Genomic DNA, 68679 nt, shown 5'->3' with positions numbered 1-68679 from the left:
TAGGTCGGTGGTTCTTCTCGAGGTTTTCCAGGGTTCTTCTTCCTCCAGTTATACTGACGTCCATATATAGCCGATCCTGTGCTGAAAAATGGCGTTAAACCCTACAACAACAGCAACAACAACAACAATTTTTCAGTCATAACGCAACGACGGCTTCATTGTGTCAGTCAATAGCGGGGCATCATGTCCCACCCAGTCACATTATCCTGACACCACGCAGCAGGGAGGAAAGACCTTACGACCTCGTTTTTGGTATCTATTTTGTAAAATCAATTCTTCTTCGTTCATTTGTCCGCTATTGTGCTGCGCTACTGGGTCGACACAGTCTTACCGTCAGCCCGCCCTCCCTGCTGCTATGGGAACCCAAATCCTGCAACTGAAAGTGAAATCAAATCCAATACAATGCTTGTACTGTGTGCGAAAAACTCAGCGGTCCCCTACATGCGGCCCTGGTATTGTGTACATGGTATAGATAAAGTATTTCCCACCGAGTGAGTTCATTGACCGATCGACCGTGATAGCCAGTTAGTTTGTTGTTGTTGTTATCTGTGTCAAGCGTGGAGAGGGGCGACAGCGCCTCCAGCCCTGAATTACTTTTTTGGTTGGGCTTGTTGTAGTAGCGACGACGAGTGAATGGATGAATGGAGGATACAATAAATATGGATTGCTGTCTCAACCAAACATTATATCGAGACAAATGCGGTACATCGATCTAGGGTCATGTACATTTATCGGGACAAATCCATGTGGGGTCTCTTGAGCGTGTGAGAGAAAGTTTTTAAATTTGATCATATCCATGTCACCGGGGCACCAAGTCCGACCAATATTTCGTTGTCTGACAGCTGAACTCTCTCAATGGACGGACACACTGGTCCTCATCTAACTCCCAAACCTCTCACGTCTGCCTCCAAGAAGGAATTATTCCTGGAATACCTCGGTACACTACTTCAGCTGGCAGGACAAACGACGTTGAGGGGTGATGTTAACACTGCATCACCAGACGTATGAACTTCTGCAGGGAAGTCACAAGCTAGGGCGGAAGGTCTCTACATATCAACGGTCAAGTGTTCGGGACCAAGGCACACCATATATATTAGTGGACTGCGGCTGTGGCCAACCAGCAATGGTTCGAAATATCAGGGAAGGCAGATCTCTTCAGTCAAGGTTGGCCATCTACGACATTCTGTCTGATTTGGATAGCGGAAAGATTACAGTCCTCACCCTCTTTGATTTGTCTGCAGCATTTGACACAATATACCATGATATATTACTTCACCGTCTCCAGCATGTATTTGGCATTCATGTTACAGCCTTATTGTGTTTCAAGTCCTACTTGGTGAACATGACACAAATGTTATCTGCAAATGGAATACACTCCAGCCCAGTTGACCTATGCTGTGGTGTTTCACAGGGGTCTCTTCGTGGACCTGTTCTCTTCATTCTGTACACTCAGTCGCTCTCAAGTGTCATAGATCATCATCCAGTGTCTCACCAATTGTACGCTGATGACACCCAAATATACAAATCTAGCCACCCAACTGAAGTTGTGTAGAGAGGTGCATTTCTGATGTGAAATCATGGATGACATGTACCAAGCTGCAGATGAATGATGATAAAACTGAGTCCATTCTGATCACAACACAAAGACTTTCTCATTCACATCCTTTACCTCAAACAATAAATATCAGCAACACCAACATTAAATTCACACAATCAGTACGAAACCTAGGTGTTGCTCTGGACAGTATTCTCACATTCCACCAGCATGTCATGAACATATGCAAGGCTGCATATCTTGAGCTGAGACACATCAGCAAAATTCGCAAATATCTTTCAGTTGTTGCCACTAAAACACGTGTGTGTTCATTAGTACTTTCAAGATTGGGCTATTGTAACTCAATTTGTTTCTAGTTCATCTTAATATCTGCTCCAGAAACTTCAAAAAGATCAAAAGACAGCTGCTCGGATCATACTTAGAGTACCACGATCAGAGCACACCTCCCCGCGGCTCTGTACCTTACACTGGCTATCCATTCGATCCAGAATCAAACACAAAATTTGTTCTCTGTGCTACGTTTCACTGTCGGACTCTAGTCCAACATACCTATCCGACCTCACCCATGTTTACACACCAGCAAGATACTTACGCTCCTCTACTGAGAATCGTATACTGATTATTCCCACTATGGAAACAAAGTCATATGAACAACGTTCTTTTGCATACCAGGGCCCAGCAACTTGGAATGAATTGCGCACTGAACGTAGACACAAAGACACAGTGATCCCATTCAAGAGTGCTCTCAAAACTCACTTATTTCGACTGCAAGAACAAACTTAAAGACCTAATAATGTTTCCTACTTTAAATATTCTCAGCATGACTTTTTATATGTTTTCTAATTTCATGGTGTTTGTTTTTGTAATCATATCATTAGATGTTCTTTTATCTTATAGGTGATGTCTAATGTTGCAAAGCGCTTAGAGCTTCTAAAGACTAGGCGTTATACAAAGTCCTGATTATAATTATTATTATTATTATTATTATTATTATTATTATTATTATTATCTGCCAAGGAGAGCGAAACTCCGATATAAAACCTACAGCCTGCGGCCCTCCCTGTCACCGTCCTGGCTTACTGGGCCATGGCAGATGAATCCCAGGTTTGAAGGGTGGGGCCAGTTTGCACAGACTGCACTCCACCTAAAAGCTCCATTGCGCGGTCATGAATTAACTGTCTAACATCTACTGTTTACTTTCGACTATATCAAGCCCTTCAGCGATGGGGAAAGGGCGAAAACGGCAGGTGAAAGATGTCACTGGAAGCCACAGTCTCAATCCTGCATGCAGGCGACTCAAGCCTTTGGCTGTCTGGTGTTGATCTGGAGACGACACCATCACTCGGCAGCAGCCTGAGTGACCAAGCAGCCTTTTCTAGGAACAGCAATGCTTGACCCGCATGGAAAGGCGCCTAGAAAAGGTGGCCTAACCAAAGCTCGTGTCCTTATCCAACCCCTCTCCGCAGCCAACGGGCATCTTCCAACGCGGTCGAAACGTGACATCAAAAACAAGGCATGCCCCACCTGATTCACATCATGGCAAAAGACTAAAACTGCCTTCTTGGAACATCAGAATAATGCTAGACTCAACCGATAGCAGCAGCTAGGACGACGCTCTGCCTTAATTGCACACGAACTCTCTCGCCTTTCTGTTAACATTGCTGCACTTAGTGAAACCCTCCTTTCAGAGGAGGTAAGTTTGAGCGAACTCGGTGCTTAATAGACCCTGTGCTGGTCAGGAAAACCAAAAACTGAAAAACGACTTTCAGGAGTCGGTTTCATGGTCAAGGACACAATCGCGACCAAGTTAAAATACCTTCCCACTGGTCACAAGGACCGCATCATGTCCACGCATTTCCCGTTAAGGAACCAACAACACGCCTCATTCTTCAGTGTATATGCTCCAACACTCCAAGCAGATCCTTCTGAAAAGGATAAATCCTACGCTGACCTGCGTAGATTTATCAAGAGCGTCCTAGAGAGAGACAACATAATCATCCTTGGAGATTTCAACGCCAGAATGGGCCGAGACTCAGAAACCTAGAAATCCGTCCTTGGGAAACATGTCGTGGGTGGCTGCAATGACAATGGTCGCCTGCTTCTTGAATTTTGAGCAGAATTACAGCTCACATCACAAACACAGCCTGAAGAACTTAACTGTCCGCCAGATCAACCTCGTGAAGAGATGTGGAACCACATTAAGGCTGCCATTCTGTAAACCTCAGAAGAAATCCTTGGATACACCACAAAGAAAAACAAAGACTGGCTTGACGAAAACTACCAAGAAATCCAAGAACTGCTTGCCATAAAGAGATCAGCGTACTAGGCAACATTTCGCACAACCATCCTGTCCACATAAGAAAACAGCCTTCCGCTTTATCTGCAGGTCCCTCTAGTGCAGTCTCCGAGACATTCAAAATAAATGGTGGACAAAGCTTGCAGAAAGAACCCAGCTGTACGCTGATACTGGCGACTACATGGGGTTCTATGAAGCACTGCAATCAGCGTATGGTCCATCCTTCCAGACACAGAGCCCCCTACGGAGTGCAGATGACCAAGAGCTACTGACTGACAGGGAATATATCATAAACCGCTAGTCAGAGCACTTACACACCCTCTTCAGCACTAGCCGTACCGTCCATGAGGAAGCTATTGATCTCATCCCACAACAGCCACCTAAGAAGGAACTTGATGAGGCAACCACACTGCAAGACTCTGTAAAAACCATACAAGGCTGCAGGAAAACATGGTATCCCACCAGTGATATGGAAGAGAGGAGGCCTAGCATTGCACACCAAACTCCACGAGTTCTTCGTTTGCTGCCGCGAGCGAGGGAAGCTTCCACAAGACCTTCGAGATGCAGTCATCATCACCTTGTACAAATACAAGGGGAAACGTCTGACTGCTTACACTACCGCTGGATAACTCTGCTCTCCATTGCAGGCAAAATACTAGCTAGAGTGTTGCTAAACAGACCGGTGCCCACCATTGCAGAAGAACATTCTCGAGAGAGGCAATGTGGCTTCAGAGCAAATAGGACACAACTAACACGGTGTTCGTCCTAAGACAGATCCAGGAAAAATGCCGAGAGCAAAACAAAGGACAGTACATCACATTTGTGGACCTGACGAATGCATTTTATACGGTGAGCAGAACTGGACTGTGAACAATACATGAAAAGCTCGGCTGTCCTTCTAAATTCCCTACAATGGTCATCCAACTACACGAAGACCAGCTTGGTCAGGTCAGAAACAATAATGACTTGTCAAAAAACCTTCCCAATAGCCAATGGCGTGAAACAGGGCTGCGTTTTAGCCCCCACACTGTTCTCAATCTTCTTCAGTATGATGCTCCAAAAAGCAACAGAAGACCTTGATGACAAAAATGCATCTATATCCGATTTCTGACTGATGGCACCCTTTTCAACTTAAGGCGATTTCATGCCCACACCAAGACCTTGGAAAAACTAGAGAACTTCCCTTCGCAGACGACGCCGCCCTTGCGGCCCACACGGAAGCTGCCTTACAGCTCGTAACATCCTGCTTTGCAGAAGCTTGCCAGCTCTTTAGTCCTGAGGTCAACCTAAAGAAAACTGAGGTACTTTACCAGCCTGCTCCCAAGGATGAGTATCGACCACCAGGTATCTTCATTGACAGAGCTGACCGGAGTCCACCTGTTCACCTACCTGGTCTGTGTGATATCCTCTGATGCCAAGATTGACAAATAAATAGACAACATACGTCCAAGGCAAACAGCGCCTTCGGCAGACTCTATAAACGAGTCTGGCACAACGCCAGTCTCAAGAGAGATACATAGAGCGTCTACAGAGCTGCCGTACTGAGCACCCTCCTATATGGCGCCGAATCCTGGGTCACATACAGCCTCCTTGAACGCTTCCATCAGCGCTGCCTCCGCACCATCCTCAAGATCCAATGGAGTGACCATCACTGCAGTCCTCAAACAAGCAGGGATCGCGACGCTCATGAAGATGCAGCTTCGCTTGGCATGGCACGTGTCCAGGATGGAGGATCATCGCCTGCCAAAGTTCTAACTGTAAGGTCAGCTGTCAGCTGTCTACCATGATAGAGGGGCGAGGGGAAAGAGATATAAAGACACCATGAAAAAGACACCCACCTGTGTCATCGGTCACCGCCAATGGGCATCATAAGCTGCTGACTGTGAAAGCTGGCGACGTACAGTTCACCAGGCTTGTCACACTTTTGAACAAAACAGACCGGCCATTTTGGAGGAAAGCCGATGGCGAACAAAAAACCTGGAAATATCGGTAGCATCCACCACAACCCTGACATTCGCCTGCATCCTCTGTGGACGGACGTGCCTGTCATGTATAGGGCTCATCAACTACCAGCGCGCGTGCAATAGACATGGACATACCCCTTGTCAATCTTCGCAAGCGAAGTCAAGTCAACAAACGTGTGCAAATATTGTCACTTTCGTTCAGGGCACTGGCAATTGCTGACGGATCACATTTACCTGGACAACATTCGAAAATGCGAAGAGTTGATAAAGTGCAATGTCTTGCCTCCCACCGACTTGTACCATCCCGTTTTACCACACCATTGCCAAGGAAAACTGATGTTTCCCTTGTGCCGTACTTGTGCCGAAACGTGCAATCAATATCGACCTTGTCAGCACACCCAGAAAGAACGTGGGTCAGCGTGGAATTGTTCAAAGCTCTTGACATGGGATATCAGCTGGTAGAAGTGTACACAATTTACCACTTTTTCAAGACCGAACAGTACCAGAAGGGCGACGAGACACAGAAAGACGTTTTCGCCGACTACGTGGATGCCTTTTTGAAACTGAAACAAAAGTCAGCAGCTTTCCTTCCTGGTGCCACACTTCCGAAGACCAAAATAAATTCAAAGGTAAATACTGGGTGTAGGGAAGCCTCACTTTAGACCACATCGAGAAAAATGAAGGAAGGCGATCGTTTGCCAAAGTGATGTTAAATTGTTTGTGGGGAAAAAAGTCCCAAGACAGTGTATTTGAGAGAACCTTCCCGTTACTTTCAGATGTTTCACGACAAAACCAAATACATGAAACACATGGACGTCGTTCGTGAGGATTTGATATTGGTCAGTTAAGAAGAAGGACTGGACTTTGTACAAGCCCACGAATTTGGAAAAGTCATCATTGCAGCTTACGTGACAGTCCATGCTCGTTTAAAATTGGAGGAAACTTTATAACTGTTAGAAGATAGTGTCCTGTACTTGACACGGGCAGTTGTATCTACACCGATCGCCTGGGTCAACGTCACCCTGACATTGAAGGATACCGTTTAGGAGCGTGGACAGACGAACACCCCGACGACAAGATTCTAAGTTTTGCTAGTGGCGTCCCTAACAATTACGGCTATGAATACCGGGACAAAAATGTAGAAGTGCACACCGAGTGTAAAGTAACAGAACTGACTCTCAATTATCGCAACAGTCGAGTGGTGAACTTTGGAGTATTAAAAGAAGACTTGCAGTATGGAAAGGACGAAAACTTTAAAGTGACCACCTACGAACCGCACAAGATTGTACGTTTGCAACAGTCCTGGAACACTTATAAAACAAATATTTTATATAGTTCGGGCGCACTTGTAATGTTACATGTGTGTCTCTTCATCTTGTAGAGAGGGATCAGAAGATTTAAGACACACTCATAAATATATAAAGTACCATCTTGTGTTGATACGAACTAAAATCCCTGGTCCACATGTAAACTTAAAATGGCACGATCAGCAAGCAATGCATGACAAATGAGCACAATACGAAACTTTATATATCCTAGCGCAACTGATGAGATAGTACCACCCCGGTAGCCTAGCGGTTAGAGCATCCGCGGGTTCTATCCCCGGCCGAGTCATACCAATGGTTTATGAAAATGATACTAACAACTGCCTCGCTAGGCGTTCAGCACGAAGAGATTAGTGTTAGGAGTGGTTGACCTGGAGTCAGGATATTATGACTGGGTGGGACATCATACCACATGTCTGCGTCATGATGTCCCAGTGTTAGATATCACTATTAACTGCCAAATTACATACATCGTAGCTATATAACTGAACGTTTTTCGAGCTACGTTAAAAATCTAAATTAAGCACGCACAAATCACAATCTTCAACTCTTGTAGAGAGGGATCAGAATTTAAAATAGCACGATCTGCAATCAGTGCAAGACAAACGAGTGCAATGCAAAACTTTCTAGATACCCTAGTACAGCTGGTGGGATAGAACAATGAAGCAGCAGTATGGAGGCCGCTATGGAGAAAAGATCAACGCAGACGTAGATCGCCATTGCATATGCCACTGTACAATAACTCGAGGACAACGAGGTACTCCAGACAGAAAACACCGGTATGTTCATGATCACTAAGTGTCCAGTATAACCCTCAAAACCGTTCTCAGCAAAACAACAATTAGTAGATAATCAAATCAACAGTTCATATTATCTCTGAAGTGAATCAAATTCTGAGTACTCGATCAAGGAGACCCGATGAATAGCTAATTTGCCTGCATTTAAATGACGTACCGCTTGCATAGTAAATGACTGTCAGGGCTTTATATATTTCGTCAATCTATATCCTATATTCGTAACACATGCTAAGACCAAGTTCCAGTAGTATCAGGTGGTTACGTAACGGCACCCTACCTTATCGGTACTATAAAAAAGCTGAATTCTTACACCAGTATAAAGCTTCACACATCAGAGACATAAAGTGTTGGTATTATTATGGATAAGGTTTTAAAATTAGTCAGTACAAAAACGTTGGCCTAGCAATAGTTTTGTATGTTATGCTCACATTCAAGGAAACTATTCATGAGTTCACCGTTTTTGGGAGTTAAATATGTCTTGCAAAATGACAAATTTTGTCACATTGACAAACCGTGCGCAATTAAATAGTTCATCACGCTGAATGAAGCTGTGTAAATGATCTCTCGCGATATGCTGTGAATGACGTTAATGCTTTGCAAGAAGGCATATAAACGAGAGAAAAAATTACATGTAGAACCCCTTTCTGTCAGAGATTGAAAACCCTTAGATATATGTAAACCAGTCGTGCAAATTCTGCAAGATTTCATATAATATTTGAGAAAATCCTCATACGTGTGTAAACCAGGCACGCAAAACCTGCACCATTTCATATGGTATTTCATTTTAAGGCGTTGTGTTACATTTAGGAGTAACCTGATATGAACATAAAGGCAGAACGTCCTACCATACACATGCTGAAATAGAGCAACAAAAATATACGGAAGCATATTCATTTCAATTTAGTGCGGAAGATGACAAGCTATGCCTTCATAAGCCATACAAATATTTGCCTTGCTATATAATTCTTGGGTCTTCAAATTGTCTTTGAAAATTATGGCACTATTGTAACTTACAATCTTTGAAGCATTTACAGAATCCATTAAAGCTGTTTCCCAATTTGTAAAACAAGCTCGTTTCACTACTATAGTCTGACTATATATCCCTGTTTGTACCCCCCGTACCGATTTCAATAAAGAAAAGGTTTATTGTGATAAAATGTGCACAGGACTAAGTCAACTGAATCATTGATTTATAATTTCTAACCTGACTGTGACCAGAATGGAACTAATGCTGGCATCCCCTGCACCCTTTCCTGCTCAACGGACTTTCCATACTAACACGGCGACATATTGCTTACACTATGGACACCCTTTCGTACTCAACGGACATTCCATACTAACACGGCGCCATCATGCCTACACTATAGGCTAGTTTATTTTCATCAGACAACGTAATGACGTAGTTCATACTGTTCGGCAACTGCCTAATAATTCCGTAATTGAAATAACGTTGTTAGTTTGGAATTATATCCATTTGCATATACATATTCATTAAACTGCTTGTTAAATCTACATGAAAAGCAAATTTGTTGCTGTCATTATTTTCATTTGCTTGATTCGACATTGAAAATATCAGAAGCAGACGACTTATGTATGTAGATCTGTAGCCTTGACACACCACTTTGCTGAAAATGGACTTGTCCAGAAACTGGAAATGGATCCGAGCATGTTCGTCTATTACATTGAAAACTTCCGTTAAGCATGAAACGCACAAAATATGACGGTGTTAGGGCCACTCTACTCACAGTCAGGTTAGGAACTATAAATCAGTGAATGAATTGACTAAGTTCCTTGCACTTTTTATCACATTAAAAGTTTCCATTATTTAAATAGGTAGGGTGGTACAAACAAACGGGTTTGTATTGTCAGACTATAATATTTGTTCTCTACCTTGATTTTTGTTTTTCTTAACTGAAGTTCAAAAGGTTCATGTATATCTATATTTTCCGGATTTAAGTAACTGATATTTGTTTTGTATTCCGTTCCTTTCTCATACGTTGCTATAATTTATTCATGATCAGTCTCGGTTTCATTTGCTCAGAGTACTGTTTATTAACCTCAATTATATCGTTCGAACTTTAGATGCAGCATAATGTTGGAAATGAGTTGCATTATTGCCTTTTCATCATATACAGTACAGTCATCTTCATGAAATTCACGTGGTTTAGGTCATTGATGGTTTGCTATGATGATTTTTATAGCGTTTTCATTTTCAAAATAGCGTTGGCTACATCATTAGTCTCCAAGGCTCATTCCATAACTGTCCGGATGAAATGATGCCACATTGGGATTTACTTACTTTAAAAATGACACTTTTTAATCAAATACATCGCATGAATGGTATTTCTCGTTAGTGTACTTCAGCACCATAAGTATTAGCGTTTGTTGGGGATTACTGGCATAAATACAATCTAACGATCATTCAAGCCCTCTCTCTGTGCATCCGTGACTACTTTTTTTACAACACAGTCTGTAATGTAGATATTTCATTTCAATGACTCAGCAATTATTGATGGTTTTTGTGCAAAATACCGACGTTCAGGACCACATCGTTTGTGAAAGGATATTTTCCATCAGTGACATTTCGGCTATCAAAATAGTTCGTGCCAGAAATATCGGAATACCGTATTATCCAATGTTGGATGCACATACCGAGCCGTTTAATACTACACTACGGTATTTGGCTGTGGATTGAGTTGTATCGATAAAGTAGTTTTATACAGTACTGTATTTGCTTGAGTGTAAATTTATGTCTAATCAGTAGCTTTATACAGCGATATAATATTTGCTTGTGTATGATAGACTGGGTCAATTCAGTAGCTGCATACATTGCTAGGCTAGGCTATTTGCTTGCGAGTTCAGGTTAGTCTATATAATATATTATTGCAGTACTGTGGTATTTTTGTTCGTGTGTTAAGTGTGTTTCATATATCAGTGAGAACCCATATCATTTCCCACTGTTTCGTATTGGTTGGGTGGAAAGTGATGTCTCTACTGTTTGTTATGGTTATAGGTTCGAACTAATTTCTAATTTTATGTGACGATGGAGCAGAGTCTATTCTATGTAATATTTGACAAGTTTCATTTGTCGGTCATTCCATTAATCTTTTCAGGGTATCCCGATGAGTGTCGTCAACTCCAAACATTTTCTTCTTGTGCATCAAAGCAAATTTTTTTAAAGCTTGACAGTTATTTTATAAATGTGCACATTTAGGCAAATTAAAAATATACTACTACTACTACTAATATTAACAGCGATGATGGTCGCTGTAGTATTAGTAAAGGATGTAAAGCACGAAGAGGAAACAGGGGTTATTGTATTTGCATACCATTCTAATGACTGGAGGACAGCAAGAGATTATTTGTTCTTAGCGATACTAATTAGTAATTAATAAAAGCAGAATTTTTATTTACATGAACTTGTGAAAACCATTAACGAAAACAATAACGGAAAAAGATCATCAAGAAAGAAAAGCAACACTCCATATACTATTTCATAAACAAACGTTTTAAGTCAGATAGTTGCTATAAAACTTCGAACGCTTGATGGGAATTAATACTACTACTAATACTAATCCCACTAATAGTAATAATAGTCGCATTACTAGTAGTAGTAGTGCTAGTAGTAGTACAGGAAGTAGAAGATAAGAGTAGTGAAGGGGGGCACCATACGGACAATGGGAATTACCATTAAAAACACCCTTGGGGCACTCTACGGACAATGGAAATTTAACATGGAGAAAAATCGTGGGGCACTGTACGGACAAGGGGATTTAACATGGGAATAAATCGTGGGTCACTCTACGGACAAGGGGAATTTAACATGGGATTTTTTTTAAAATTTAAAAAAAATTTTTTTTAAAAAAGGGGTAGGCAATTCAAAAGGCTATCTCTTTTCGAGAAATATGGCTGGCCCTGAAAAGGGCCTTTGGGTTTTATGTTAATGTATTCATTAACATAAATGGCACCGCATTGGTCTTCTTCTTGTCCTTAGGCTGCGTCTTACTGTTGGTCCGTACATCAGCACTCTTTTCAGGCATCCTTGTCTTTCGACGTAGATCCTACGTATCCACAGGCTGGTGTTTGTCCTGTGGACAACGGTCCACTTCGATCGGACATACATGAGCAAGTCTGTCCGAAACATCATGGAAGACACAAGGGTGGATGACTCAACTGTAGTCCACATCTTGAAGCGACGAGAACAGGTGAATCAATGCAGTGAACGGCGCTTATTTATAGGCGGAGGAAGGATTGAAACGGATTGAGTTCATTTACCAATCCGAACACGCGTTACAGAATTCAGTCAGCTCGCATCCAATCCGAAGAGAGCAGTCTGTGACGTCACGTAGTCAATATAGATTCGCTAGCGCTTGTGTGCAGTCAATCTATGCGACAGTGATTCAACATGACGGAAACTCAGAAAACGATCCAGTGGGGTGCACCAGCAGGGGAGACTGCCCAAGGGAACCCGGACTTACTTTCAGAAGAGGTGAATTGGGATTTTGTTGATTTTCTCTCCTCGCAAGAATTTGTTCCGGAACCTTCGTTACTTTCTTCATTACCGCAAGTGGAGAATTTTAGACAGAGACAGAAAGAAGAATTGGAGAAATTTATACAACGACAAAAGGAAGCGGAACAGGCTTTTCTCCTACAGCAACAGCAACAAGAAGAAGAGGTAAGAAAAAAACAACAGCAACAACAGCAAGAATAAGTAGCAGCAAAGAAACAAGAGGGTGAAAATCAAACGGTCACGGTACTGTTGGACATTTTAGCGGAGTTAAGAAGTCTGAAACAAATGTATCAGACTTCTTTATCACGACCGAAGAGAATACGACCTTCCCGAGCCAAACATGTCAACCCTGTGACTAAGCCTACCGTACCACCCTTAGTGATTTCAACCCAATCATTATCATCATCAACATTACGCAGTCCAGAAGTAGGCCTTGGCCGTGGCAAAGGCTTAAGGCAGTTAAAATTGATTGCTTAAACTCACCCCTACACCATGAAGAAAAAAGGCCCTTTTCAGGGCCACCCACATTTCTCGAAAAGAAATACAATTTCAATTTGCCAATAACTCAAAAAAAACTCACCCATGTTACCCTTTTATTACGTGTCTGTGTATGAGTGCGTGAGTGTAGCTTCTTATTTTAAAATCACAACTCAAAGACACTTACCTTATATCATTCATTTATTCTTTTCTCCATTTTTACAATCCAATTCACAATTTATAACACAACACTTTAATAAAAAAGTTCATTAATTTCTTCTTTTCTCCTTGTTTAGTCTCTCTGTTTTTTGAATTTCTTCACCGTCACACTCTTTTCCTCTTCTTCCTCCTCGCTTTCTTCCCTTCTTCTTTTTTTCTCCTGTTTCTTTTTCTTCACCTGTCTTCTTTCTTCCTCAGAAGAATCCCTCTCTTCCTCTGAAGAATCCCTCTCTTCTTCTGAAGAATTCCTCTTTTCTTCTGACTCCTCTTGTTTCTTTTTTGGGCAATCTGGAGACCAATGTCCTTTTTCTTTACAATAATAACAGGTATCTTGACTTTTGTCTTTTTTATCCCCTGTTTTTTTTCTTTTTTGACGGTCTGGACACTCTGAAGACCAATGCCCTTTCTTCTGACAGATATAGCAAGTATCTTGACTTTTATCTCTAAAGGAAGGAGAGTAGTCCGTAGGCTGGTCTGAAGAGAATTTTCTAATGACCCCTCGCAAAGCTCTGACGAAACGTTCCATCTGGTCAGTCTCTTCCATCGTTGTGCTCGGCTTGAGAGTGAAATGAATAGTGAAAGGACAAGACACACACCCTTTTATATACGCTGGTCTGCTATGACTATAAAGTAGTTTATGGTGTTTGAACTTGAGTCATTTGACTTTTTGCTTTCAAGATGAAACGATCCCATTCATTCGAGAAGAAAGAAGAAGAAAGTAAGAGGCAGAAACGTGATCTATCGCCTCGTACCAGGGCTGAAATCTTGGCACAAATTCATGCCAGTGATTTTGAAGAGGACATGAGTGAACCAGAATCCGAACCCTCTAAACCAAGTTCATCACCCTTAGTTAACCCTGAAAATTACTATTCCATTCGAGAGACGGAAAAGCGCTCCTCTAGAAAATTTAGAACCACGGCTTACAAATACACGGTGAAGTTTAAAGATTTCAAGGTTGAAGTGCCGTTAGAGAAAGCAGAAGTGTTCATCACTGAGGTGTGGGATTCTTTGCTCACTGCACTCAAGCGACAATGTCAACCCAAAGAAGACGATCGCTTGAGACTTTCCATACAACACGACGGTTTGAAATCCCCTGTTTGGATCGAGTTTAGCACCCCTGCAGAATTAACTGCTTCCAAAGTCATGGACAAGATTCAACACGTACAACAATCTAATGATCAGTTTGACATCACCGATGGTAAAGCCACACTGGACATGACCCACGTCTCTCCTCCTCAAGGGACTGGACGCAAAAAGATGTTATTGGTGGACGACCTTCGCAACACCAAAACAAGTCTTGTCCGAATTAAGAACCCTCATGACCAGATGTGTTTAGCCCGTGCCATCGTGGTGGGACGAACCTATGCCAACAAGAACGACACGGTAGAATGGAAAAGAACCTGGGACACTATTCAACGTTCCGACCGAGCCAAACAACGAAACGAAGCAGAACTCCTGTTACAACAAGCCGGACTGTCCAAAGACACACCCTGTGGCATTCCTGAGATGCAAAAATTGCAAGATACCCTAGCTCCACGCTACACCTTGAAAGTGCACCCTCAAGAAGTGCGCGGACCTCTGTTGTTTCGAGGCCAAGACTTTAAGGACGGAAAATACATTCACCTTTATCATCACGATGAACATTTCGATACCATTACCAGTATCACCGGATTCCTGAAATACAGTTATTACTGTGTGAAATGTGACCATGGTTATAACAATCGAGAGCAACACAAGCATTGTGGATCGAAATGCACAGGATGTTTGGCCTCTTCACCCTGTCTGAGCGAAGAACCAGTGCCTTGTTCCACTTGTCTGCGCACGTTTGTCAGCCCTACCTGTTACCAACAACATCTGAAAACGCAAGGTTCACAGAAGAAATGCGCTTGTCAACTGCTGAGATTGTGCTCTACGTGTGAACAAGTCATACGTACCAATAATACCAAGGCACACGTATGTTCAGGAAAGAAAAAATGTCACATTTGTCACCACATCGTGGACTTGGAACACCAATGTTACGTGCAAAAATACCAGCCCCCACCAGAGAAAGAGGACGGTCACAAGAAGAAAGGCAATTTCATCTTTTTCGATTTCGAATGCATGCAAGAAACCGGCATTCACATTCCTAATTTCTGCGTGGCTCATCGAGCGTGCGAGAAGTGCATTCAAGAACCTATCTTCAGTCATTGCCATCACTGCAGCAAGATTCCCGGAGGGCGTGAAAAAATATTTCGGGGACCAAACACGTTAGCCGATTTTGCCCAATGGGTCTTAGACCCCGTCGACAAGACGTGGAGCCAAGAGGACATCGAACGTTACGGAGATTGTCATCGTTATGCCACGGTGATGGCTCACAATTTCTCCGGATACGATGGACAGTTTCTTTTGAGGTACTATACGGAACAAGGCACCGAGCGTCCTAAAGTGACTTTGAACGGAGCCAAAATCATTTTCATGCAAGTGGGACAAGTTCAGTTTAAAGATTCGATGAGTTACTTGGCCATGCCTTTGAGTCGAATGCCTAAAACGTTTGGAATGACAGAAATGGCTAAAGGGTACTTTCCACACTTTTTCAATACGGAAGCCAATCAACACGCCGTTCTACCCCATTTGCCCGAGGCTCACTATTACGACCCCGACAACATGCGTACCGAACAACGAGAAGCTTTCTACGCTTGGTACCAGGCTCACGCCTCGGACCCTTTCGACTTTCAGGAAGAAATGTTAAAGTATTGTCGTTCCGATGTGGACATTTTACGACGTTGTTGTGGAAAATTTCGAGAACTGTTCATGGAACACGGAGGGGTCGATCCTTTGAAAGAAGCTTGCACCATTGCCAAAGCGTGTTCCTTAGTGTATCGACAACGATTCATGCCTGAAAAGACCGTGGCTGTCATCAGTCCTCAAACGACCCACTTTGTCAAGCGTCAATACTCGGTCAAAGCCCTACGTTGGTTACATTACTTGTGCGACAAGGAAGACAAGTGGATTCAGCATGCTCGCAACGGAGGGGGCGAAAAGACCATCGGAACGTATTCGGTCGATGGCTGGGACTTAGAAAACCCCAAGATCGTGTACGAGTTTAACGGTTGCTTATTTCACGGATGTCCCGTCTGTTACCCTGACCGTGGCACTAAAAATCAGTTTTTGCAACGAACCATGGAAGACTTGTACCAGGACACTTGTCAGCGACGCCTAAAGTTAGAACAGCAAGGATACCAAGTGGTGGAAATGTGGGAACACGAGTACGATCACCGTATGAAAACCGATCCCGAGTTTAAACGCCTCGTGGAAAGTTACCAGTTCATGGACCCCCTGAACCCGAGGGATAGTTTGTACGGAGGAAGGACCAATGCCACCTGTTTGCTGTACCAAGCCGACGAAGAGAAAGGAGAAGAAATCAAATACTTGGACGTGTGTTCGCTGTATCCTTACGTGTGCAAATATTGTCGCTTTCCTGTAGGGCACCCGCAATTGCTGACGGAACACATCGACCTGGTCAACATTCGACAATACGAAGGCTTGATCAAGTGCAAAGTTTTGCCTCCCACGAACCTATACCATCCCGTCTTACCTCACCATTGTCAAGGCAAATTGATGTTTCCCTTGTGCCGTACTTGTGCCGAAACGTGCAACCAAGATCAACCTTGTCAGCACAGCCAGGAAGAACGGGCCTTGACGGGAACCTGGGTCAGCGTAGAATTGTTCAAAGCTATGGACATGGGATACCAACTGTTAGAAGTGTACGAAATTTGCCACTTTCCCAAGACACAACAATACCGCAAGGGTGACCCTACTCAGAAAGGCATTTTCGCCGACTACGTGGATGCCTTTTTGAAACTGAAGCAAGAGGCCAGCGGCTATCCTTCCTGGTGTCACACTCCCGAAGACCAAATACAATTTAAAGAGAAATACTACGAACAAGAAGGCATCTCTTTAGACCACATCGAGAAAAACGAAGGCAGGAGATCGTTTGCCAAAGTGATGTTAAATTGCTTGTGGGGTAAAATGGCACAACGACCGTGTTTACCCAAGACGGAATATTTGACAGAACCTTCCCGCTACTTCCAGATGATTCACGACAAAACCAAATACATGAAACACGTGGACGTCGTTCGAGAGAATTTGATCTTGGTCAATTACGAAGAAGATCTGGACTTTGTACAAGACGACCCTTTTGGAAATGTCATCATTGCGGCTTACGTGACAGCCCATGCTCGCTTAAAATTGTACGAAGCTTTAGAACTGTTAGAAGAACGCGTCCTGTACTTTGACACGGACAGTTGCATTTACATCCATCACCCGATTCAACATCACCCTAACATCGAAGGAGACCGTTTAGGAGCCTGGACAGACGAGCATCCCGACGACAAGATTCTAAGTTTCGTCAGTGGCGGTCCCAAAAATTACGGCTACGAATACCGGGACAAACAAGGAGAAGTGCACACGACGTGCAAAGTGGAAGGACTGACTCTGAATTATCGTACCAGTCGAGTGGTCAACTTTGGGGTATTGAAAGAAGCCTTGCAATCGGGAGAGGATGGAAACTTTAAAGTGACCACCTACCAACCGAACAAAATTGTACGTTTACCCACTCACCACATCGTCAGTCGACCCTTGGAAAAAGTCTATCAAATCGTGTACCAGAAGCGAGTTCGACTTCCCAATCATTTCACCTTACCGTATGGACACGTTGGTATAAAACATTGGTTGTAAGAGGATAGTTACCCCACCAGAAAGATGACTTCGCCACAACAAGAATCGAGTGAGAAACCCGATGAGAACTCCAAGTTCAAACCCTACCATTTTCCAGTCTTCTTACCTGACTATTGTGATTGTGCCCGTCGATTGGACACTTTTCAGAAATGGCCTACGGATAGGGAAGGATTACCTTCTTCGCATGTTTTAGCTAGAACAGGATTTGTCTACTTGGGACCTGAGTCAGGATTGGGATACGAGGTACAGTGTTTTGCTTGCGGACTGAAGTTACGAATGGATCTATGTATCTATAAAGATTCAGCTATTCTGGAACATACTCGATGGTCTCCGCACTGCCCTTACCTTTCTATGGCCTTTCCACCCATCACACTACGGTACAATGTTGACGGTACCTTAGAGACGGTACCTTCCGAAACAAGACATAAAAAACGTAAAAAAGGAAAGATGTACAAGCTGGAGACTGCATTGCGACTAGTATAAAAAGGGGGCTATGGTCAAGATCGATAGTTCATTGTGACTACCAAGACCGAGCGAACAAGATGAATACTTTGAAAAAGACATCGTTTCAGTTTGGGGATTGTAAAAAAGTTGTATCTTCCTCTAGTGTGATTAATATTGGATGGATAAGACCCAGGCATTGCGACGGAAAATGTCCGGAAGGAAACTGCGATTGTCCATGTGGTTACCATTGTAATTGCGTAACGGAGTTTGCAGACGAGTGCGATTGTGAGCCTTGCGATGGGACCGATGCTGTACGTTGTGACCTGAGCGATGCCGTAAAGCATCATGGGAACTTTGTTCTCACTGCCCCTGTCATGGAAAGTGATGCTGTGCGTGTCAAACCTGAGGGATGCGAAAGCGATGCCGCTCGTCCTCTTAGACATTTTACCGGGTTTAAAGGGGAATGTCAACCTTCACGTTTACCTCCCTACGGATGTCATCCAGCCCTGAGCAAACTCCTGTTCCTGTCACCCAACCCTCATCGAAACGAACCTGTGAAAGACGAATATTCGTTCCCTGTGCGTTTGTCGGAATACTGCGACTTTGAAAATCGTCTTCAATCGTTCAAAGGAAAATGGCCAAAGTATCTGGGAGGACCGACCCCCGAAGAATTAGCCAGAGCCGGATTTTTCTACTTGGGCGAAGGAGATAAAGTCAAGTGCTTCAGTTGCGGTGTGTCACTTCACCACTGGGAACCGCAAGATTCGGCCTACGTAGAACATGCTCGATGGTCACCGAATTGTCATTACTTACCTTTAGTGGGACCGAGACATTGAAGTAACTTCTTACCATAATAATCTGTTCAAGGATACTTTACAAGAGAACATTCGTGCTTTGCCTGTGGAGTTGAGAGAACGCATTTACCGAGAGCTGGTCAAAATACAAGTCAAACGTAAAGAACAATTGCATCCGATACGTCACCAGATCTTTAACCACTGGTACCTTCAGGCTATACAAGGACTGATTGAGTTGAAAGTGTTCCATTGGACAGACATTGATCAACGACCTCCTGGTTATAAAAAGGAATGGTTTGGTATGGACAATTCTATCTACTACATTGTAAACGTACTGCATCGAATTCCAGAGGAAGAGTTAACGAATTACCAACATCTTGAACACAATGTCAACTTGGTGAAAGAGGAAACTTCTGAACGAATTGTAATGTGTAGATTAGTGACTCAACGATTTAAATTCGACACTGAAGTAAAACCATGTTTGTGCAAACAGTACATTTCTTGTGTCAGACCAAAGAGGATTTAGTATAACCTATTCATGGATACTTTACAAGAGAACATTCGTGCTTTGCCTGTGGAGTTGAGAGAAAGGATTTACCGAGAGCTGGTCAAAATACAAGTGAAACGTAAAGAACAATTGCATCCGTTACGTCACCAGATCTTTAACCACTGGTACCTGAATGGTATAAGAGAACTGATTCGTCAGAAATTCTTTCAATGGTCAGACATTGTTCAAAACTTTGAGGTCGCTAATGATCGACATGTTCATAATTATGGTTACTTCGAGATTCACCTACAGCAATACATTGAGGAAGACAAGGTAAAGGATTACCAACATTTGTTACGTGGAATCTACTTAGCGGAAGAGGAAACTTCTAAACGAACTCTGAAGTTTCGGTTACAGTATGCAAGTTTTAGATTCCCTACTGGAGAACGAAGATCTCTGGCTAGAAAGTACGTGTATTGCATCCAAAAAAAAGAGAATATAAAAACAGGCTGCCATGCCACGGTTTATGTCACATGTCATCCAACAGATTCCGTGGAAGGAACTCAATGACCATATTCAAACCGTGGATCATTACCATCAATTATTACAAGAACTTTATCCATTCAATTTTGGACGACAAGTGGTGTGTGTTTTAGTGACTTGTTTTCTGGGATTTCGTTTACCAGCCGATTCTTTGTGGACTCTTTACGATCAGTATTTACCACCTCCATGGCCTTAAATGGTCACGAAAAACTTCTTTTGCTCAAAGCCTTGCGTTTTCATCTGGATACTTCTCGACCTCAACAGGAAAAAAAGATTCGTCAACTTTTAGCTACCCAAGACGTGTATGACGATGTGTGTGTAGCTTGTGACTTACATCCCCACTGGACAGATGTCCGTGCCTGGAAAGAATGGGATTTTGAGGCTTGGACCCAAGAAGTGGCCCAGTATGCACGAGAGTTGTTCAAGGAAAAAAGTTACTTTTCAACCCGTGTTAGTGACGGTGCCAGAAGAACCCGTCACCCAAGACAGGACTGTCGTGGACAGACCTGAAAGACCATTTCGGGAGGACACTTGTGTGACCTTACCCCCTGTTGAACTGGTTAGAACATTACCCAAAACATGTGATTGTTGTACAGACACTTGTGTTTATTCCACGTTCATCGTTATCATGTGCCTTTTATCCTTGTACTTAAGCCTTTGGCTTTTATGTATTTTTGTCTTTCGTATTCATGTTTGAAAAAAAAAAAAAAAACGTTCAATAAACGTGTTCTGAAAAAGTATATAAACTCTTGTCTTGTTTGTTTTTTCGTGTCACAAGTGACATTTCTCACACCATGGCTACCTTTGCTGTCTCTGCTCCCTCTTCCTCTACTGTCAAAGTCATCGACGAACACTTAGATCGTGCCAGTTGGGAGGCTTTGTATCTTCGCCATCCCTTTAACATGCTCATTGCTGGACCTAGCGGTTCAGGCAAAACCGAATTCGTCAAACGTTTGATCGAACATAAACATCATTTGATCGATCGACCCCCTCAACGGATCGTGTGGTGTTACAAAGAGTGGCAATCGGCGTACAGCCTCTTGCGAGAAAGTCAAGGCGATTCCATCGTGTTTGTGGAAGGCATTCCTAAAGAAGACGACGGCATCGTCTCTGACTCCCGTCTAACCCATTTGGTCATTTTCGACGACATGTTAGGAGAAGACGAAGAAGAAATTAAATTGTGGTTCACGCGCAAAGGGCATCACCGTAATGCCAGTGTCGTTTACATCACCCAAAATTTGTTTCAACAAAGTAAAGCCCATCGCACCATCAGTCTCAATGCGCATTACGTGGTCTTGTTTAAAAGCCCTCGAGATAAATCGCAAGTGCAAGTCTTAGCCAAACAGTTAGGAACGCCTTGGCTGACTCAGGCGTACGACGATGCCACTCAAACGCCACACGCCTATTTACTCGTCGATTTGAAACCTACGACTCCCGAGGATTTGCGATTTCGTACCCACTTGTTTCACCACTGGTGCCAAGACGGAGGGCCTGTACTGTACACGTCTCCGTCCTCGACTTCATTTCACTCCCCATGAAAAAAATCTATAAAAACCTCAGACCCTTTTTCGTCTGTCTCACACAGTGTGAACATGACGTCCCTTCAGTCGCATCTTCCCGTCAAATTGATTCGTGCCTTATATGGCATCAGTCGAGAAAAAGATCCACAAACACGAGCCCGTGTCTTAGAAGCTAGTCTCAAAGAAGTCTTACGATGGTTCACGGTGACGGCACGTCAATTACTCCAAGGAATCATTCAGATTCCTCATCAAACCAAACGCTTTTTCGATCAAAACAAAGTCGCTTTGGTCCAACTGGCCGATCCCCGCATCGACAATCAAACCAAAAAACAAATCATTTTGAAACCTGGAGGGAGCGGTACTCTCGGAGGGGTCATCATTCGCTCACTCTTAAGATGGGATCCTAATGCCCCCAAAGTTATCCCCAAGACAAAAGTCCAACGAAGCCCCAAGAAAAAAAAGAAAAAGACCAGGTCCCCAAGAAGAATAACTTCTCCAGTGGCGGGACCCTCCTCTTACCAGACACCACCACCATCACCCCGGAAAAAGAAAAGAAGCCCCCAGAAAAAGAAAGAGAGAAAAAGTCCTCAAAAAAAGAAAAGTCCACAGAAGAAGAAAACTAGTCGCAAGAGAAGCACTTCGGCCAGGACGCAACCTTACACTCGCAAGCCACGACCTGCCACAACGTCTCCGGCAGCCTCACGTTTGTCCACTTCTCCGTTGATGTCACCAGGAACTGAAGAGTACTTGGAGACGTTGATCACACCAAGAACTTCTCCGTTGATGACCCCCAAAAGAACTTCCCCAGTGGCAGGACCTTCCAATTTAGCGGCAGTGGCTGCTGCTCACAAAGTACCTTCTCCCAAAATCAAAGTTCAAGAAAGATCGGGCATGTTACAAAGTTTACTGGATTTGTCCAAGCAAGAACTGGCTCGATTTAGTCCGTTACGTACCCCTGCACGACGTGTCATGCCTGTCCTCAAACTGATAAAACGTAAAGACAATCAGTGGCGACGCGTTCCAGTATAAAAAAGACCTGTGACCGAGTAGGGTATCAGTGTTTTTAGGTGCTCCTAAAGACTCAAAGATGTCACCCTCCAGAAAACCCCAAGGAAAGAAAAGAAAAGGACTACCACCACGTTTAGCCAAACATGGGGACCTGTTATCTGTCCTGTCCAAAGCTTCTCCACCCCTACGAAAAAAACTCATTCAAACGGCCTCCAAAGAGGTCATCGATACCGTGTGCGAATGTTGTTTGAACGTTTTGAAAGGCACGATCCCTTTGTCCAAACACCAGAAACAATGCTTAGGCGAACATCGTCACGTTCTTCGGAAAATGGTTCAAAAGAAAATTCCCATTCGTCATAAAAAGAAGATGTTGGTCCAACGTGGAGGCATTTTACCTCTCTTGTTAGGCCCCATACTGAAAGGAGTCTTGGGAACCATGTTGGGAGGACTGATGGGAGCAAGATAAAAAGGCCTTCGGAAGTCCCAAGATCTCAGAATTCACCCCTGACAACCCCATGGAAGGACGAAAACTAGCTTTAGTGCCTTACAAACGATGGATGGAATACCATCGGTGGCAAGAACAACGCACCCCGCATTTACCTCCCAATCCCAATTTGAGCGAGATGTCCCAGTTACAACACGAATTGCAATCCTTGCTGGATCGCCAAGATTTGTCCGAAACAGAAAAATCGCAAAAGTACGGTCAACTCTTGCAAAGACTGCAACTCTTTCACCAGAAAGCTTTAGACGAAACAGCTCTACCCACTTTGAAAGATTTTAAGACCTTGATGAAAAGTCCAGCACCATCACCAGTACCAGTACCACTACCAGTACCACCAGTACCCATGACCAAGACAGAAAAAGGAAAAGAAGAAGAAGAAGAAGGGTTTCAAACTCCACCAGCAAAAGTACGCAAGTTAACAACACCACCTACCTCCAGAATTGGATGGATTAAAAAGATGATGGCCACCCCTTCTTCCTCACAAGAGAAAAAGAAGGTGAAGACAGAAGTGAAGACAGAAGTGAAACAAGAACCGATATGCCCCGCTCAGACATCCTCCTCCTCTTCGACACCTATTGCCGGTCGCACACGCAAAGCCTTGCAATCCAAGAAAATACCCCAAGAGAAAAAGAGTAGCCTCTTCCAAGAGTGGGTGCCTTATTAAGACACCAATCAACACAAAAAAATGGAAAAAGTCTTAGCTAGCATTTACTACGATCCCTCCCATCCTGCAGGTTACGCAGGAGTTCAAAAATTGTATCGTGCTGCCAAAACGCGACTGAAAAGTCTCCGTTTACCTCAAGTGCAACGATGGTTACAAGAACAAGCTACCTACACTTTACACAAACCCATTCGACGCAAGTTTGCCAGAAGTCGCACCCGAGTGGAAGGCATCGATCATCAATGGCAAGCCGATTTAGCCGATGTCTCTCATTTGGCCAGCTACAATCGAGGTTACAAATATTTGTTTTGTGTCATCGACGTCTTTTCCAAATTTGCCTGGGTCGTACCCTTGACTTCCAAATCGAGCAGCGAGTTAGTGCGAGCCCTGCAACGAGTGTTGAAACAAAGTGGCCGTTACCCTCTTCGATGGCAAACGGACAAAGGCACCGAATTTCTGAACCAAGCTTTCCAAAAAGAATTAAAGAAACGTGACATTCATTTTTTTACCACCGAGAATCCCGAAACCAAAGCCAGCATCGTGGAACGTTTTCAACGCACTTTGAAAGAACGCATGTGGAAATATTTTACGCATCACCACACTCTGAAGTACATCGACATCTTACCGCACCTGGTGCAAGCGTACAACCAATCTTACCATCGAAGCATCGGACGTGCCCCGCAAGACGTGACTCCCGACAACGAAGTGCTGGTGTTCGAGCGTCTGTTTGGTACGTCCCCGACGAGGGCTGTCCCCAAGAAAAGTGGAGAGTTGACCGTAGGAGATTGGGTGCGCATTGGCAAAACCAAACGCACTTTCGACAAAGGTTACTTACCTAACTGGACGACCGAATTGTTTCGCGTCACTGGACGAGTGCATGGCCGTCATCCTGCCGTCTATAAATTGGAAGACATGAACGGAGAAGTACTCAAAGGAACGTTTTATTTACCCGAGTTACAACGTGTCACCAAAAAAGAAGACGACGTGTACGACATCGAAAGCATTCTCGAACGCAGAACCCGTAAAGTGGGCAAACGACGTGTCAAAGAAGTCAAAGTACGTTGGAAAGGATATCCACCCAGTTTCGATTCTTGGATCGACGCTTCGCAAGTCATCGACTATAAAAAGAAGAAGTGACCATCATGCCCTTTCACACATCAGACGCAGCTACGTCGACCAGTCCTTCTTCCCCTAGTTCTTCTGTGCAAGATTTACAAAAACAACCCTTGTGGGTGTGGTGTGGAGAACGTGTGCCTAAAACGCAAATCGTCTTTTTCTGCCAAATCTTCGTGGTGTATTGTGTCATCGGGGCAGCCATCGCCAATTTGAGTTTGCAACAAGGAGACAAACAATTGTGGACCATTTTATTGAGCAGTTGCATCGGTTACCTGCTTCCCAATCCCTCCCTGAAATTCTCCTCGAACGGGAACGTTGTGTCCAGTGTCAGTGCCAGTCACCACTCCAACATCCACAACCAAAACCCCATTTTAGACGGAGACACGCCTCTGACGTCCACTAACCCCTCGGACAGCCACAGAACTCTGGAATTATGAGTCACGAAAACCAATTTTACTTAACTTTACCCAGTGACAGTTCCATGGAGGTGTTTCCCAACAACACGTTGTGCTGTTACACGGCCAAATTACCTCAAGCCATCCCCTTAGATCACGAAGCCCATTGGGAAGTGGCTTTGGTAGAAATGATTCACCCAACACAAATCCAAAACATCACTGAAACTCAAAACACTTTTGACGTCGAAATTTTGGACCCAGCACTGCAGCAAAAGATGACGGGCAGTCCTCAACATAACTCACATCTTGCAAAGGAGCTATTACCCCGCAGCAGTGACTCTTCTTCTTCTCCTCCTCCTCCTCCTCTTTTCGTTTATCGCTTTAAAATTAACCCAGGCCATTATTTTAGTGGTCAACATCTGGTGGAAGCCATCGCTGACAAATTCTATGCAACCTTTGACAAAGTTCTGACCAAAGAAGGTAAACATGTCACCATCGTGTACCACAAACAGTCTCACCGTCTACTCATCAAATTTGAAAGTGAGGAAAGAAGTATACGTATTAAATTTTGCCCTGAATTGTATGACATTTTGGGTGGAGACCTCAATATGGTCACGGATAAGCAGACCAAAAAAATTAAAAGGGCAGAGATTGACAACGACATGCATTTTGCAAGGTATTTTCGTTACCCGGTAGAACTGAACCAAGGACTGAATTTGATGTTCGTGTACTCCGATGTGGTGGAGTACAACGTGGTGGGACACACCTCCGTACCGTTACTACGTGTCATTCCTTTCAAAGTAAATTCTGCCACGGCCACTGACGAGGAAGGTGGGAACACTTACCACATCCACCGCGAATTTGTCCATCCTCACTATTTGCCCGTCAGCAAGTCTTATTTGGACACGGTCAACATTGCTATAAAAGGAGATCTGGGACAAAATATTCCATTCACCAAAGGAAAAGTCACGGTGAAACTCCATTTTCGAAAACGGTTCTCTCACGACTCGTAAGTAAGTAAGTCATGTATCCAGTGTACCGAGGGGTTGCACGACAGCGAGGACACGGTTTAGGAGACATGTTAAAATCGGCCTTTCGTTCGGTGGCCCCGGTGTTGAAACCGATGGTGACACGCGGATTGCACGCCTTGAAAGATGCGGCACTGACACAAGGCAAAGAATTTCTCCAAAATGTCATCATCGACAAACAAAACCCTAAAGAAGCCTTCATGAGGGCTGGCAAAAATGTCTTGCTGCAAACGGGCAAAGACATTTTAGGCCGACGAGACACACCTATAAATGCCCTGCACGCTACCGAGTCAAGCATTCAGCAAGGACAAGGCAGAAAGAGACGACGAAGAAGAAAACACCCTTTCACCAGACTTCAAGCGAGAAAGGCCAAGAAAAGAAGAACCGTTCGAGACTTAGACGTTTTCGATTATTGAAACACAAAACAAAATGATGCACCGAGAGTCTTGCGCCTGTTCCAAGACGGAACTGGATCTGTTTGCCATGCCCCCCACCATGATGACCATGCAAGAATCCCAATGGGTGGAATTTCACCCCGTCTCCTCATTAACCGATTCCGCTCCCATCGAGTTTGAAATCAAAGGACAGCCCGAAGATTACATCGATTTGAATAGCAGTTACTTGTACTTAAAAGTCCAAGTTCTAGATAAGGATGGTGGTGAAGTAGATGACGCTGAACAAATAGCTCCCGTCAACAATTTCATGCATTCCTTGTTCAGCTCAGTGGATTTGTACTTGAATAACAAACTAGTCAGCAGCAGCATGGATACTTACCCTTACCGTGCCTACCTGGAAAATCTCTTGACGTACGGAATAGATGCCAAGGATACTCATCTCAATGCCTGTGTGCTGTGGGTACCTGACGAAGCGAGCAAGTTCGACAAAGTGGATGGAACCAATCCCGGCTTTGAGGCAAGAGCAAGCAAAATCTTAAACAAGAGGAGTTTAGAACTGATGGATCGTTTGCATTTGGACATGTGGTTGCAAGAGAAATATTTGCTGAACGGGGTGAATGTCCGCTTGAGACTGAATCGCAGCAGTGCCGCTTTCCATTTGTTGGCTGAGGCTGCTAAGGCTCCTAAAAGCAAAATCGAAGAGGCCAAACTCTACGTACGACGCGTGGAAGTGTTACCCAAAGTGGGTAACGACATCAGTCAAACGTTGAGCAGAACGACCGCCAAGTATCCCATCCGACGTGTGGAAGTGAAAACGTTCACCATTCCCGCTAACCATCATTCCATGATCGAAGATCATCTGTTCCAAGGACAGTTACCCAAGCGTTTAATCCTTGGTATGGTCTCGAATTCAGCCTTCAACGGAGCCTTCCCTGAAAATCCTTTCAACTTTCAACATTTCAATGTGAAGAAAATCGAAGTCAGTCGTGATGGCAAGACCTTGTGTACCCGACCTTTCGAACCTGACTTTAGTGACAAGAAGATGAATTACTTGAGATCGTACTTGTCCCTGTACGAAGCCACCGGCCAGTTAGGAACCAACACCAGTCACGGCATTGAGTATGACGATTATGCAGGAGGCTATGCTTTGTGGGCTTTTGATTTCACTCCAGACCAAGGCAGCGACGAGGGACATTTCCACCCTTTAAAATCTGGCCAGATTCGTGTGGAACTTCAGTTTACAGAACAACTGAAACAGACAGTGAACGTCATCCTGTATGCAGAATTCGATAATACCATAGAAATCAACAGTTTGAGAGAAGTCATTCTAGATTATTAGAAGCCATGGAAGACTGTTATCCCTCTTTACCTAGTGGAGAAACTTTGGACATGGAATGTAAGGAGACCGTGGAAGGAGAAGAATCTCAAGACAAAGACGAAGAAGATATCATGATGAAGTCGAGATGGCCAGAACAAGAAGCCCATTTAGTCTCCTGTTTTGCCAAACACTTGGTCGACAAAATAACGGAATTGATCAAGAAAAATTGCTATGGATGTCAAAACGATCATCCCAGTCAAATTCAACACGATAAATGCCTGATGTTAAGTCAAGAAGAAAAATTGGACGAGTATCTGGACGAAGCTTGGAGTCTCATCTCGAACAAAGACGTGTTGCACCAGTGGTATAAAGACTTGCGTGAACATTCTTGTCCACCATTAACCACTCAAGAGATCCATCGTATCGAAGCTCTCCTGAATCAGAGTGAGGAAACAGAACGAATAACCGTTTATTCGTCAGACATTTTCAAGCAAAAAGTCAGGATCGAATTGACGACTTATTATTACCTGTGAAGAAGAAAAAAACACAAATCAATGGATACCTGGGAACTTTATTACCTTTTGAACCACAGTTCGTATACGTCTTCTTGGAATCCCGTCGTCTGTGCTAAAGATGAACTCCCTCATCGCAAACCTAAAGACCATCAAGCTTAAGTGATCAACACGGACGACAGTCATCTCCCAGGAACCCACTGGGTAGCCGTCTACTTTCCTCAAGAAGGATGTGTGGAATATTTCGATTCGTACGGATTGCCCCCTTTGGAAGACGATATCATCGACTTTATGAGAAGAAATGCTCAGACCACCCGATTCAATAATGTGAAATTACAAGGCACAGATTCCTTAGTGTGTGGACAATATTGTGTGTATTTTCTGCATCATCGCAGCCTGGGCTATTCCTTAGAACATTTAGTGACTCATTTCGATCCTCGTTCTTCTGCTAGAAACGATGTGAAAGTAGATCGATGGTTTTGTGACCATTATGCTTATCTTTTGTCTCAAGCTAGGAAACGTAGTGTCCATCAATGGCCTAATGATTTCCAACAGTGGAAATCACAATTTCATTCACAACGTTGTCAGCCTTGTTTAAAGTAGATTGTGCATTGAGAAAAAAATGTTTGTCATTTGAAAAAAATTATTTGATGTTATAGTGTTGGATTATTGTTAAAAATGTTGTTGTTTAGTGTTAAGTGATTTTTGAATAAAAAATGTTGTGTTTAGAAAAAAATGCCTTTGTGGTTTGTTTAGCTATAAGAATGTTGGATTGATGCTCTTTCATTTCTTACTATCCCTCTCATGAACGTTGCGGCTCGAAAACCGTGTGGGGATGTTTTCCTTCACGTCCGCGCTTTAACTTCAAGAACCGGGTTGTTCCCAGTCTAGCCATCCATTGTCGACTCATCCTCCTAAGAAGATGTGCTCCAAACTAGCTAAGCTCAACGAAGCCTACGTGAATCTGCATAGGGTCAGACACAGTCTGATACCGAAACCAGAAGAAATAGAGAATGTGAGAATGTTAAAAATCACTGAAGACCTGATAGAAGAGCTCTTCAGAGAAGTAATGAACAGGGAGAAAGAAGAATGGACAGAGAAGTACAGACTTCAGAGACAGCAACAACAGCAGCAACAACAGCAACAGCAGCAGCAGCAACCTGAAGCTGACAGAGGCTTTGTCGATTGTCGTATCGACACCAAAGAATTCTTCTTCTCTTTCCGAAGAAGCAGACCTATCGCCAGAAAGTCTATCCTCAGAGGACATCGCATTCTTAGAAACTAAAAAAGAATGCCATAGCAAAACAAAAAAAAAAAAAAAACAGCCCTTTTCAGGGCTACCCAATACTCTAGAAAAGAAATAACGATCGATTTGCCAATGTGTGTAGGTAGAGTAGTGTGAAAATAAACACTAACTCTTTCTTAAAAAAAATGTGAGGGTATGAGTTTGTGTGTTAGTGTTTGTAAGTGATAAAATAGGTTGGTGTGGATAGTAGATTAAAATGATGTTTGGTTTTTTGGGCTGTTTGAGGTGTATATTTGGGGTTAGATTGGATTGCCTTACGTATGTGGATAGTCTATTGAAGTGATTAATAAAAAATTTTAAAATAGTGATGGGTAGCATAAAAAAGTGAGCGAGTGTTTCTTTTAGGTCCGCGCGTTGTTAATTTTGGTCATGATCCAGGTAAGATGAATTTTATGTTATTAGGGGGATGTTTTCCTTCACGTCCGCGCTTTCACTATAAATTGAAACTCGCTGGGCAGTCTAGCTACCCTTGTTGATTGATCAACAGTAAAAATGAGCAACAGACTGACTAAATTGATGGAACTTCAGATGCATCTGGAGTATGCCAGATACCTACTGAACGAGCTGACTGCGGAGGCCCTTGTGGAAGAAGTGAGAATAGAACAGGAGTAGGAGGAGAGAAAAATGAAAGAAGAGAATGAAAGAAAGAGAGAGATCAGGTGTCACCCTATGATGAACCCTGTGTGCAAGGTGATACCTGAGGCAAGGACATCTTGCCAGCCTGTAGCTGAACCACAATCACAACGAGGACAAAGAAGACAGAGGGAAGAAGAAGTGTTCACTATTCCGCAAACGGAGGAGTGGGATAGTGAAGCCACTCACCCACCGTCTGCTCTTCAAACAAGTCATGTGAATTGGACTAATGATTGGAGTAGACGTTGTGTCTGTGGTGCCAGACCCGGAAGGTGCCACCATTAACCAAGGCCTCTGAAGTTAAAAAAACAGCCCTTTTCAGGGCTACCCAATACTCAAGAAAAGAAATAACCATCAATTTGCCAATGTGTGTAGGTAGAGTAGTGTGAATATAAACACTAACTCTTTCTTAAAAATGTGAGGGTATGTGTTTGTGTGATTGTGTTAGTAAGAGCTGAGGTATGTTTATGTGAATAGTAGATTATGGGTTTCTTAGCGTATGTGAAGAGTATAGTTAGGGTTTTATTATATGAAAAAAGTAGGGGGATGTTTTCCTTCACGTACGCGCGTTGTTGGGTCATGATTTAGGTAAGATCCATTTTATGTTTTTAGGGGGATGTTTTCCTTCACGTTCGCGCTTTTCGTATAAGAACCCACAGTGTTGGTCGTTATAACCATTCTGCAAAGAATAAAAAGAAGATGGCGTCAAACCAAATGGACAAATTACAAACCTTGCAAGACGTTTTAGACAACTTAGGAATAATGGAACAGATGCTAATAAGACTCGTTGAAGACCATTATTCCTATAGTCCCCATCGTGTAAAGATGGAAATTAACAATTTAAGGAAAGCAAAGGACAAGATTAGTGGTGTCATGAAAGAGATCAAGGAGGAGAAGGAGGATGAAGAGGAAAAGATAAGAATAAGAACATGGAACGAAAAAATTGAAAAAGAAGAGGAAAATGAGAAGAGGAAGAAAGAAGAGGAGGAAGAGAAGAAAGAAGAGAAGGAGAAAAAAAGAAGAGAAAGAGTGTTGGAGATAAAATAAGAAGTTGGTGGAGGAAAAGAAGAAATTAGAAGAAGAAGAAAACCCAAAGGCCCTTTTCAGGGCCAGCCATATTTCTCGAAAAGAGATAGCCTTTCCATTGCCTAAATTTAAATTTAAATTTAAAAAAATTTAAAGAAAAAAAATCCCATGTTAAATTCCCCTTGTCCGTAGAGTGACCCACGATTTATTGCCATGTTAAATTCCCCTTGTCCGTAGAGTGACCCACGATTTATTCCCATGTTAAATCCCCTTGTCCGTACAGTGCCCCACGATTTTTCTCCATGTTAAATTTCCATTGTCCGTAGAGTGCCCCAAGGGTGTTTTTAATGGTAATTCCCATTGTCCGTAGGGTGCCCCCCTTCACTACTGATAAGGAAATAAGGGTACATAAAGACAAATATTACATCCAAAAATGTCTGATTTATATCTCTTCAAACAATTACATTATTCTGTTGACAATATATTTATGCAGACCAGAAGAAGAAAAATATATTGAATGTTTTCTTAATTGTTGTATTAGATGATATCAAAGGCGAAATTACGTGCATCATGTTCATTCAAATAATGTCGATCAACTACGTTTGGTATGAAACTATTCATTTTTCAGCAAGCCGCCATCAATCATTAAGGAATGGCCATTAATATAAGAAGACTCATCACCTAAGAGGAACAACGTTGCATCCACAACGTCACAAACTTCCCCCAGTCGACGTAAGGGTGTCCGTTCAGTTGCTAACCGTATACGTTTTTCTCCTAACACCTTGATCATGTCGGTCTTAATTAACCCGGGGTTTATCCCGTTTACTCGGATCCCCTTGGGTCCCAACTCGCACGCCAAAACTTCCGTCAACATCTGCACTCCCGACTTCGATATACAATATGCACCGCTGTGTTCCAATGCTTTGTTAGCCGCCATACTCGCCACATTTACAAAAGTCCCACTCCGTTTCTCTGCGATTAACTTTCTGGCCACAACCTGCGCAACGTTTAAATATGCTTTCAGGTTGACGTCCAAATGTAAGTTGATAACGTCTTCAGTTGTATCCAAAATGGGGCACATTTTCAGCACACCCGCATTATTCACGAGTAAATCTACTGTTGGAAGACCTTCAATAGCTTCTTTGGTGGCTTTCCAATCCCCAAGGTTCACTTGAACCGTTGTTATTTCAGGATGTTTCTTCCGAAGATTCTGCAGGTATTCTCCAACGATATCCAATGCAATGACCTTTGCCCCGTTTTCGAGAAGAGCTTCAGCTATTCCTCGACCAATACCTTTTCCGGCTCCAGTTACTAACGCTATCCTGCCTGCAAATCTGGAATTGGATGTCATTTCAACCTACAACACATAAATTTGAGTGGCAACAAATTAAATTCTAACTGAAGTAACCATGATTCTACAGATTCCTTTTCACGTTACTGATTACAATTAATCAATGTTTGCAATTTCAATGCTCTCAGAAACATGAGACCATCTTGTCCATTTTATATAATGTATTGGTCATATTTAGTCATGCTAAAATCGTTTCAACATGAATTAAACATTTAACCGATTTTGGTCATTTCATTTATACAACACCAACCCACGTTATATCTTGCGATAATCTCATATATATATACTTTGAAACTAGTGAAACATAGTTGATAAGTCTAATTGAATTGATACATAAATAAGCGAAGATTGAATCTAACAGATCTATTAAATGTTTAGAATTTAGCACGATATATATATATATATATATATATATATATATATATATATATATATATATATGTTGCTCAATTCTAAACATAGAATATATTTGATACATTCACTGTTAATATATATATATATATATATATATATATATATATATATATATATATATATATATATATATATATATATATATATATATATATATATATATTACACACACACGGTATATGGGACGTATCGTAACGTATTTAGCTCAAGTGGAGTAAAATATCGTTTCATAGAATCATTGCTAAATCATTATTTTACAACAAAAAATATATTCGATAAAAGCGTTGTTTTTCCCCATCTATCTTCACCCGATCTCCCTAAGCATGTGTTCCCAAGCCCATACGTTAAAATCATTATGTACAGCACAATTCCAAAACCGTTTCGCTCCTCGGAAGACCTATGATATTGGAAAGTCCTCAGATGTCTATCTTAATAATGCAACAGTTATGTAACATTGAGCACATAAAAAGTTTCATAAGCACCGAAATTTTGCATCACATATTTCCACTTCTGGTCCTCGAAACGATCGTGGATTATGGCGTAAAGATTAATTATAGAGATAATGGTTTATTCTGATCATTGCAATGCAAATTATTAAAGTGTAGAAGTGTATGACGCTTTTAGCAAAGAAGCATAACGTTATTTTAAAAAAATGTTTGATGGTAATTTGTTTGATTGCTCATGAAGACTTTTATTTCTTACTCTGTACAGTTGGAAAGTCGCTACATAGAGCAAATATTTGTTATTATGCAATGGAATTACTACTCTAAATTTATATGGCTATTATAAACCATTGAAAATAATATCTTAGTTACATGAATACTTACAGGAAAGAACCTCTCTTATATATGTCCGGCTTGATGGACTTTTGAATGTCATTAACTCACCAACAATCGTTACACAAGTGACCTATACGTTTTACATCGGCAATGTTATACTTGTTACTGACAACGAGGTTACTTACTATTTAGCAATAAATCATTGTAAAAGATATAAATCATTTTTACAAACGTTGCCTCAAGCAAATACAATAATAACAAAATGAACACGATAAATAACTGCATGGATTCTCACCCTTTCCTGTGCTATCTTTCCACAAAACAATGTCTTTCACGCTATCTCTTCTTGGCTTTCTCCTCTAAAGAAAAACATGTGGCAAGAATAATAAATTTAAGTAGGTGACATGGACAGAGTCACAAAGCCGCACAAAAATTGGGAAAAGGAAATGAAAGAACGATGTACGATATGGATGGGACTTTTAAGTAGGATTTAATTGACGCTAGTAATTATGTCTTGTTGGTCCTAACAGAAAATTGTACTGATTTGAAAACAGGTATGGTTGCCATGGCAGTTATCTTAAAAGTCTTGTTTATCACTACATCAGCTTGGAAAGCAATATGGACATGGCGTTTTAACAAAACACTTCTTACGACAACTAGTTCCTCATACATAAAACATGGTGCTGCACTGACATCCGGTATGGCAACCACGACAGCCGTCTCGCAATCATTGCTCTAAGTACGTTTTTGAATGCAAAACGATATCGACAGGTAGTTGTTACCAAAACATTTATTGTCATGTCTAGTTGGTCTTCAATGCAATTGATGCTGTTCTAAGATCAATATGGCTGTCACGGGATAAGGCAAAAGAAAAATGATTTGGTATTATTTAAGAACAATTGGTTACTTAACTTCATAGACGCATACAGCGTTACCTAAGGTGGTTCATATGTTTTTGTTTTGTGTGACTGAACAATAACCGCATCTTGTCTTATGTCAGTAGTTATAAGGGATCTTATAGGGTCAATGGGACTGATCAGTACAAATACCCTTGGGAACATATAGGGTCTATGTAAATTTAACATGGAGAAAAATCGTGGGAACATATAGGGTCTATGGGAATTAACATGGCCAAAAACCCTGGGACAATATAGGGTCTATGTAAATTTAACATGGTCAGAAAACCCTTGGGACTGTATAGGGTCTATGTAAAATTGAAACAGGGAGGGTCTCTATTTTTTTTTTAAAAAAAATAAAAAATAAAATAAAAAAAGGGGTAGGCAATTCAAAGGCTATCTCTTTTCGAGAAATATGGCTGGCCCTGAAAAGGGCCTTTGGGTTTTCTTCTTCTTCTTCTAATTTCTTCTTTTCCTCCACCAAGTTCTTATTTTATCTCCTACACTCTTCTTCTCTTTCTTTTTTTTCTTCTCCTCCTCTTCTTTCTTCTTCTCTTCCTCCTCTTCTTTCTTCCTCTTTTCATTTTCTTCTTCTTTTTCAATTTTTTCGTTCCAATTGCGTATTCTTATTCTTTCCTCTTCATCCTCCTTCTCCTTCTTGATTTCTTTCATGACACCACTAATCTTGTCCTTTGCTTTCCTTAAGTTATTAATTTCCATCTTCACACGATGGGGACTATAGGAATAATGGTCTTCAACCAGTCTTAATAGCATCTGTTCCATTATTCCTAAGTTGTCTAAAACGTCTTGCAAGGTTTGTATTTTGTCGATTTGGTTTGACGCCATCTTCTTTTTATTCTTTGCAGAATGGTTTGAACAACGAACACTGTGGGTTCTTATAGTGAAAGCGCGGACGTGATGGAAAACATCCCCCTAAAAAACATAAAATTGATCTTACCTAGATCATGACCCAACAACGCGCGAACGTGAAGGAAAACATCCCCACTTTTCTCATTTCATATAATATAACCCAAACTATACTCTCCACATACGCTAAGAAACAATAAAGAAACCCATAATCTACTATTCACACAAACTTACTTTATTAGTTACTAACACAAACACACAATCACATACACTTCCACTATTCATAAAGAGTTAGTGTTTGTTTTCACACTACTCTACCTACACACATTGGCAAATCGATCGTTATTTCTTTTCTAGAGTATTGGGTAGCCCTGAAAAGGGCTGTTTTGTTTGGAACTTCATGGACACCTGGTTAATGGTGGCACCTTCCAGGCCTGGCGCCACATACGCATTTTATTCCCCAGTTCCTTTTTACCTTTTGGGGGGAGAGAGCAGAGGCAGGATATGTCGCTTCAGAATCCCAATTTTCGCTCTCTGGGATTTTGAAATTTCTTCTCTCCTTTTCCTCCTCCTCTTCTTTGTTTCTTCTTTCCTCTTTATATCTTCTTTCTTCTTCTTCTTTATATCTTCTCTCCTCCTCTTCTTTGTTTCTTCTTTCCTCCTCTCTTATCCTTCCCTCCTCGACAATGGCTTCCGCGGCCAGTTCATTTAATATGCGCCTGGCATATTCCAGATGCACATGAAGCTCCAACAGTTTCTCAAGTCTCGTGTTCATTTTTTGGTGTTGATCAATCAACAAGGGTAGCTGGACTGCCGAACGAGTTTCAATTTATAGTGAAAGCGCGGACGTGATGGAAAACATCCCCCTAAAAAACATAAAATTGATCTTACCTAGATCGTGACCAAAATCAACAACAACGCGCGGACCTAAAAGAAACACTCACTCACTGTTCTAAAATTTTTTATAAATCACTTCAATAGAGTATCCACATACGCAAAGCAATCCAATCTAACCCCAAATATACACCTCTAACAGCCAAAAAAACTAACATCATTTTAATCTACTATCCATACCAAGTTACGTGAGCACTTACAAACACACAAACACATACACTTCCACTATTCATAAAGAGTTAGTGTTTATTTTCACACTACTCTACCTACACACACATTGGCAAATCGATCGTTACTTCTTTTCTAGAGTATTGGGGTAGCCCTGAAAAGGGCTGTTTTTTTGTTTGCTATGGCATTCTTTTTTAGTTTCTAAGAATGCGATGTCCTCTGAGGATAGACTTTCTGGCGATAGGTCTGCTTCTTCGGAAAGAGAAGAAGAACTCTTTGGTGTCGATACGGCAATCGACAAAGCCTCTGTCAGGTTCAGGTTGCTGCTGCTGCTGTTGTTGCTGTTGTTGCTGCTGTTGCTGCTGTCTCTGAAGTCTGTACTTCTCTGTCCATTCTTCTTTCTCCCTGTTCATTTCTTCTCTGAAGAGTTCTTCTATCAGGTCTTCAGTGATTTTTAACATTCTCACATTCTCTATTTCTTCTGGCTTTGGTATCAGACTGTGTCTGACCCTATGCAAATTCACGTAGGCTTCGTTGAGCTTGGCTAGTTTGGAGCACATCTTCTTAGGAGGATGAGTCGACAATGGATGGTTAGACTGGAAACAACCCCGGTTCATATAGTGAAAGCGCGGACGTGAAGGAAAACATCCCCCACACGGTTTTCGAGCCGCAACGTTCAGTGAGTGTTCATGAGAGGGATAGTAAGAAATCAAAGAGCATCAATCCAACATTCTTCTAGCTAAACAAACCACAAAGGCATTTTTTTTCAAAACACAACATTTTTATTCAAAAATCACTTAACACTAAACAACAACATTTCTAACATTTTTTAACAATAATCCAACACTATAACATCAAACAATTTTTTTTCAAATCACAAACATTTTTTTCTTCAATAGACAATCTACTTTGAACAGGGCTGACAACGTTGTGAATTAAATTGTGATTTCCACTGTTGGAAATCATTAGGCCATTGATGGACGCTACGTTTCCTAGCTTGAGACAAAAGATAAGCATAATGGTCACAAAACCATCGATCTACTTTCACATCGTTTCTAGCAGAAGAACGAGGATCAAAATGAGTCACTAAATGTTCTAAGGAATAGCCCAGGCTGCGATGATGCAGAAAATACACACAATATTGTCCACACACCAAGGAATCTGTGCCTTGTAATTTCACATTATTGAATCGGGTGGTTTGAGCATTTCTTCTCATAAAGTCAATGATGTCGTCTTCCAAAGGGGGCAATCCATACGAATCGAAATATTCCACACATCCTTCTTGAGGAAAGTAGACGGCTACCCAGTGGGTTCCTGGGAGATGACTGTCGTCCGTGTTGATCACGTAAGCTTGATGGTCTTTAGGTTTGCGATGAGGGAGTTCATCTTTAGCACAGACGACAGGATTCCAAGAAGACGTATACGAACTGTGGTTCAAAAGGTAATAAAGTTCCCAGGTATCCATTTGTGTTTGTGTGTTTTTTTCTTCACAGGTAATAATAAGTCGTCAATTCAATCCTGACTTTTTGCTTGAAAATGTCTGACGAATAAACGGTTATTCGTTCTGTTTCCTCACTCTGATTCAGGAGAACTTCGATACGATGGATCTCTTGAGTGGTTAATGGTGGACAAGAATGTTCGCGCAACTCTTTATACCACTGGTGCAACACGTCTTTGTTCGAGATGAGACTCCAAGCTTCGTCCAGATACTCGTCCAATTTTTCTTCTTGACTTAACATCAGGCATTTATCGTGTTGAATTTGACTGGGATGATCGTTTTGACATCCATAGCAATTTTTCTTGATCAATTCCGTCATTTTGTCGACCAAGTGTTTGGCAAAACAGGAGACTAAATGGGCTTCTTGTTCTGGCCATCTCGACTTCATCATGATCACTTCTTCTTTTTCCACAGTTTCCTCACATTCCATCTCCAAAGTCTCTCCACTAGGTAAAGAGGGATAACAGTCTTCCATGGTTTCTAATAATCTAGAATGACTTCTCTCAAACTGTTGATTTCTATGGTATTGTCAAATTCTGCATACAGGATGACGTTCACTGTTGCTGGTAGTTCTTTTGCAAACTGAAGTTCCACACGAATCTGGCCAGATTTTATAGGGTGGAAATGTCCCTCGTCGCTGCCTTGGTCTGGAGTGAAATCGAAAGCCCACAAAGCATAGCCTCCTGCATAATCGTCGTACGTAATGCCGTGACTGGTGTTGGTTCCTAACTGGCCGGTGGCTTCGTACAGGGACAAGTACGATCTCAAGTAATTTTTGTTGGCAAAGTCAGGTTCGAAAGGTCGGGTACACAAGGTCTTGCCATCGCGACTGACTTCGATTTTCTTCACGTCGAAGTGTTTAAAGTTGAAAGGATTTTCAGCGAAGGCTCCGTTGAAGGCTGAATTCAGGACCATACCAAGGATTAAACGCTTGGGTAACTGTCCTTGAAACAGATGATCTTCGATCATAGAATGCTGTCCCTTGGGAATGGTGAACGTTTTCACTTCCACACGTCGTATGGGATACTTGGCGGTCGTTCTGCTCAACGTTTGACTGATGTCGTTACCTACTTTGGGTAACACTTCCACGCGTCGTACGTAGAGTTTGGCCACTTCGATTGTGCTTTTGGGATTGCCAGTCTTAGTAGTATCAGCCAACAAATGGAAAGCGGCATTGCTACGATTCAGTCTTAAGCGGACATTGACCCCGTTCAGCAAATATTTCTCTTGCAACCACATGTCCAAATGCAAACGATCCATCAGTTCTAAACTCTCTCCATCTTTGATTTTGTTTCTTCGTTCTGTAAATCCCTCATTGTATGGTTTATCTTTATCATTTGTAATAATTTCGAATTCTTCAAACTGGCCTGCATCGTCAGCTTCCCATACCACACAGGCATTGAGATGAGTGTTCTTGGCGTCTATTCCGTACGTCAAGAGATTTTCCAGGTAGGCACGGTAAGGGTAAGTATCCATGCTGCTGCTGACTAGTTTGTTATTCAAGTACAAGTCCACTGAGCTGAACAAGGAATGCATGAAATTGTTGACGGGAGCTACCGGCTCAGTGTCTATAGCAGCTCCATCCTTATCTAGAACTTTGACTTTCAAGTACAAGTAACTGCTATTCAGATCGATGTAATCTTCGGGCTGTCCCTTGATTTCAAACTCGATGGGAGCAGAATCGACCAAAGAGGAGATGGGATTAAATTCCACCCACTGGGATTCTTGCATGGTCATCATGGTGGGGGGCATGGCAAACAGATCCAGTTCCGTCTTGGAACAGGCGCAAGACTCTCGGTGCATCATATTTTTGGTCTCTTTTCTCAATAATCGAAAACGTCTAAGTCTCGAACGGTTCTTCTTTTCTTGGCCTTTCTCGCTTGAAGTCTGGTGAAAGGGTGTTTTCTTCTTCGTCGTCTCTTTCTGCCTTGTCCTTGCTGAATGCTTGACTCGGTAGCGTGCAGGGCATTTATAGGTGTGTCTCGTCGGCCTAAAATGTCTTTGCCCGTTTGCAGCAAGACATTTTTGCCTGCCCTCATGAAGGCTTCTTTAGGGTTTTGTTTGTCGATGATGACATTTTGGAGAAATTCTTTGCCTTGCGTCAGTGCCGCATCTTTCAAGGCGTGCAATCCGCGTGTCACCATCGGTTTCAACACCGGGGCCACCGAACGAAAGGCCGATTTTAACATATCTCCTAAACCGTGTCCTCGCTGTCGAGCAACCCCTTGGTACACTGGATACATGACTTACTTACGAGTCGTGAGAGAACCGTTTTCGAAAATGGAGTTTCACCGTGACTTTTCCTTTGGTGAATGGAATATTTTGTCCCAAATCTCCTTTTATAGCAATGTTGACCGTGTCCAAATACGACTTGCTGACAGGCAAATAATGAGGATGGACAAATTCGCGGTGGACGTGGTAAGTGTTTCCACCTTCCTGGTCACTGGCCGTGGTATTATCCACTTTGAAAGGAATGACACGCAGTAACGGTACAGAGGTGTGTCCCACCACGTTATACTCCACCACATCGGAGTACACGAACATTAAATTCAGTCCTTGATTCAGTTCTACAGGGAATCGAAAATACTTGTAAAATTCCGTATTGCTGTTGATCTTCGGATTAAAATTTGGAGCCATGTTTGTGTCTCCACCTAAAATATCAAACAAGTCACGATTGAAACTGATGGACAACGTTTGGCTATCCGGAAATTTCATCAGTAAGCGACGAGCCACTTTATGGTACTCCAGGGTGACACTTTTTTTGGCTCTGTTCAGGGCTTTGCCAAAGGCGAACTCGAACCTGTCCGCAATAGTGTCCACCAAATGTTGGCCGCTAAAATAAAACCCTGGTGGAATTTTCACGGTGTAGATTTTGAAGGCTGGATTGCTGGTGGATGTTGTGATCCCTGAAAACCCGATGTCAGTCATGGCTTCTTGTAATTGTAGGTTCAGGATTTCGACCTCAAAAAAGTTTTGCTTTTCGGTGATGTTTTTGATTTGTGTAGGGTGAATCATTTCTACTAAAGCCACTTCCCAATGGGCTTCGTGATCTAAGGGGATGGCTTGAGGTAATTTGGCCGTGTAACAGCACAACGTGTTGTGGGGAAACACCTCCATAGAACTGTCACTGGGTAAAGTTAAGTAAAATTGGTTTTGGTGACTCATAATTCCAGAGTTCTGTGGCTGTCCGAGGGGATATTACTGGATGTCAGAGGTGTGTCTCCGCCCAAAATGGGGTTCTGGTTGTGGTTGTTGTTGGAGTGGTGACTGGCACTGGCACTGGACACAACGTTCCCGTTCGAGGAGAATTTCAGGGAGGGATTGGGAAGCAGGTAACCGATGCAACTGCTCAATAAAATGGTCCACAATTGTTTGTCTCCTTGTTGCAAACTCAAATTGGCGATGGCTGCCCCGATGACACAATACACCACGAAGATTTGGCAGAAAAAGACGATTTGCGTTTTAGGCACACGTTCTCCACACCACACCCACAAGGGTTGTTTTTGTAAATCTTGCACAGAAGAACTAGGGGAAGAAGGAGGAGTGGTCGACGTAGCTGCGTCTGATGTGTGAAAGGGCATGATGGTCACTTCTTCTTTTTATAGTCGATGACTTGCGAAGCGTCGATCCAAGAATCGAAACTGGGTGGATATCCTTTCCAACGTACTTTGACTTCTTTGACACGTCGTTTGCCCACTTTACGGGTTCTGCGTTCGAGAATGCTTTCGATGTCGTACACGTCGTCTTCTTTTTTGGTGACACGTTGTAACTCGGGTAAATAAAACGTTCCTTTGAGTACTTCTCCGTTCATGTCTTCCAATTTATAGACGGCAGGATGACGGCCATGCACTCGTCCAGTGACGCGAAACAATTCGGTCGTCCAGTTAGGTAAGTAACCTTTGTCGAAAGTGCGTTTGGTTTTACCAATGCGCACCCAATCTCCTACGGTCAACTCTCCACTTTTCTTGGGGACAGCCCTCGTCGGGGACGTACCGAACAGACGCTCAAACACCAGCACTTCGTTGTCGGGAGTCACGTCTTGCGGGGCACGTCCGATGCTTCGATGGTAAGATTGGTTGTACGCTTGCACCAGGTGCGGTAAGATGTCGATGTACTTCAGAGTGTGGTGATGCGTAAAATATTTCCACATGCGTTCTTTCAAAGTGCGTTGAAAACGTTCCACGATGCTGGCTTTGGTTTCGGGATTCTCGGTTGTAAAAAAATGAATGTCACGTTTCTTTAATTCTTTTTGGAAAGCTTGGTTCAGAAATTCGGTGCCTTTGTCCGTTTGCCATCGAAGAGGGTGACGACCGCTTTGTTTCAACACCCGTTGCAGGGCTCGCACTAACTCGCTGCTCGATTTGGAAGTCAAGGGCACGACCCAGGCAAATTTGGAAAAGACGTCGATGACACAAAACAAATATTTGTAACCACGATTGTAGCTGGCCAAATGAGAGACATCGGCTAAATCGGCTTGCCATTGATGATCGATGCCTTCCACTCGGGTGCGACTTCTGGCAAACTTGCGTCGAATGGGTTTGTGTAAAGTGTAGGTAGCTTGTTCTTGTAACCATCGTTGCACTTGAGGTAAACGGAGACTTTTCAGTTGCGTTTTGGCAGCACGATACAATTTTTGAACTCCTGCGTAACCTGCAGGATGCGAGGGATCGTAGTAAATGCTGGCTAAGACTTTTTCCATTTTTTTTTGTGTGTTAATAAGTCACCCACTCTTCGGTGATGCTACTTTGGGTGGGACGAAAGGGTGGTTTGGAAACGGATTTACGTGTCCGATGGGCTACGGGAGTAGAAGTCGAAGGTAGTGGTGGTGGAGGTGGAGGTGGCAATGGAATGGCTTTGGTTTTCTTTTCTTTTTTCGCTTCTGGTTTCCCTTCTTTCTTTTTCACTTCTGTCGAAGGAGGCGTGGACATCATCTTTTTAACCCAAGCTTTCATTTCTTCTCGTTGGGGTGTGGGGGACGGGGTCAACAAGGATGCTGCAATCTTACTCGAAATGGGAGCTGCTGACGGTGTTTGAAACACTTCGCGCATCTCTTCTTCCTCAGGTCTTTGTGGGGTAGCATCTCTGGTGACCCTTGGGGATGGTAGTGGTGGTGGTAATGATGATGATGGTGCTGGACTTTTCATCAAGGTCTTAAAATCTTTCAGAGTGGGTAAAGCTGTTTCGTCTAAAGCTTTCTGGTGAAAGAGTTGCAGTCGTTGCAAGAGTTGACCGTACTTTTGCGATTTTTCTGTTTCGGACAAATCTTGGCGATCCATCAAGGACTGCAATTCGTGTTGTAACTGGGACATCTCGCTCAAATTGGGATTGGGAGGTAAATGCGGGGTGCGTTGTTCTTGCCACCGATGGTATTCCATCCATCGTTTGTAAGGCACTAAAGCTAGTTTTCGTCCTTCCATGGGGTTGTCAGGGGTCGATTCTGAGATCTTGGAACTTCCGAGGGCCTTTTTATCTTGCTCCCACCAGTCCTCCCAACATGGTTCCCAAGACTCCTTTCAGTATGGGGCCTAACAAGAGAGGTAAAATGCCTCCACGTTGGACCAACATCTTCTTTTTTTGACGAATGGGAATTTTCTTTCGAACCATTTGGCGAAGAACGTGACGATGTTTGCCTAAGCATTGTTTCTGGTGTTTGGACAAAGGGATCGTGCCTTTCAAAACGTTCAAACAACATTCGCACACGGTATCGATGACCTCTTTGGAGGCCGTTTGAATGAGTTTTTTTCGTAGGGGTGAAGAAGCTTTGGACAGGACAGATAACATGTCCCCATGTTTAGCTAAACGTGGTGGCAGTCCTTTCCTTTTCTTTCCTTGGGGTTTTCTGGAGGGTGACATTTTTGCTTGTGGGTTCCGGGACATTCACCGAACAGACACTAACGTCGATGACTTAACGCACACCCTTTTATCTTTTTTTTGGGACTATCGCTTTGTCATAAAGGTGACAATGTTTTTCCCAAAATCACCAAGGAATCCTCCCCTTTGTTGACGCCTCTTTTTCTTGGAACGACTGTGTCTTTTCTTAGGGTAATGTCGATGCTTGGCTAAGCGCTTTGTCGGATGACGCGTCTGCCTTTGTCTCTTTCTTTTGTGGCTTCTTGGAGGTGACATCTTTTTTACAAGTTCACTGATACCCCGACTTGGTCACAGGCTCTTTTTATACTGGAACGCGTCGCCACTGATTGTCTTTACGTTTTATCAGTTTGAGGACAGGCATGACACGTCGTGCAGGGGTACGCAACGGACTAAATCGAGCCAGTTCTTGCTTGGACAAATCCAGTAAACTTTGTAACATGCCCGATCTTTCTTGGACTTTGATTTTGGGAGAAGGTACTTTGTGAGCAGCAGCCACTGCCACTAAATTGGAGGGTCCTGCCACTGGGGAAGTTCTTTTGGGGGTCATCAACGGAGATGTTCTTGGTGTGATCAACGTCTCCAAGTACTCTTCAGTTCTGGGTGTCATCAACGGAGAAGTGGATGAACGTGAGGATGCCGGAGACGCAGTCACTGCCGTGGCAGGTCGTGGTTTGCGAGTGTAAGGTTGCGTCCTGGCCGAAGTGCCTCTCTTGCGACTAGTTTTCTTCTGTGGACTTTTCTTTTTCTGGGGACTTTTTCTCTGTTTCTTTTTCTGGGGGCTTCTTTTCTTTTTCCGGGGTGGTGGTGTCTGGTAAGAGGAGGGTCCTGCCACTGGAGAAGTTATTCTTCTTGGGGACCTGGTCTTTTTCTTTTTCTTCTTGGGGCTTCGTTGGACTTTTGTCTTGGGGATAACTTTGGGGGCATTAGGATCCCATCTTAAGAGTGAGCGAATGATGACCCCTCCTAGAGTACCGCTCCCTCCAGGTTTCAAAATGATTTGCTTTTTGGTTTGAGTGTCGATGCGGGGATCGGCCAGTTGGACCAAAGCGACTTTGTTTCGATCGAAAAAGCGTTTGGTTTGATGAGGAATCTGAATGATTCCTTGGAGTAATTGACGTGCCGTCACCGTGAACCATCGTAAGACTTCTTTGAGACTAGCTTCTAAGACACGGGCTCGTGTTTGTGGATTTTTTTCTCGACTGATGCCATACAAGGCACGAATCAATTTGACGGGAAGATGCGACTGAAGGGACGTCATGTTCACACTGTGTGAGACAGACGAAAAAGGGTCTGAGGTTTTTATAGATTTTTTGATGGGAAGTGAAATGAAGTCGAGGACGGAGACGTGTACAGGACAGGCCCTCCGTCTTGGCACCAGTGGTGAAACAAGTGGGTACGAAATCGCAAATCCTCGGGGGTCGTAGGTTTCAAATCGACGAGTAAATAGGCGTGTGGCGTTTGAGTGGCATCGTCGTACGCCTGAGTCAGCCAAGGCGTTCCTAACTGTTTGGCTAAGACTTGCACTTGCGATTTATCTCGAGGACTTTTAAACAAGACCACGTAATGCGCATTGAGACTGATGGTGCGATGGGCTTTACTTTGTTGAAACACATTTTGGGTGATGTAAACGACACTGGCATTACGGTGATGCCCTTTGCGCGTGAACCACAATTTGATTTCTTCTTCGTCTTCTCCTAACATGTCGTCGAAAATGACCAAATGGGTTTGACGGGAGTCAGAGACGATGCCGTCGTCTTCTTTAGGAATGCCTTCCACAAACACGATGGAATCGCCTTGACTTTCTCGCAAGAGGCTGTACGCCGATTGCCACTCTTTGTAACACCACACGATCCGTTGAGGGGGTCGATCGATCAAATGATGTTTATGTTCGATCAAACGTTTGACGAATTCGGTTTTGCCTGAACCGCTAGGTCCAGCAATGAGCATGTTAAAGGGATGGCGAAGATACAAAGCCTCCCAACTGGCACGATCTAAGTGTTCGTCGATGACTTTGACAGTAGAGGAAGAGGGAGCAGAGACAGTAGAGGTAGCCATGGTGTGAGAAATGTCACTTGTGACACGAAAACGAACAAGACAAGAGTTTATATACTTTTTCAGAACACGTTTATTGAATGTTTTTTTTTCAAACATGAATACGAAAGACAAAAATACATAAAAGCCAAAGGCTTAAGTACAAGGATAAAAGACACATGATAACGATGAACGTGGAATAAACACAAGTGTCTGTACAACATGTTTTGGGTAATGTTCTAACCAGTTCTATAGTAGGGGGTAAGGTCACACAAGTATCCTCCCGAAAGAGTCTTTCAGGTCTGTCCACGACAGTCCTGTCCTGGGTGACGGTTTCTTCTGGCACCGTCACTGACACGGGTTGAAAAGTAACTTTTTTCCTTGAACAACTCTCGTGCATACTGGGCCACTTCTTGGGTCCAAGCCTCAAAATCCCATTCTTTCCAGGCACGGACATCTGTCCAATGGGGATGTAAGTCACAAGCTACACACACATCGTCATACACGTCTTGGGTAGCTAAAAGTTGACGAATCTTTTTTTCCCGTAGAGGTCGAGAAGTATCCAGATGAAAACGCAAGGCTTTGAGCAAAAGGAGTTTTTCGTGACCATTTAAGGCCTTGGAGGTGGTAAGTACTGATCGTAAAGAGTCCACAAAGAATCGGCTGGTAAACGAAATCCCAAAAAACAAGTCACTAAGACACACACCACTTGTCGTCCCAAATTGAATGGATACAGTTCTTGTAATAATCGATGGTAATGATCCACGGTTTGAATATGGTCATTGAGTTCCTTCCACGGAATCTGTTGGATGACATGTGACATAAGTCGTGGCATGGCAGCCTGTTTTTATAGTCTCTTTGTTTCGGAAACAATACACGTACTTTCTAGCCAGAGATCTTCGTTCTCCAGTAGGGAATCTAAATCTTGCATACTGTAACCGAAACTTCAGAGTTCGTTTAGAAGTTTCCTCTTCCTCTAAGTAGATTCCACGTAAAATATGTTGATAATCCTTTAACTTGTCTTCCTCAATGTATTGCTGTAGGTGAATCTCGAAGTAACCAAAATAATGAACATTTCGATCATTCACTAACTCAAAGTGTTGAACAAGGTCTGACCACTGAAACAATTTCTGACGAATCAGTTCTCTTATACCATTCAGGTACCAGTGGTTAAAGATCTGGTGACGTAACGGATGCAATTGTTCTTTACGTTTGACTTGTATTTTCACCAGCTCTCGGTAAATGCGTTCTCTCAACTCCACAGGCAAAGCACGAATGTTCTCTAGCAAAGTATCCATGAATAGGTCATACTAAATCCTCTTTGGTCTGACACAAGAAATGTACTCTTTGCACAAACATGGTTTCACTTCAGTGTCAAATTTAAATCGTTGAGTCACTAATCTACACATTACAATTCGTTCAGAAGTTTCCTCTTTCACTAAGTTGACATTGTGTTCAAGATGTTGGTAATTCGTTAACTCTTCCTCTGGAATTCGATGCAGTACGTTTACAATGATGTAGGTAGAATCGTCCATACCAAACCAATCCTTTTTAAAACTAGAGGATCGTTGATCAATGTCTGTCCGATGGAACACTTTCAATTGAATCAATCCTTGTATAGCCTTCAGGTACCAGTGGTTCAAACACCGGTGACGTAAAGGATGCAATTGTTCTTTACGTTTCACTTGTATTTTGACCAGTTCTCGGTAAATGCGTTCTCTCAACTCCACAGGCAAAGCACGAATGTTCTCTAGCAAAGTATCCATGAACAGATTATTATCGTAAGAAGTTACTTCAATGTCTCGGTCCCACTAAAGGTAAGTAATGACAATTCGGTGACCATCGAGCATGTTCTACGTAGGCCGAATCTTGCGGTTCCCAGTGGTGAAGTGACACACTGCAACTGAAGCACTTGACTTTATCTCCTTCGCCCAAGTAGAAAAATCCGGCTCTGGCTAATTCTTCAGGGGTCGGTCCTCCCAGATACTTAGGCCATTTTCCTTTGAACGATTGAAGACGATTTTCAAAGTCGCAGTATTCCGACAAACGCACAGGAAACGAATATTCGTTTTTCACAGGTTCGTTTCGATGAGGGTTGAGTGAAATGGGCAGGAGTTTGCTCAGGGCTGGATGACATCCGTAGGGAGGTAAACGTGAAGGTCGACATTCCCCTTTAAAACGAAACCCGGTAAAATGTCTAAGAGGACGAGCGGCATCGCTTTCGCATCCCTCAGGTTTGACACGCACAGCATCACTTTCCATGATAGGGGCAGTGAGAACAAAGTTCCCATGATGCTTTACGGCATCGCTCAGGTCACAAGGTACAGCATCGTATCCATCGCAAGGCTCACAATCGCACTCGTCTGCAAACTCCGTTACGCAATTACAATGGTAACCACATGGACAATCGCAGTTTCCTTCCGGACATTTTCCGTCGCAATGCCTGGGTCTTATCCATCCAGTATTAGTCACACTAGAGGAAGATACAACTTTTTTACAATCCCCAAACTGGAACGATGTCTCTTTCAAAGTATTCATCTTGTTCGCTCGGTCTTGGTAGTCACAATGAACTATCGATCTTGACCATAGGCCCCTTTTTATACTAGTCGCAATGCAGTCTCCAGCTTGTACATCTTTCCTTTTTTACGTTTTTTATGTCTTGTTTCGGAAGGTACCGTCTCTAAGGTACCGTCAACATTGTACCGTAGTGTGATGGGTGGAAAGGCCATAGAAAGGTAAGGGCAGTGCGGAGACCATCGAGTATATTCCAGAATAGCTGAATCTTTATAGATACATAGATCCATTCGTAACTTCAGTCCGCAAGCGAAAACACTGTATCTCGTATCCCAATCCTGACTCAGGTCCCAAGTAGACAAATCCTGTTCTAGCTAAAACATGCGAAGAAGGTAATCCTTCCCTATCCGTAGGCCATTTCTGAAACGTGTCCAATCGACGGGCACAATCACAATAGTCAGGTAAGAAGACTGGAAAATGGTAGGGTTTGAACTTGGAGTTCTCATCGGGTTTCTCACTCGATTCTTGCTGTGGCGAAGTCATCTTTCTGGTGGGTGGCTATTCTCTTACAACCAATATTTTATACCAACGTGTCCATACGGTAAGGTGAAATGATTGGGAAGTCGCACTCGCTTCTGGTACACGATTTGATAAACTTTTTCCAAAGGTCGACTGACGATGTGGTGAGTGGGTAAACGTACAATCTTGTTCGGTTGGTAAGTGGTCACTTTAAAGTTTCCATCCTCTTCCGATTGCAAGGCTTCTTTCAATACCCCAAAGTTGACCACTCGACTGGTACGATGATTCAGAGTCAGTCCTTTCACTTTGCACGTCGTGTGCACTTCTCCTTGTTTGTCCCGGTATTCGTAGCCGTAATTTTTGGGACCGCCACTGACGAAACTTAGAATCTTGTCGTCGGGATGCTCGTCTGTCCAGGCTCCTAAACGGTCTCCTTCGATGTCAGGGTGATGTTGAATCGGGTGATGGATGTAAATGCAACTGTCCGTGTCAAAGTACAGGACGCGTTCTTCTAACAGTTCTAAAGCTTCGTACAATTTTAAGCGAGCATGGGCTGTCACGTAAGCCGCAATGATGACATTTCCAAAGGGGTCGTCTTGTACAAAGTCCAGATCTTCTTCGTAATTGACTAAGATCAAATCCTCGCGAACGACGTCCACGTGTTTCATGAATTTGGTTTTGTCGTGAATCATCTGAAAGTAGCGGGAAGGTTCTGTCAAATATTCCGTCTTGGGTAAACACGGGCGTTGTGCCATTTTACCCCACAAGCAATTTAACATCACTTTGGCAAACGATCGCCTGCCTTCGTTTTTCTCGATGTGGTCTAAAGTGATGCCTTCTTGTTCGTAGTATTTCTCTTTGAATTGTATTTGGTCTTCGGGAGTGTGACACCAGGAAGGATAGCCGCTGGCTTCTTGCTTCAGTTTCAAAAAGGCATCCACGTAGTCTGCGAAAATGCCTTTCTGAGTGGGGTCACCCTTGTGGTATTGTTGTGTCTTGGGAAAGTGGCAAAGTTCGTACACTTCTAACAGTTGGTATCCCATGTCCAGAGCTTTGAACAATTCTACGCTGACCCAGGTTCCCGTCAAGGCCCGTTCTTCCTGGCTGTGCTGACAAGGTTGATCTTGGTTGCACGTTTCGGCACAAGTACGGCACAAGGGAAACATCAGTTTGCCTTAACAATGGTGAGGTAAGACGGGATGGTATAGGTTCGTGGGAGGCAAAACTTTACACTTGATCAAGCCTTCGTATTGTCGAATGTTTTTCAGGTCGATGTGTTCCGTGAACAATTGCGGGTGCCCTACAGGAAAGCGACAATATTTGCACACGTAGGGATACAGCGAACACACGTCCAAGTATTTGATTTCTTCTCCTTTCTCTTCGTCGGTTTGGTACAGCAAACAGGTGGCATTGGTCCTTCCTCCGTACAAACTATCCCTCGGGTTCAGCGGGTCCATGAACTGGTAACTTTCCACGAGGCGTTTAAACTCGGGATCGGTTTTCATACGGTGATCGTACTCGTGTTCCCACATTTCCACCACATGGTATCCTTGCTGTTCTAACTTTAGGCGTCGCTGACAAGTGTCCTGGTACAAGTCTTCCATGGTTCGTTGTAAAAACTGATTTTTAGTGCCACGGTCAGGGTAACAGACGGGACATCCGTGAAATAAGCAACCGTTAAACTCGTACACGATCTTGGGGTTTTCTAAGTCCCAGCCATCGACCGAATACGTTCCGATGGTCTTTTCGCCCCCTCCGTTGCGGGCATGCTGAATCCACTTGTCTTCCTTATCGCACAAGTAATGTAACCAACGTAGGGCTTTGACCGAGTATTGACGCTTGACATAGTGGGTCGTTTGAGGACTGATGACAGCCACGGTCTTTTCAGGCATGAATCGTTGTCGATACACTAAGGAACACGCTTTGGCAATGGTGCAAGCTTCTTTCAAAGGATCGACTCCTCCGTGTTCCATGAACAGTTCTCGAAATTTTCCACAGCAACGCCGTAAAATGTCCACGTCGGAACGACAATACTTTAACATTTCTTCCTGAAAGTCGAAAGGGTCCGAAGCGTGAGCCTGGTACCAAGCGTAGAAAGCTTCTCGTTGTTCGGTACGCATGTTGTCGGGGTCGTAATAGTGAGCCTCAGGCAAATGGGGTAGAACGGCATGTTGATTGGCTTCCGTATTGACAAAGTGTGGAAAGTACCCTTTAGCCATTTCTGTCATTCCAAACGTTTTAGGCATTCGACTCAAAGGCATGGCCAAATAGCTCATCGAATCTTTAAACTGTACTTGCCCCACTTGCATGAAAATGATTTTGGCTCCGTTCAAAGTCACTTTAGGACGTTCGGTGCCATGTTCCGTATAGTATCTGAGAAGAAACTGTCCATCGTATCCGGAGAAATTGTGAGCCATCACCGTGGCATGACGATGACAATCTCCGTAACGTTCGATGTCCTCTTGGCTCCACGTCTTGTCGATGGGGTCTAAGACCCATTTGGCAAAATCGTCTAGCGTCTTTGGTCCTCGAAAGATTTTTTCACGCCCTCCAGGAATTTTGCTGCAGTGAGGGCAATAACTGAAGATAGGTTCTTGAATACACTTCTCGCACGCTCGATGAGCCACGCAGAAATTAGGAATGTGAATGCCAGTCTCTTGCATGCATTCGAAATCGAAAAAGATGAAATTGCCTTTCTTCTTGTGACCGTCCTCTTTCTCTGGTGGGGGTTGGTATTTTTGTACGTACCATTGGTGTTCCAAGTCCACGATGTGGTGACAAATGTGACATTTTTTCTTTCCTGAACATACGTGTGCCTTGACACTATTGGTACGTATGCCTTGTCCACACGCGGGGCACAATCTCAGCAGTTGACAAGCGCATTTCTTCTGTGAACCTTGCGTCTTCAAATGTTGTTGGTAACAGGTAGGGCTGACAAACGTGCGCAGACAAGTTGAACAAGGCACTGGTTCTTCGCTCAGACAGCGTTGAGAGGCCAAACATCCTGAGCATTTCGATCCACAATGCTTGTGTTGCTCTCGATTATTATAACCATGGTCACATTTCTCACAGTAATAACCGTATCCCAGGAATCCGGTGATACTGGTAATGGTATCGAAATGGTCATCGTGATGATAAACGTGAATGTATTTTCCGTCCTTAAAATCTTGCCCTCGAAACAACAGAGACCCGCGCACTTCTTGAGGGTACACTTTCAAGGTGTATCGTGGAGCTAGGGCATCTTGCAATTTTTGCATCTCAGGAATGCCACAGGGTGTGTCTTTGGACATGCCAGCTTGTCGTAACAGGAGTTCTGCTTCACTTCGTTGTTTGGCTCGGTCCGATTGTCGAATGTTCTCCCAGTCTCTTTTCCATTCTACCGTGTCGTTCTTGTTGGCATAGGTTCGTCCCACCACGATGGCACGGGCTAAACACATCTGGTCATGAGGATTGTGAATTTGGACAAGGCTACGCTTAATGCTGCGAAGGTCGTTCACCAATAACATCTTTTTGCGTCCGGTCCCTTGAGGAGGAGAGACGTGGGTCATGTCCAATGTGGCTTTTCCATCGGTGATGTCAAACTGGTCATTAGATTGTTGCACGTGTTGAATCTTGTCCATGACTTTGGAAGCGGTCAATTCTGCAGGGGTGCTAAACTCGATCCAAACAGGGGATTTCAAACCGTCGTGTTGTATGGAAAGTCTCAAGCGATCGTCTTCTTTGGGTTGACATTGTCGCTTAAGTGCAGTGAGCAGAGAATCCCACACTCCGGTGATGAACCCTTCTGCTTTCTCTAACGGTACTTCGGACTTGAAATCTTTAAACTTCACCGTGTATTTGTAAGCCGTGGTTCTAAATTTTCTAGAGGAGCGCTTTTCCGTCTCTCGAATGGAATAGTATTTTTCAGGGTTGACTAAGGGTGGTAAACTTGGTTTAGAGGTTTCTGATTCTGGTTCACTCATGTCCTCTTCAAAATCACTGGCATGAATTTGTGCCAATATTTCAGCCCTGGTTCGAGGCGATAGATCACGTTTCTGCCTCTTACTTTCTTCTTCTTCTTTCTTCTCGAATGAATGGGATCGTTTCATCTTGAAAGCAAAAAGTCAAATGACTCAAGTTCAAACACCATGAGCTACTTTATAGTCATAGCAGACCAGCGTATATAAAAGGGTGTGTGTCTTATCCTTTCACTATTCATTTCACTCTCAAGCCGAGCACAACGATGGAAGAGACTAACCAGATGGAACGTTTCGTCAGAGCTTTGCGAGGGGTCATTAGAAAATTCTCTTCAGACCAGCCTACGGACTACTCTCCTTCCTTTCGAGATAAAAGTCAAGATACTTGCTATATCTGTCAGAAGAAAGGGCATTGGTCTTCAGAGTGTCCAGACCGTCAAAAAACAGGAGCTAAAAAAGACAAAAGTCAAGATACCTGTTATTATTGTAAAGAAAAAGGACATTGGTCTCCAGATTGCCCAAAAAAGAAACAAGAGGAGTCAGAAGAAAAGAAGGATTCTTCAGAAGAAGAGAGGGATTCTTCAGAGGAAGAAAGCAGACAGGTGAAGAAAAAGAAACAGGAGAAGAAAAGAAGAAGGGAAGAAAGTGAGGAGGAAGAAGAGGAAAAGAGTGTGACAGTGAAGAAATTAAAAAAACAGAGAGACTAAACAAGGAGAAAGAAGAAGTCAATGAACTTTAAATTAAAGAGTTGTGTTGTGAATTGGATTGTAAAAAATGGATAAAAGAATAAATGAATGATATAAGGTAAGAGTCTTTGAGTTTTGATTTTAAAATAAGAAGCTACACTCACGCACTCATACAAAGACACGTACTATAGGGTAAAATGGGTGGGTTATTTTTTTTTTGAGTTATTGGCAAATTGAAATTGTATTTCTTTTCGAGATATGTGGGTGGCCCTGAAAAGGGCCTTTTTTCTTTACGATGTAGGGGTGAGTTTAAGCAATCAACTTTAACTGCCTTATGCCTTTGCCACGGCCAAGGCCTACTTCTGGACTGCGTAATGTTGATGATGATGATAATGATTGGGTTGAAATCACTAAAGGTGGTACGGTAGGCTTAGTCACAGGGTTGACGTGTTTAGCTCGGGAAGGTCGTATTCTCTTCGGTCGTGATAAAGAAGTCTGATACATTGGTTTCAGACTTCTTAACTCCGCTAAAATGTCCAACAGTACCGTGACCGTTTGATTTTCACCCTCTTGTTTCTTTGCTGCTACTTCTTCTTGCTGTTGTTTTTTTCTTACCTCTTCTTCTTGTTGCTGTTGCTGTAAGAGAAAAGCCTGTTCCGCTTCCTTTTGTCGTTGTATAAATTTCTCCAATTCTTCTTTCTGTCTCTGTCTAAAATTCTCCACTTGCGGTAATGAAGAAGGTAACGAAGGTTCCGGAACAAATTCTTGCGAGGAGAGAAAATCGACAAAATCCCAATTCACCTCTTCTGAAAGTAAGTCCGGGTTCCCTTGGGCGGTCTCCCCTGCTGGTGCACCCCATTGGATCGTTTTCTGAGTTTCCGTCATGTTGAATCACTGTCGCATAGATTGACTGCACACAAGCGCTAGCGAATCTATATAGACTACGTGACGTCACAGACTGCTCTCTTCGGATTGGATGCGGGCTGACTGAATTCTGTAACGCGTGTTAGGATTGGTGAATGAACTCAATCCGTTTCAATCCTTTCTGTCCCTATAAATAAGCGCAGTTCACTGCATTGATTCACCTATTGTCGGAGCCTCAACATGTGGACCGACGTTGAATCTTCAACCCTTGTGTCAACAATGATGTTCAGGACGGACATGCTCATGTATGTCCGATCCAAGTGGACCGTTGTCCACAGGACCAGCAGCAGCCTGTGGATAAGAAGAGTCTATATAGAGAGACAAGGTTGCCTCAAGAGGACTCTGATGTATGGCCCTGCTGTAAGACGAAGTTTGAGGACAAGAAGATGTCGCAAATGCCCTTTATGTTAAGGGCATATTAACATAAACCAAAGGCCCTTTTCAGGGCCAGCCATATTTCTCGAAAAGAGATAGCCTTTGAATTGCCTACCCCTTTTTTTATTTTATTTTTTATTTTTAAAAAAAAAAAATAGAGACCCTCCCTGTTTCAATTTTACATAGACCCTATACAGTCCCAAGGGTTTTCTGACCATGTTAAATTTACATAGACCCTATATTGTCCCAGGGTTTTTGGCCATGTTAATTCCCATAGACCCTATATGTTCCCACGATTTTTCTCCATGTTAAATTTACATAGACCCTATATGTTCCCAAGGGTATTTGTACTGATCAGTCCCATTGACCCTATAAGATCCCCTATAACTACTTATGTCGCTCGCGGCGATGTACGAGATGGATGGACTCTTTAGTAGGATAATATAATTGATTTTAGTAATTATGTCGTGTTGGTCCTAAATGAAAATTGTACGGATCAGAAAACAAGCACGGCTGCATTGGCAGTCTTTTTCAAAGTCTTGTTTTATCACTACTAAAACATGGAAAACGATAGGGACATAGCTTGATACTCTTATAACACGGCGTGCACGGGTAATTTACCCCTGATCGTGTACATTTGATTTGTCTTGTATGTATGGGGGCTGTCATTGCTTGGATCTTGTCAGGGAGTGTCAACACTGTTTCTTCAAAATAAATCCTTATGGGGAAGTGGAGATTTTATACAAATCCAGTTTGTAAGCGTATTTTCATAGTTTAAACGCTTTTCTTCAATTGACTGCTTCTATGTGTCATTATGCGTGTTTAATACACTAGAAAAAAAAAAACATTCGGTATGTTACATTTTATCGCTAAGGGTTTTATTTGGCAAAAACAAGTTAGCAACATATATTTATGGATTTACTCTATGCATTATGTTTATTCCTTGATTTGACCAGCTTGATTTAAGCATAGCTGTCTGTCTGTATGTGTGGATGGATGGATAGAAGGATAGATGGACTAGAAGAACCAGGGTTGTGAGGCTATTATCCGTAGTGCAGCAGTGAAGCAATTTCACACGACGTTGGATCTGTTTCATGGTGGGAATTGTTGAATAGAGATGTATATTTCTGGAAAAGGACGAGGAAATATGTCGTGAATTCTGAACTCCGAAATACGGACCATTACTTTGTGTAATGGTTAGAATGGCATTAGTTATGAACCATATTGATTTTTTGTAACACGTCATAATTTAACCGATATTAAATTTTCTTTGTAACATGTGGTTATTTGAACCATACTTAATTTACTTTGTGACATTCGGTTGCGTGAACCATACATGTTTTATATTGTTATCATATGGTCATGTGAACCACTTATTTTTCATGGTTATCACATGATTGTGTGAACCACCTTTTTTTGTATTGGCATTATATGGTTGTGTGAACCATGCTTAATTTATTTTGCATCATACGACTCTGTGAATCGTACTCGTGTCTGTTTATTGGTCTGGTATGATTCCGTAAATCTTATTCTTTTCATTGTGCACATTGTGAATTTGAGAACCGTACTCCTATTCTTGTTATACATATGTATATATGTAACACGTTCAGTATAGTAGTAATGTATTATATGTAGTAGGGGTGTACAAGTCAGTTTGCATATGTAATGGAGGTGAACATTTTTTTTTTGCGTGTGTTTGTTTCATGAACTTTCCGACCCTCACATTGTGTTGTGTTATCGGTTAATTCAAGCATCCATTCGGTTTCAATCCTTTTAAAATAGCTGCGATAATCGCCATCTGGGAAAACTTGTTATTGCTAATTTCCATAGATGAATGATCATGCTAACGTTAGGCTTTGATCAAAAGAGTTTATAAGATGCACAGTTGGTATGAAAGGAACATATTATCAGTGTTATGTCCTATATGACTTAATGGCAACTATCATGAAAATCTTTATATCACTACGACTCGATAAAAATACTACTGAAACGTTTTACCAGAAAGACTTCTTATGCTGTCTTATTGTTCTCTTTAAATTAAATGGGATTTCCACCAGAATCTTTTTTTTTTAAATCTTGTTGGTCCTCAATGAAAATGAATGAAATGATCATCAATATGTCTTCCATGTGGCAATGTTAACAGTATTGTTTTCTCTACCCCTTCCCAGTGGATGGCTATATGAACATGATATTTTTGCTGCTCGACGTATCACATCTAGTTGGTTCTAAATTAAAATGATGCAATGGTATATCCAATATGACCATCATGATGGCTGTTGTCAAAATATTGTCACTATTATCCATCACTGGATGGTCAAACTGGCATAGGAATTTCATCAAATGACCTTTTTTCATGTCAGGTTTGTCCAGAAATGCAATGGTATTGATGTGACATCCAGTTTGGCATCATAACAGCAATTTATTGCTACTCCTTCTAGAATCTAGGTCACACTCGTGTGCGGTTTTCGCAGAAGTCTTCATCTGATGTATAGTTGGTTCTAAATGAAAATGATGCCTGTCGGAAGGCCAATATACTCCTCCAGCAATTTATATTGACATGGATTTCTCACCAAAAGTCTTTATATAATGTTTAGTTGCTTACCTGAGGTCAAGATCACATCATCAACGACTATATTTAAAATTGTGTTATTGCTACTTTTCCGAGCATGTAGTCTACTCCCATAAATGAGCCTAACAACTTTAGTGATACTGATTGCTTCTTATGGGATGATGTCGCCTACTTATAGAAAAATACAAATATCTGCAGTTAATCTAATCTGCACATATCAGTGTACAATTTATACACTTACAGGTAAGTCTCGCGGCTGTTGACATCGGCAGATGGGTTATTTTGGACAATATGCACATACTATTTCAGGATCAAATGCTATCTTTGGCAACTTGTAAATCCAAATGGAATAAAGCAGCCATCTCTTATGTGGCCATTTTGAATTTCTTGCTATGTCTGTTACCAAGCACAGGTAAGTCCGCAAAATTGGACATGTTAATAAACGGGTGACGTAAGACCCGCATTGTCCATCAATGCTAACCGACGACTTTTTGCATCGATTTTTTGGTCTATGGCTGGCTGGCCATATCAACTTTGGGTTTACTCTAGAATACCTTTTACGATATCCGGATGGTCCTAGATAAAACTTGTAGCAATCGAACGTCTAAAATATCTGCCACAGCAGCCATTTTGAAAATCCTTGCTACTCCTCCTGAATGAAAAGTCTTATTGAAATGGGGTTTTCATTTTAAAAAATAGTGTGTTCTCTTTTGTCACTTGTTTAAGCTCGAATAAACAGTAACACAAGAAATAGTGAAAACAACAAGCTTTGAAAAATATATAATAATTTATTTCCTTGGAAAAATTCTGTAAAAATGAAAAAAAAATATGAACTTACGAACTTACGGTTTTGTAGAATCAAATCCAAACATAATACAATAATAATCCAAGAATACAATTTGTGTAGTCCTAATAACAAAATGTTCTACTGATTTCACGTTCGAAATCCGGACAAAGAATCCAAGATGGAATACGATCACGTACACTGCAATCTGTAGTGTTGAAGTATACAGTTCCTTGTAGAAACAAGCATTATCACTCCGGTTTCCGATAGCTGAATACATTTTTATGCAAAAATGTTCCTGTTCCACAATATTACATGAGCACATGTATTTTCCAGAAAAATAACAGAATGAATGCTTCTGAATCCAAGTAATTTGAAATAAGTAAACATCCAAGTAATTTGAAATAACTCCAAACAGCACAACATACAACTAAACTAACAGTTTAACAGCCCAGCTTCTACTTAGATTGAGTCCCCAAAATATGAGATATGTGGTCTTTCTAAAACGTAAACAAAGGGTCACGTGATCATCTTCTGGAAGGTTATATAAGCAAGTACGTGTTACAGATCACGTTTACCCAGTGTGACCCTGACGAAAACCAATCATATTAAATAGTATAAAAAAACTGTTTGCATCTTAAAGACAAAATCCCATCATGACCTTGAACACAGTCATTTTAAAATAAAATAGAACTTGTTTACGAAGGTTGCTACAAATTCTGAAACAATGTCAGGATTTAGATCAACAACTGGTGTTTATAAAACAGTCATGGCCAAACTGTTTTCTTAAAATTGTATCATCTCTAGTGAATAATTTTACATTACAATATCATGTAATGAAAAATATTTTTTGTTTAAACTGACAAACGATTAAATTGAAATAAATATATATATATTAAATCAGATATAATTAAATCAAATATACATAACAGTGTCTAATTGGTACTGTCTCATACAACTACAGATCATATATCCAATAGGACCCCCAATAGCAGTCAATTTTAAAATATTGTTTATGGCCAGTACGTTTGAATGGAAACCTATAATGAAATGGATATTTCCTCAGACTTCTTATGATGTGTTCAATAGGTGTTCAATTATCATGGTTCCAATCTGATATTCAATATTCCCACCACAGCTTCCGTCTTACAATTCCTGTTTTAGCTATGTCTATTAAACAAACCATATTGGCACGCGGTTTTCACCTCAATTTAATTATGAGGATGGTGATCGTAGCAAAATTACATCTACTCCTTTCTAATGGATGGCTTTATTAACATGGGCTATTTGCCAATATAAATATTATGGTACATAGTTCATTCCGAACTAAAATGGTGCCAGTCATTCAGCTAATATGGCTATAATGAGAGCTATCTTGTTACCAGCATTTTATGGTCATATTGACATGGTAATTTCTCTAAAGACATCTCTTAAATATCTACTCTATTCTAAATGCAAATAGTTCCAGGATGACAGCCAATATGTCCATTATAACAACTAATTTGAAAGTCTTGTTTCTGAAAATCGTAAGAGATGATTTCATCATTTGGCAGTTCAAATGAAGTTATGGCCTTATCTTCACTTCCTCGAAATAGTTTTATACGGTTGAGTGTCAGCCCCATCTAGCGATTCTTGATATTCATTTGAGCGTTTTCACTATTTCGCTTGATATATTCTCCTGATTTCGTTGCTTTTTTAGTTGAAGTTCGCTACCTCGGCCAACACATCGGTGCATTCATCTTATATTAGAGTAGGGCAAACAATAGTCAATAGTTTTCAAATACAATTTTCTAGCCCCACATAAACTATTTTCTTCGACTGTCATGACTCATTTTTGTATCAAGTCTGGTTGATAATATTAACACTAACTCTAGTAAATACAGTACCAGCTGTACCAGCAGCTATTCCAACAGGGAATTACCAACCGTCAATGTTGTGGCTGTTCCAGTTACATCAAGCCCCACCATGGCCGTAGATGCTATAGGCGGTTTCACAGCTAGTATCTCCCCTTGAAAACACCAGAGGGCATATTGGTGCAACCCCCTTCCGGATAGTTCAGTCAATTAAGGTGGCAGACGTAGATCAAGAAAATGTGACAGACCGTTCACATTATGCAAGGAGGATCGATATCTCACTATCTTAAAAAGAAATTCTATCAATATTTGATCAATTATTTTTACATCTTTTATTTTTTTCCCCACTAACTTGAACTGCTCTCAGCTTTCAAATAAATAGTATCTGCCCATTTCAGAACTACATTATCTTTCCATTACTACATTATGCTCTAGTTTGTATTATTTGATTGTGCGAAAGTGTATCGCTACGTAAAAAGTTCTTGCAATTTGTCTCGCTTGAAGAATAATGAAAATATGTTTATTTTGTACAGCTTCAATCATAGCAGTTAATGGAGGTTGAACGACAACGAGAAAAAAAACCTCTGACTTCTTAAGGTTCTTTTATTATTGATTTAGACTGTTGCTTTTCCATTAATGTTCATGATATTTTTCATGAAATAACTTGATTTTTTTCAAAATGCACAAATGTCAACCACGCTTGAACAGACATGCGCACGTACGAGTCTCCGTCATGATTATTTTAATTTTATTTCCTTGAACGGTTGGAAATTTTAGAGTATACAATTTGGAGAAATATCGATGTTAGACACACTATGCAAGTATAGGACATTTGTGACTCTCACCTATCTGCCTGTCTGTCTGTATGTCTGTCTCCTTTCATCTGGCACATGGGTATGTCTATCCTCGAATGAATGTGCGTTCGCATACGTATATTACATAAACATACTTCTGGTTAAAAACGAGTATAAAATGATGCTAAGTTAGAAAGAGTGACTGATAGATAAAGACAACAAATATGAATATGTGTGAGTATCCATTTATTATTGACTTGTAGAGAATGTTCTTACAAGCAGTCTCTTTTTTAAATCATACTGTTTGCAATTTTATATCCGGTCACGTGGATCAATAATGATTTAAAAGGCGAACCAAAGTAATATGACGGAATCTGTGAAATAATTGGATCTTTAAAACTTACATATTTGATGCAAGGAAATTTAAACAGAATTAAACTAATTTTAAGAAGGCTGTTCTAGATGAATTTGCTGTTGGCAGTCATAAATGTTGTCTAAAGACCCCAGCAAATTTGTCTGCATAAGCAAAGAAAAATCATGATGAAAGTTATTGCATGTACCGTCCGATACTTGATGTTTCAAAAGTCAAAAATACAAAAATAAAAATAAAAAAGATCATTGGGCATGTTAATTAATCCGAATATTGTACGATATTTACACCCAAATATGAATAAATATTCCGTCTGCATTAATTACACTCATTTGTCGTCATATAGCTAATGTAATTATTGCTTTGTTAAGTGCCTCTGAATACATTAAAATACTGTGTTCCATTTATATATAAAAAAATGGTTTACAATATTCAGCATTACAAATCAGCTGACGTATCGAATTCGTGTTATTATTTTCTTATCGAACTTGTGTTATAACTTTCTTAACTCGTGTTATAAACAAACTATTAGCCTTGCGAAAGTAACTGAGAAAGAAGGATATATCAACATTTGAAAAACGGTGAACTACCCGGAACTGGAATTTTTTTGTAGGCATGCACATTGGAGCTAAGGGAGGTAAGTTTCGGCGCTACTATCAGTAACTCCGTTCCAACCGTGAAACTCGCTATACTACATGCGGCCCAAATGATTCCACTTGCACAATTATATTTGTTGGTGTCTGTCGCTTTATTTTATGACTATACTGCTGAGCGTCCATTCTATTGCTGACATTATAATTATTTATCTGAATCTGAATACAGCGTTCAATCGCACGATTGAGTAATCAATAGATATAGTTTGCTTCAGGCAGATTTTGGTCAAACATGAGTAATTTAAAAACAATATTTAACCACACGACTTCCCTGCTCCGATCATATGTTCATTATGCATCCAAATAATTTTGTTTCACTGTGTGAAGATACAATAAATGCCATTATTTTCTGAAAAACAAGGTAAATTGCTCATCGTGTCTTATTCCCTTTCCCATTTTATATCCCAGTTCCAGATGCAACTACACGTGGAAGTCTTTGCTTAAAGTCTGTTATGTTATTAATTATGTGAATGGCCGGTTGTATGATGTTCGTATGGCTGAATCCAACTCTGTCTCCAACACAGCAATCTGATGAATGAGTGGGATGCCATTAACATGATCAGCAGACAAGATGGCGAGGGAAAACTAATCAAATTATCCTGAGTTATAATGAAAAGCAATATATTTTATACATAGAAAGATGGAAACAAGAACTGCTACACTATTTGCAATAATTCATTCCTGTATATGCATTTCTTTTCAAAAGCAGGTGTATCTGCAATGTTTTTAAAATATTAACCCTGCACACTTGCTAGATATAGCAAATATTCTGCGAAACATTCCGCCTATACAATCGTGCCTATGCATCGCCTTTAAACTCCCTAAACTATTAAAGCTTGACGTAAAACATTTGGGCAAATCCTAGTCCAATATGTGACGCAAAACAATTGGGGAAATCCTAGTCCTTTATGTTACGTAAAACGTTTGGGTAAATCCTAGTCCTGTATGTGACGCAAAACATTTGGGTAAATCCTAGTCCTATATGAGAAGATTGTGCAAATACTTTCATAGTTTGATCTTACTCCTATGTCTAGGGTGGGTGAATAGAGAGGGTTTTTAAATACAATTTCGATTAACATTAATATTTCTTATATGTGATCGTTAAAGCGAGTATGAGCACACTTCGCAACATAGTCCCTAGGTAATAATATTCTACAACCATGATGCTGAGACTGGGTTAGGTACACGCTTCAACAATGTTGAAATCACCACCTTAGAATCATTCATACACTTCCTGGGCATAACAAAACAAATCTGTTCCTTCAACGGACATTACCCCAGTGTCCATGCATACCAGAAAGTAAATGTGGTTGTGTGTGATTTTGATTTTCAGCGTAGCTGTAACTATATTTTTCAGTCAAATAAATACGATGTCTACAGTGTTTCAGTTTATAGTGATGTTGACTATTGATGCATCGTGTGACGGACTTCTAGTATCATGTCCAATCCAGTCATATTATCCCGAAACAAGGCCGACCAGTCATGGCACTAACCTTTAAATGCTGCGCGTAAAGCGAGGGAGCAGCTAGTACAATTTTATAAGACTTTGGTATCACTTGGCCGGGATTCGAACCCACTACCTCGCACACCCGAGCTTGGACCACTTAGCTCACCCGAGCGGTCACCACAAAAGCGAAAATGTATAAAATTGATACAATCAACTGACTTGTGACTATAATCAAGCCATACAAATATAACTCTCACGGATGCAGCCATTTGTTATAGCTTTAAAACTATCTGGCTAACCCACACATTTCACCATGTACATGTAGTTACGAAAAGACAAATACACACGAAAACCTATATGTAAAACGAAGTCCTCTAGAGAGCACCAACATAATGCAAATTTAGATGGAGGTCTGAATGGTGTTCACTGGAATTATTTACTTTCAAAAATGAAGAAAAATGTTCCGAAAAACATCCCCTCACTGAAATCCTTGTATTAACATTTGTGGTTTTTAAAAATAACATATGACTTTTCATCCCTCTCATCTCTTAATATTCACCTGTGTATTACCTTAATTTCAAGTATTTTTGTTTGACGTTTAATACGATCCAAAGGAAACACACCCACCCCAACAAAACTGCAACATAATTGAAGTATTAATAAGTACCAGTAGCGAGACCCACTCAGAATGTAAGGATCACTGGTTCATTGTTCACCAAGGCCAGTTTATGTCAGTCTTTGTATTCGCTCTGGCACGGGTCATTACATCCTCTGCTTGGGCACAATATAACCCTTATTCATTCATATGAAACACCCACCTAAAATGTCTCACATCTTTCACTATTTTCTAAATATTATATTCTGAACCGTTTGTTTAAAGAACATAGAGGTAGGGTTGACACTATCTAAAATATAGGGGAAGATTAATGCATTTAATTCAAATTTGGATCATAAAATATAGGGGTTATCTTTGATTTATAAACATATTTTTCTGGGACTTCTTTTGAAAATAAAATTATTATTTAACAGAGTTAGCTAATTTGCTTAATGATACATTTAGAGAATTATAATATCTTGTGTCAAAGCTTTTTAAAACCAGCAGCCATATACATCCCAATATACACTCATTAAAATATTATTGAGGGTTATATATGTATGAAATAGTGGTTAAGCACAAATGTAGCTATGGAGTGCCACCAACCGTTTTAGTTCCAAAAATGGCAAAGTAGATTACAAACAAGTTGAAGATAAAGTCTTCCACATGATGTATAATTAAGCACAACAAGATACAATATAAAATGTAACGATGTAGAAAGTCTTCAACATATATATGGCAGATAAAAGATAAAAGTTGAAAATCCTTAAAATGCTATTAAAAGTGTATGCATAAGCAGCATTACCTGCACACTGTCTCGATTCGCTTCAGTAGTCTGTCCACATACAGTTCCTTCACACCGTTCACATCAAAATAATTCTGCAACACAGGGTGGATATGAAAACACTCAACAGGAACGTGATCCACTGTCAGAGGGCACAGGCAGGATACACACTCCTAACGAGGTCTACCTTTCAAGAGTTATGCATGAGTTACTTATGTGTGTCTAATGAACGATTGCCACAACTGCACGTCATCTCTCTGATATTTTGCCACGCTCCTAAAGGATGGTCAATGTTCTTAAGCTTGCAGAGGTTTCATTCCACACAGCACGCCAACTGAGATACTTACGGTGATTCTATACTGTACAATCATATAATAGTTTAAGTCATTATATGTAATCATCCATTCATAAATGGATGACAGCAGGGAAGCTTTCGCTGTTTTCTATGCCTTTCCATTATTTTTATATCAATGTGACTACACAGCCAACAGTTCAGAACACCTTTTGCCAGAATTTATAGGGACATCGTGTTTCTCTAATATCTATTTTTGTAAGAGGTTTTCAAAAGTAGGAACGCTTTCAATGTAAAATGGGAGTCCGAAAAAGATGGTGTAATCTTTTTAAATTTTATTTATTCAAAGCTGTAACCATGGCTGTCATTTCGGCACTAATCATTTCGACGTTACCCATTAATCAGCTAGAGATGGTGCCATGTATAGTCGCTAAAGTAGTTCCAACGTTGTCACCATCATCTGAACCATCTATATAAAGGGACATATGGCAGCAATATGATTCTCTTATTTCATTTAATTTAGTGATGTGGGAATACATAAATTATGCAATACTTACATCCTTGAATTTTGACTATTCTAAATTGAGACAACATCGTGTGTCGATAGGTGGAATGGTGTTTGGTCTCAGAATGTACAAGGCTTATTATTTAGGCCTAAACATACAGCATATGCAGGGATAAATTAATTAGAAGATAGATTGGTAGCATAATAATGAATCAGTTTTTCATCTGAGAGAAAAAAAAATGTCCTTTTCTTGCCTATATAAATGCTATCGGATGGAAAGCGTTTAAATGCAACCAGTCTAAGCCCGTCAATGATCATCTGATTAAGCATATGGATGTAGGATTTTTAAACTGATTCATGTACATCAAACCATTGTCAATTTGGATCTTACCAATAAATTGCATAGCCAGAACAACACATTATAATATGTTGCCTAGTCTATGCTTGCCATGACAAATTAAATAAAGGGCATCTAACATTTCACCGATATATATATATATATCTAACATATAGAAGAAAAGTATGTTTAAGCTTGATTGATTTTACAGCACGCCAGTGCTGCAAGAACTCTAGCACCACAAACACGGTTATATAAAAAAGAATAATCAGAACGGTTCATTATCAATGAGTCATAAAATTACATGATGGCAATAAGAGGGTTCCCATTCAATCGGGGATATAAATGTTCTTTGCAAAGGGTAACAAGATAATAAAAATAAAGTCGGGAGATTAACTATAAAAATGTCAAAAAAATACTCAAAATTACTAGGATTGCACACAAGTTAGTTTTGAATAAATGTTAACTTCCTTTAAGAACATTCAAATTCAAAACACATATTCCGTATCAGACAGTACAGTTCCTTAATATTTTGAAAATTGCAGCAACAATTGCGTGCATGTTATATATAACAACAGTCTCATAAACTGCTTCACTGTGATGAGATCGTTGAACACACATTCATTTTGGTTTTCACCCCTTAATATCTAGGAGTGGGTTACGTGTTTATGACCAATTGTAATTCTTGCAATGTCTACCTTGTCCTAATGAATGGTTCTGTAGAAAGGAGACCAATAACCATAGGTTGATTTGGTCACACGGAGTTTCAAATTTACATCAATTTCGACGGTGCCAGACACTTGCAATAGAAGGATTGTTAGGTAATAGGTTTAAAATCTGCGTATATTATTTTAAAATCAGAAATAAGGCAATGTTAGCAGTATGATCTGCTTCTTCGTTGTATTTAGTACTGACACAGCAGGCCAGCTCAGTATGTTTGATGAGAACATAGGTCAGTAATGGGTTTCCCAACGTCCTATTGCGTAGTGACTCAATTACTAATGGTGAATCGAAGAAGTTGATAGAGTTTGAAACACATGTACGTTTGTTTTCCATATATTGCAGTGTAAGGACTAGTGCCCTGATGTCCGTTGAGGTTTGGCCTATCTCATTATTCCGATGTTGTTGTTATGTTGTTTACTTATATCCGAGCTGAAGATATATCCTTAGTTACAAACTATTAATGATCTGGAAGCAATGTTTTGGCTCACATCCTGGCCATTTTAATGTCTTAGATTTTTATATAAGGCTGTAGTAAACAAAATGATTCATTCGTCGTTTACGTTTAGTCTGTATGAGTATTTACTATTGTGTGCAGATACAATTTGAGAGGAAACATTTAAAATCAATATTTGGATTTGGAAAGTGCTCATTGACTTTTGGACTGAAACGCATGTTGAGGTATTTTGAATTAATTCCAAGATATTCTTAATTACACGATTGTGACACATCAATAGTGCGAGTACGTCAACTTTGTAAAACCATTGGTATATCTGCAAAGTTAAAAGTGAAATTCATTTGGAACACTATTTTTTGTTGCACCTGAGATCGAACCTCAATGAATATGTGGGATTTAGTACATAAAACTGCATGATTATCTTAATTTAGTATTTTGTAACTTAACGATATAACTGTACTTATTCATTTTAATACTGTTGTTAGTTTCAATTATTTTACGATGCTTAGTTCAAGACCAAAGACTCGTAACACATATCGGGGCTCGTCCGTGATCTAGATGCATTTAAAAACATATAAGATCTATAAAAATATTTCCTTAAAAATTAAGTGGACTGTGTTTTGGAACTGTCGCTATCCCTGGTAAAGGTTTTAATATCGCATAATGTAAAAGCTCTAGTAAAAGCAGCAGAAAAACATGTTTGTTACGCTTCATTTTATCTTTTTGGTTAAGACCATAGAGTCGTAACACTGTAAAAAGTGAATTCATACTACTATGTGATGAATCCATATTACTATGTTATGAATATAAATCATTATGTAGCAGGCACATTACGGTCTTACTGAAGAAAACAATTAGAAAATGTTTCCAATCTTCATTAATGCCCAAGAAAACAATGCAAATAATCGTATCATGTCATTAAAACCACTTTAAGTGACTTTTGTAGACACAAATATTAATTTGTAATAATTTGTATGTGCGTGTGTGTATGTGCACATGAGCATGTGAAAAAGGGGATGGCAGTAGAAATAAAGAATGAGGGAGGAATATATATATATATATATATATATATATATATATATATATATATATATATATAAAAAGTTGATTACCTTAAAGTTAGAAAGTCACGGTTATTCAACATATAAAAAATACACTATTCTCTCTTGTGATTCCTTTAATATTGTATAGTTGTATAGTGGTGACTGAATGGTCTTGGGGTCGGCGGT

At 41.4% G+C, this 68679-nt stretch overlaps 1 pseudogene across 2 annotated transcripts; it reads right to left on the bottom strand.

The window, feature by feature from the left end:
* Positions 1 to 31973: 31973 nt before the first annotated feature.
* LOC149784291 (L-xylulose reductase pseudogene) lies at positions 31974 to 65399 on the bottom strand (annotated as a pseudogene). Of its 2 annotated transcripts, none has more exons than XR_016414129.1 (2): positions 65161 to 65399; positions 31974 to 32904 (listed from the first exon to the last, which is right to left on the bottom strand). The product of XR_016414129.1 is annotated as an L-xylulose reductase pseudogene, transcript variant X2 (transcript). The 2 variants fall into 2 exon arrangements; XR_016414128.1 differs by lacking the exon at positions 65161 to 65399 and adding an exon at positions 34140 to 34230.
* Between the last annotated feature and the right edge of the window lie 3280 nt (positions 65400 to 68679).

The sequence above is a fragment of the Sinohyriopsis cumingii genome, chromosome 14 (assembly GCF_028554795.1).
Source record: "Sinohyriopsis cumingii isolate HCF-2022 chromosome 14, ASM2855479v2, whole genome shotgun sequence".
Classification (NCBI taxonomy): Eukaryota; Metazoa; Mollusca; class Bivalvia; order Unionida; family Unionidae; genus Sinohyriopsis; species Sinohyriopsis cumingii.
This window is presented reverse-complemented; position numbering and strand designations above follow the sequence as displayed.